This window comes from Mixophyes fleayi, chromosome 11 (assembly GCF_038048845.1).
Source record: "Mixophyes fleayi isolate aMixFle1 chromosome 11, aMixFle1.hap1, whole genome shotgun sequence".
Lineage (NCBI taxonomy): Eukaryota > Metazoa > Chordata > Amphibia > Anura > Limnodynastidae > Mixophyes > Mixophyes fleayi.
In genome coordinates, this window is record NC_134412.1 from 61,664,289 (window position 1) to 61,736,377 (window position 72,089).

General features: G+C 40.1%; 1 protein-coding gene across 2 annotated transcripts; it reads left to right on the plus strand.

The window, feature by feature from the left end:
- The first annotated feature begins 4,167 nt into the window (after nt 1–4,167).
- HOATZ (HOATZ cilia and flagella associated protein) lies at nt 4,168–53,248 on the plus strand. Of its 2 annotated transcripts, XM_075190017.1 has the most exons (6): nt 4,168–4,606; nt 16,457–16,492; nt 17,760–17,830; nt 46,416–46,475; nt 49,699–49,751; nt 51,003–53,248. In XM_075190017.1, exons 1-6 carry the CDS (start codon nt 4,363–4,365, stop codon nt 51,061–51,063), a joined length of 525 nt encoding a protein of 174 aa, XP_075046118.1. In that variant the 5' UTR covers nt 4,168–4,362; the 3' UTR covers nt 51,064–53,248. The 2 variants fall into 2 exon arrangements, with proteins under 2 accessions (XP_075046118.1, XP_075046119.1); XM_075190018.1 differs by lacking the exon at nt 46,416–46,475.
- The last annotated feature ends 18,841 nt before the right edge of the window (nt 53,249–72,089 follow it).

A 72,089-nucleotide genomic window follows, 5' to 3' on the forward strand; every position in this document is an offset into this window, starting at 1 on the left:
TTTTATTTCACTTGTTCATTAAAAAAATTTTATTTTGTTTTTTAGTTTAATTAATTTAAGGGAGGGGCACTGAAAAGATAAAAGGGTACAGGGTCAGGGGTAGAATGTTAACAGATACAAATCAGTTCACGTTTACCACCCATAATACAGGCCAGTACGTTACTACGGGGAGAAAAAAGGATGGAAAAGAGAGAGAAAAGGAAGACAGGGGGGAATAGATGACTGGATGGATCCCTTAGCTCCTATGTGACAAAACAAAAGAGTGGGGAGGACCTCAGGCACCAAAACACTGTCCAGGCCTGCCAAGTCGACAGGAATTGTTTGGGACGGTCATGAAGTATGCTAGTGATGTGTTGAATTCTGTTTGCAAAGTCACAGTATAAGTGGAAAAAGGTCTGACACGATTTATCTTCATTTCAGACTTTACATCACAAACACCTGCAATTTCAACAAGGGATTTTTTTATATCCACTGTACATTATGTCCCGTTTTAAAGAGGGTGGGGACAGAAAAAATGTAGCAAATCAGATCATTGGAATTCTGATTGCAGCACAGATAATTACAGATTAGTGGTCTGATCTTGGGATCAGTGACCTGTACACTACTGTCATTATCTTAGTGAAAGCAGGGCCGGCTGCGTATGACAGGGACATTGTCATAATGTAAGAAGGGGAATGGAGGTAATCAGGAAGTTTACTACCAAAGGGATGGAACGCCCTTGCATATCTGGTATCCATATATACCAGTACTTTGCTATGGGTTCAATAATTGTGAGAAAGTAAACATAAGCAGTATCAAGTAGATCCACGTAAATCAAATTGTAAACTCACTTGAGTAAATATAATTAAGAAAAATGTAGGTGCTTGTTATTTGTACATGTGCTATTCATCAGATCTACCCAAAAAGCTGATTCCAACAATTTTATTAGCACGCAGCTGACTCCATGGTGAAAATTCAATTATGTACGAACTCCTGTAGAAGCCTAGTGCAATATCAGTATAAAAAAATTAAGCAATCAAGTATTTGTGTGCTACACAATGGGCAAAGTGGAAATTTAGATGTACGGGTATGAAAAATGTAATGGGAATGTAAGTAAGTGAATGGAATCTGATAGTTTTACAATGAAGACAGTATGAGAAGTGGCAGTATGTCATGCCCTCTCATATCGGCACACTTAGAGCACTGCTTGGGAGGGTTTAAACTTTACACGTGTACCCTTTCCTGTGTGTACCAACCAGGGCCAGATTAAGGGAATGGAGGCCCCTGGGCTAAGTGGGCCTCCATTCCCCCTTGAGGCCCCCCCGTGATCCAAGCTGCCCGCGCCCCCCCGGCACTTACCTCCTTCTCCGGTGCACTGTACACTTTTTACTGAGGAGATCTCGTGAGAGTAAGACTCACGAGATCTCAGTAAGGAGACTACAGCGCGCCAGAGAAGGACCGCAGAGAAGGACCGTGCTCAGCAGCACTGATCGCGCCGGGGGCGCCCCCGACCGATCAATACTGCTGCTGAGCACTTTCAAGGGCCCCCTGGATGCCATAGGCCCCTGGGCTGTAGCCCAGTTAGCCCTATGGTTAATCTGGCCCTGGTACCAACCTTTAGATTTCCCAATCATTTATTTTGTCTTATTAAATAATGATGCTGCCATGAGATGCTAGACTTGTTTTCCTCAGCACATCTCGGTGGAAACCTTCTACCCTCCTCCTTTCAATTACATTTTTACCCGATTTTTACTTTTTATCCTTACTTCTGATATGCCTCAGCCTTTCTTATCCTACCTGAGTTCCTTACCAAAACCAATTTCAATATGGTTCCTTAAGTCACCTGACCTTTTAATACATCTTACCTGAATAGACTCGGAACTCCCTTAAACACACTTGCAGGGATCCACTATCTGTGCCGAAAGAGTGGAAGAGAGAGCAGTGTGACAGTGAGAGCTCCGCCTCGCCCCCACCAATGACACGGGCAACCCCCCCCCCCCCCCTAAAAAAAAGAAAAAAGGATCATCAGAGCCTTGGAACTGCCCGCAGAATTGGAAGCTGTCTCCGGTATGACATGCTGTCTCATACCCAGGGCCGGATTAACCATAGGGCTAACTGGGCTACAGCCCAGGGGCCTCGGGCATCCAGGGGGCCCTTGAAAGTGCTCAACAGCATTATTGATCGGTCGGGGGCGAGGGCGCCCCCGGCCCGATCAATGCTGCTGAGCACTTTCACTGCGGTCCTTCCCCGGCGCGCTGTAGTCTCCTTACTGAGGAGATCTCGTGAGTCTCACTCTCACGAGATCTCAGTAAAGAGCGCACAGCGCGCCGGGGAAGGACTGCAATGCCAGGAGAAGGAGGTAAGTGCCTTGGGGGCAGCTCGGACCACGGGGAGGGGGGGGGGGTCACAGGGGAATGGAGGCCCCTTTAGCCCAGGGGCCTCCATTCCCTTAATCGGCCCTGCTCATACCGGAACACTTCATGCACAGAACAGTACTATAAAGTAAATTTGAGATAAATAACTCCAGAGGGTTTTCAGTCTCTATGTAAAATGCAAAGATATGAACCTAAACAAATATGGGGAGAAAAAAAATCAACAGATCATTTTAAAAGCAAAGATAAGTGACAGCAATTTGCAGTTATTAGATGTAAAACAAATGGACCTTTCAGTATTTGGCAACTTTAATGGATACAAATATTAAAATTATGATTACTAAGTAATTTATTCTGTCTTGTGCACTATGCCCTGCTGTTTCATTGTTACATGCTCAGAACCAAAAACAGTACATATGTGCACCCTGGGCCTGATTCATTAAGGAACTTAAATGAAGAGGATTCTTATTTCAGTCTCCTGGACAAAACCATGTTACAATGCAAGGGGTGCAAATTAGTTTTCTGTTTTGCACATAAGTTAAATACTGACTGTTTTTCCATGTAACACACAAATATCAACTTTACATTTCAGTGTACAAATAAGCTATCAAGTATTTGTGTGCTACATGAAAAAACAGTCAGTATTTAACTTATGTGCAAAACACAACACTCATTTGCACCCCTTGCATTGTAACATGGTTTTGTCCAGGAGACTGAAATAAGGATCCTCTTCATTTAAGATCCTTAATGAATCAGGCCCCCTGAAACTAAACCATAACCCCTTGCAAATTTAAGTAGGCACATCCACATCAGTCTAGAACAAGTGTTCTATTACCTTTATTTTAGTGATTTGTTATGTTAAGAAATGATTATTTATCACGTCTGGGATGAAGGTGTGTTGGAACATTTCTGCTTAGCTGCACTACTGGAACAAAAGGGATCCAGTGATAGCTTACTGAACAACAGCTTGAAGGGCATAGTTGGTTGGCATCACTAACAATCTTTCACTCTCTGTGCCAGGAGAGGGAGCAGTTTGACAGTGAGCAGGTCACAGTACTGCACAGCGAGAGCTCAGTCCCCCCCTGAACACACACACCAATAAAAGAGAGAAAAAAGTATATTCAGCCCTGGAACTGGAAACTGTGGCAAGCAAGATAATTGCTTGCAGATTGTCGAGGACAGTTCCAGTATAGAAGTGCCTGTACGATATACCGTCACACTATGAGGACTGATGCTACATGACAATGCAGCCAGTATGTTCCTTGTGTGCAAACACAAAAATTAATTTGCACCCCTTGCAATATAACCTGAATTGTCCAGGAGCAAATGTACTGCTTTTTATTTTTTGCTCCGCTCCTAACGCAGCATCAAGCAGCAGGTTTTCACTGGCATTTAGAGGTGCGTGTTTGATGCGGATGCCCTCATGCTGGCACAAGGTATCGCAACATGTGATTCGGTCAGTGGGGGCACAGGGCATCATCTAACAATTCACACAATTACTGAAAAATAAAGCTAGGGTGGAGATTTAATTTAGTCATTCTGAGCAAGATTGCCAAGATACATTGTTTCAATAACAGGCTGGATTGTCACAAGAATTTAGTTAGAAATGCCAAATATTTTGTTTATGCAATAGGCAGGGTATCTGAACTTCAACTAGATTGTTATTGAAAAACAAACGATCCAGACAAGATTTGCCCTGTGCTTTTATTTTACGCTTGTTTTTTATTGCGCTTTGTTATATTTATTGCAATGTTTTAACACTGGTATGGCGCAAAAAATATTCTCGTGGAAGACATGTTATTAAACGTGTCACATCTACATAATATATATAGAAAACTGCAGCCTTTATTGTGCTTCTCTAAACATATCAACAGATCAAACAAGGACTGACTTAGGCACTGGCACGGGGTAGGGTAACAGGGGTTTCTGGGTTTATATAACTTATATAAAGCGTGTACCCCTGTATCCTAGTCAATGGCTTACACCATGCAATGCAAACTAACGCAGGGTTATGGTAATTGACTCCGCTGCGTCTGGTCACTATGACAATACAGACTTCCTGCACAAACAGCCCGGCATGGAGGGCACCGAGGAGTTGGACGGCGATCTCACGGTGTTCACCGGTTCCTGTGAGCGCGATGTAATGTTCAGTAAGATATTCTGGAACTCGGTGACCCTGCAGCCGCCGCTGGAGTCCAGGCTGGTGTCCGGGAACATGCAGCAAAGGCTGAGGGCGGCCGGGGATCCCACACTGCGTGAGTACCTGGCAGGGGGAGGGAGATATGGAAAGATGGTAATATCATTGAGACATATGTGGCTCACATAAACGTTATCTCAAACTAATAATGCACACACATACCTACACACAATGCATGTATATTATTGTGTTGAACATTCATTTATTTCCCAAAGAAAAAAGTAAAATACATTGTAATAAAATAACTATTAGCCTCACTCCTATTTTTTCATGCACATTTATGACCACTTGTAATAAAGGGCAGAGGCGGATTGTGAATTTAAAGTGGCCTCCTGTGGGCGGGGCTAAAGCTGTAGGTGGGGCTAACACAAAAGTAGAATGGATTTAGAATTACTGGAATTTGGTTGTAGTAACATTTAGGAATCCCTAGATGTAATGGCTTAAGAAACAGTCAGTCATTTCTAAAGCAATGCAGGGAAAAAGCTGCCAATCCTCTGTTATACAAATACATAAATGTTTTTGCATTCAAACACATCCTTCCAATATTCCCTTCATAGAAACTTATCTGACTTTGTTTAATAAGTTTAACTATTACAAAGCATTTTGGCACAATTGTATTTGATCAGTCTGCGACTGTCCTGGTATCTCCTACCTGTTCTTGTCACTTTTATGTGGCTGCTGGTGGCTTTAGACCAGCTGCTGCTTGTCTGAATTCTGGAATGCTGGAGGCCCTGGCATTAAATAATTCATATTCAGAATAGGCAGACCCTCCCCACCTTCCATCATATCACACACACTATAGCAGCCCCCCTTCTTTCTCCTCACACACAATAGCAGCCCCCCTTCTTTCTCCTCACACATACTATAGCAGCCCCCCTTCTTTCTCCTCATACTCACTATAGCAGCCCCCCTTCTTTCTCCTCACACTCACTATAGCAGCCCCCCTTCTTTCTCCTCACACACAATAGCAGCCCCCCTTCTTTCTCCTCACACACTATAGCAGCCCCCCTTCTTTCTCCTCACACACTATAGCAGCCCCCCTTCTTTCTCCTCACACACACTATAGCAGCCCCCCTTCTTTCTCCTCACACACACTATAGCAGCCCCCCTTCTTTTTCCTCACACACACTATAGCAGCCCCCCTCCTTTCTCATCACACACACACTATAGCGGCCCCCCTTCTTTCTCCTCACACACACTATAGCAGCCCCCCTTCTTTCTCCTCACACACATTATAGCAGCCCCCCTTCTTTCTCCTCATGCACACTATAGCGGCCCCCCTTCTTTCTCCTCACGCACACTATAGCGGCCCCCCTTCTTTCTCCTCACGCACACTATAGCAGCCCCCCTTCTTTCTCCTCACACACAATAGCAGCCCCCCTTCTTTCTCCTCACACATACTATAGCAGCCCCCCTTCTTTCTCCTCACACTCACTATAGCAGCCCCCCTTCTTTCTCCTCACACTCACTATAGCGGCCCCCCTTCTTTCTCCTCACGCACACTATAGCAGCCCCCCTTCTTTCTCCTCACGCACACTATAGCAGCCCCCCTTCTTTCTCCTCACACACAATAGCAGCCCCCCTTCTTTCTCCTCACACATACTATAGCAGCCCCCATTCTTTCTCCTCACACTCACTATAGCAGCCCCCCTTCTTTCTCCTCACACTCACTATAGCAGCCCCCCTTCTTTCTCCTCACACACAATAGCAGCCCCCCTTCTTTCTCCTCACACACTATAGCAGCCCCCCTTCTTTCTCCTCACACACTATAGCAGCCCCCTTTCTTTCTCCTCACACACACTATAGCAGCCCCCCTTCTTTCTCCTCACACACACTATAGCAGCCCCCCTTCTTTCTCATCACACACACACTATAGCAGCCCCCCTTCTTTCTCCTCACACACACTATAGCAGCCCCCCTTCTTTCTCCTCACACACATTATAGCAGCCCCCCTTATTTCTCCTCACGCACATTATAGCGGCCCCCCTTATTTCTCCTCACGCACACTATAGCGGCCCCCCTTCTTTCTACTCATGCACACTATAGCGGCCCCCCTCTTTTCCCTTACAAATGACAGCAGGTGCCCCCACTCTTCTTCTCACTCAATGACAACAGGCAGGCAGCCCGCGCCCCCCCCCTCCCTTTTCCTCACACTTACCTTGTAGCGCTGGAGACTCTTCTCCTCTGCGTCTCACCGTGCACACACATGAGACTGCATCGGTCATGGGGTGCACGTCCCATGTGAAATCCGGCTGTCACACTGAAGAGAGGGCTCCGCGGCCACCACACTATCCACTGGCTCCAGGTCCTTAATTGGGCTAAGCATAATTTTTTTTATTTTTTTTATAAAACCCTACAAAAAACATTCAGCGGCAGGCGGCATTCTGTGGCCACCGGCCTACCAGGAAAATTCATGGTAGGTTCAATGGCCAATCTGCCCCTAATAAAGGGGTCTATTTACTATTTTAGCTAGTGATCTGCGATGCCTAATGTAGCATCGCAGGAATTCAATAAAACTTTAGAAAGATAGTCCCAAAACCAATTAGGTGTATATTATGTGTGTACCAGATATGTCACACACACACACACACACACACACACACACACACACACACACACCCTGATCTCAACAGCATCAAGTCTGTTTGGGATTACATGAAGAAACAAAATGATATGTGCAAGTGTACCTAGAAAAATTGATGCTGTTTTGAAGGCAAAGGGTGGTCACACCAAATATTGATTTGATTTATGTCATGAACACGCTTCCAGCTGCAGTGACTTTGGGGTGTTTGCTATATGAGGTCACACGATTCCAGCCTGCGGTCTCTCTTTACCTATCACACAGGTTATTCTCCTACTGAATCGCCCCAAACAGCGCTCACACCCACCACACACTTCAAGTTTGCCATCACCTATTGAATACAGGCAATAGGACCTCAATATACTGTCCCACACTGGCACACAAGGCTTCTAGCTGCTCAGACTAGCAAGACCCACACCAGTAAGCAAAGGGTTAACTCTTCACACCTCCAGACTGTTACACAAATGTAAATACAGGCGCGCACAGCTTGTTAATCAAATTTATCAACAAATCACACACTGGCATTGAAAGGGTTAACTTGTTCAAGCTATATTCTTAACAGGCTAATGGATTCGTTAGAGTATCAAGGACGCCACATATTAAATTATAGGTTTAATATACAAAAGTACAGGGCATCCAGATATAAAAAAAAATTATAAACGATTAATAGATTGCTATACACAAACAAAACAGTTTCAAATAAAATGGGTTACATTCAGTGTGTCACTTACATGAATTGCATACTCTGTGCCATGGGAAATTGGCAAGGAAGATGGACAGCTTATCAATGTGGATTGATTTTCCCAAAAGTCTGACAATTTGTTGTAACTGGTCTCAGTTTTTTTAAAGACATTTCAACACCTGTCCCTGCCCCCAGGCGTTTTGTCTGTGATACTTTTTTCAATCACCCTTTGCATGTTGCCTGATTTACTACCCAATTCTACTATGTGACCTAACTTTTCTGTGGAGCGTCGCACAGACCCAATTTCATTATTAATAAATCCCCTATGAATTTGTCCATCTTTTGATGCCAAACATGATGGAATTAAGACAATGTGACATACCTTTTCCAAAGATATGTGGTTATAACTGTTCCCGGATACTTCAGTACCCATCATTCACAACCCTGGTGTGATTTCTGCTCTTTGGTATGGAGTGGCACCCAGATTTACCAACATATGAACTATGAAGACATTTTCCTTTAAAGGCCATATTTCTATATACCTGTATAGGCTTTCAAATGTGGCCTTTAAATCCAAGATTCTCACCTAGGCACCTGGCTCTCTCATTTACATTTAGTGGTTCTTTGTGTTCACACTACGTATTGAAAGGAAGTCAATTTGGAAGTGGAATGCATGATCAAAAACAATGGATGTCTGTGATCTGCATATCTTAAGCAGGTCTCCTCACAAAAGGGTTTGCTCAACCTAATTACCTCCTACTGTTTCCTTTTTAAAAACATTTGGTCAAACATTTATCTGAGTTGAAAATCAGGTTCATTTATGTATCAATGCAATATTTTATTTGGGCCCTGGCATTTAATATTCTTTTTCATAATTTTTTATGCTCTCATCCTGGCAATTTAGATTTCTCTTCTGTTCATTCACTTTTCATTTTGTTAATTGATAAAAATAAATTATTAACACTTCTATTTTTGAAAGCATTCTTACTTTGCAGCATTTTTTCCACACCTGATTAAAACCATTTTTTCAAAGTATTGTATGTCCCAGGCTTTCTGTCTTGTGTGCTCTAAAGCCCCAGGGAGATTGTTTGTGGTTGGGAAAAATTTCACAGAGAGTGTGTTTAGCTTTAGGAAAAGCTGGTGAGGGTCTCTGGGGTATAAATGAAGGCTCCATTTATAATGCCCATTATGGGTTTTCCAACCAGCTAGCAAGTTGCTGATAAAAAGCTGCTATGCAGTTTCCTCACTCTCTCTCAGACCTGGGGAGGAGGTTGGATGCCTCCTGAAAGACACTGCAAACGATGACCAGTAAGTCCTGTATTTTGTATGTGTGTGGGACACAAGGTCCCTCACTTGAGAGAGGGTGTTCTTGTGTGTTAGTAGCAAGCCAGACAGGCTAGGAACTTTTGTTTATGTTTAGTTTGTTTTGAACATGGTAAATAATAGAGATGAGCGCACTCGGATTTCTGAAATCCGAGCCCACCCGAACGTTGCCGATCCGAGCCGGATCCGAGACAGATCCGGGTATTCCCGCCAATTGCAAAACTGAAACCGAGGCTCTGAGTCATAATTCCGCTTCGGATCTCGCGATACTCGGATCCTATAAATTCCCCACTAGTCGCCGCCATCTTCACTTTGGCATTGATCAGGGTAGAGGGAGGGTGTGTTAGGTCGTCCTCTGTACCTACTATATCTCGTGCTGTTCAGTTCTGTGCTGTGCTGTGCTCTGTGTTCTGCTCAGTCCAGTGGTGCTGTGTCCTGTGCTCTGTCCTTCTGAGTTCAGTGGTGCTGCTGGGTCCTGTGCTGTGTCCTGTTAAGTCCAGTGGTGCTGTGTCCTGTGCTCTGTCCTTCTAAGGGCATTGTTATTTCCCCATTCTTCCCAAATTATAAAAAATGTGAAAAAAGTTATAAAAAAAATTACAAAAAAAGTAATTATAAAAAAAATATCCCAAAACAATCCTGCAGTATAAATCCATTGGTACTGCTATATTACAAAGTTCACTGATTCAGCAGTATAAGTCTAGTGGTACGGCAATATTACAAAGTTTACTCATTCTGCAGTATAAGTCCATTGGTACTGCAATATTACAAAGTTCACTCATTCTGCAGTATAAGTACATTGGTACTGCAATATTACAAAGTTCACTCATTCTGCAGTATAAGTCCATTGTTGTTACTGATTCTGCAGTATAAGTCCAGTGGTACTGCTGTGTAACTCCAGTCCAGTGGTACTCTCCTGCGCCGCATATAATTTTTAAAGGCTTTGCCGAGTGTGTGTGGCTTCGGGGTACACTCTCTTGTGCTACATATAATGCAGAACAAAAATTTGGAGGATAAAGTAGGGAAAGATCAAGTCCTACTTCCTCCTAATGCTGAAGCTGCTGCCACTAGTCATGACATAGACGATGAAATGCCATCAACGTCGTCTGGCAAGCCCGATGCCCAATCTCCTAGTACAGGGCATGTAAAATCCAAAAAGCCCAAGTTCAGTAAAAGTAGCAAAAAGAGAAACTTAAAATCATCTGAGGAGAAACGTAAAGTTGCCAATATGCCATTTACGACACGCAGTGGCAAGGAACGGATTAGGCCCTGGCCCGTGTTCATGACTAGTGGTTCAGCTTCACCCAAGGAACTAAGCCCTCTTTCCCGCCCACTCCCTACAAAAAATTTAAGAGAGTTATGCTGTCAGCAACAACACAGCAAACAACTCTGCCTTCTAAAGAGCAATTATCACAAATCCCCAAGGCGAGTCCAAGGGAGTTGGTGGTTGCGAAGCCTGACCTTCCCATCACTGTACGGGAAGAGGTGGCTCCTTCCACCATTTGCTGCACGCCCTCTGCATATGCTGGAGGGATCACCCACAGTCCAGTTACAGATTTGGCTAATGAAGGTGTGAATGTTGTACACCGGGAGGAGGATATTGATGTAGCTGGCGTTGAGGAGGATGTTGATGATTATGATGCAGACAGATACCAAATTGCCTTTCTCAATTTCTATTCATATTCTAGATTATATAACGGCTGAATAGTTTTCTATTTTACTCCTAGTGGAGAGGGGATCTGATGCAGACAGATACCAAACTGCCTTTGTCCATTTCAATTTATATTGTACAGTATATAACGGCTGAATTTATTAGTATTTTATACAAGTGGAGGGGGGCCTAGAGAGACAGAAACCAAACTGACTTTCTCCATGTCAATTAGTATTGTACAGTCTATAATGGCTGAATTTTTTGTTTTTTTAAAAAAGTGGAGGAGGGCCTATAGAGACAGAAAGCAAACTGTCTTTTTCTATTTCTTTACATATTTAACTATAAGTGTAGGGTGTAATATACATCCAAAGACGATGGCTGCATTGTCAATATGCATAGATGGAGAGGAAGACAATCTGTTTTGTGTGTAGAATAAATGAAGGCCTACCAACGAAGAATTAAACAGTTTTTTTGGATGATTTATTACCTCAACAATTAGATTACTTATCTCTAAAACAGTTGGAGCACTAAATTGGGTTATTTTAGGCACAAAAACATCTATTTTCCAACAAAATTCTCTTTGTATATTTGAATTTCTTGTTCTACAGTCTATGCAGGCTGCTTTTTTTATATTGAACTACAAGTGTAGGGCGGGGGGCATAGATAGCCACCAAAGTAACGTGGTCCATTTCATTTCACTTTCTAGCTCCACAGTCTGTGCAGCCTGCTTTTTTTATCTTCAAAGTATTTACAAGCCTTGCAATCTAAATTAACAAGAGGTAGTGACGTGCTAGAACTCCACCCTCTATATGCTGCAGAGGATGGAGGAGCATCAAAAGGCCATTCAAGCCTACACAGCCACCTACGACATAGGAAAAGGAGTGGGGATGCGCCTGAGTCAAGCGCACTGGAGAATGATTTCCGTGTTGTGCAAGGTTCTGCAGTCATTTGAACTTGCCACACGAGAAGTCAGTTCCAACACTGCCAGCTTGAGTCAGGTGATTCCTCTGATCAGGCTTTTGCAGAAGCAGCTGGAGAAAGTGAGGGAGGAGCTGGAACACCGTTGCGATTCCACCAAGCATGTAGCTCTTGTGGATGAAGCCCTTCGTACGCTTTGCCAGGATCCGAGGGTGGTCAGTCTTTTAAAATCAGAGGAATATATTCTGGCCACCGTTCTCGATCCTCGGTTTAAAGCGTATGTTGTGTCTCTGTTTCCGGCGGACACAAGTCTACAGCGGTGCAAAGACCTGCTGGTCAGGAGATTGTCCTCTGAAGAGGACCGTGACATGCCACCAGCTCCACCTTCATTTTCATCACTGTTTGTGCAGTTCCAAAAAAGAGGAATTGCCATTTCTATTGCTACCTTCTTTCTTTCTGTGTTTCCTGTGTCCTGTGGTCTGTTCTGCTAAGGGCATTGTTATTTCCAAGTTATCCAAAAGTTTTAAAAAAACAAATTTAAATTTATAAAAAAAATTATAAAAAATTAATTTAAAAAAAAATAAAAAAAAATAATAAAAAATTTTCCAAAAATAATTGGAAAAAAATATTACAAGATTTTTAAAAATCTAGCTTGTACTGCTATTTAAAAGTCTAACTACGATCATTCACTGTTGCTGTACCCAAAAATAATAGGTACCGCTATTAATGTACAGTCCAGTGGTACTCTCCTGTGCCGCAGATAATTTGTAAAAGCTTTGCCGAGTGTGTGTAGTTATGTAACACAGATTTTAAGAAGAGGTACAACACTGACAACCTGTTAGAGAAACTGAGGGAAATAATCTCTCTGTGGCTCACCCCACTTAGACTCTCCTGGGGATTCGAATAACTGCCATTTCTATTACTACCTTCTTTCTTTCTCTATTTAAAAAAAATAAAATAACTGCCATTTCTAGTACTACTTTCTTTCTATATTTAAAAAAACAAAACCTGTCATTTCTATTACTACGTTAATTGTTTGTACAGTCACAAAAAAGAGGAACTGCGCCCTTAACTGCTATGTTGGTTTTAGACGTCCATCCGGTGTCCGCCATCTGTGCACTGGAATTCAGACCAGTTGAGGGTTTTATTATTATATTGTGGCCCCGGTACCAAATTGGGTACCGGGGCCACTCCACTACGCAGTCCAGATACTTTTTTGGTGGAATTCAGACCAGTTGAGGGATTTTTTATTATATTGTGGGGACCACTCCACTACGCAGTCCAGATACTTGTTTGGTGGAATTCAGAACAATTGAGGTTTTTTTTATTATATTGTGGCCCCGGTATCAAATTGGGTACCGGAGCCACTCCACTACGCAGTCCAGATACTTGTTTGGTGGAATTCAGACCAGTTGAGGGATTTTTTATTATATTGTGGGGACCACTCCACTACGCAGTCCAGATACTTGTTTGGTGGAATTCAGAACAATTGAGTTTTTTTTTTATTATATTGTGGCCCCGGTATCAAATTGGGTACCGGGGCCACTCTACTACGCAGTCCAGATACTTGTTTGGTGGAATTCAGACCAGTTGAGGTTTTTTTTATTATATTGTGGGGACCACTCCACTACGCAGTCCAGATACTTTTTTGGTGGAATTCAGACCAGTTGAGGGATTTTTTATTATATTGTGGGGACCACTCCACTACGCAGTCCAGATACTTGTTTGGTGGAATTCAGAACAATTGAGGTTTTTTTTATTATATTGTGACCCCGGTATCAAATTGGGTACCGGGGCCACTCCACTACGCAGTCCAGATACTTGTTTGGTGGAATTCAGACCAGTTGAGGTTTTTTTTATTATATTGTGGGGACCACTCCACTACGTAGTCCAGATACTTTTTTGGTGGAATTCAGACCAGTTGAGGGATTTTTTATTTTATTGTGGGGACCACTCCACTACGCAGTCCAGATACTTTTTTGGTGGAATTCAGACCAGTTGAGTGTTTTTTTTATATTGTGGGGACCACTCCACTACGCAGTCCCGATACTTTTTTGGTGGAATTGAGACCAGTTGAGGGTGATATATTGTGGCCCCGGTACCAAATTGGGTACCGGGACCACTCCACTATGCAGTCCAGAAAGCTACCTCGGTGAAACGTTTTGGACTAAAAACAATATTGTGAGGTGTGAGAGTGTTCAGAATAGACTGGAAATTAGTGGAAATGATTGTTATTGAATGTTATTGAGGTTAATAATAGCGTAGGAGTGAAAATAAGCCCAAAAACTTGATCTTGGAACTTTTTATGCTTTTTTCAAAATAAATCCGAATCCAAAACCTTAAATCCGAACCAAAACCTTTCGACAGGTGTTTTGCGAAACAAATCCGAACCCAAAACATCAAGCAAATCCGAACCCAAAACACAAAACACGAGACACCAAAAGTGGCCGGTGCACATCCCTAGTAAATAAAACTAGCTGTAACTAGTTAAACCAAAACAATTGACTGGTGTGATTCATTTGGCTGATCTATCTTGTTATGTCTGTATCAGTTGTTTGCAATAAAGATTCCCCGATATGATCACTATGGTTCCAAAACACAAAAGGTTTTATTCGCAAAGTATTACAAGGCAGAGTTTGAAATACATACGCTTGCACCTGTTGCCCCAAACATAAGCTTCTATTAGAACGCTCTAGTGTCTAAAGCCAGAGGTGAACAATTTACACACAGTACGATTGTAAGAAGCAGAGAAATCACAAAGATGCACAGTTACAGTATTAAACGGGGCATTGGTGGTTTCCTCTGGCCATTGTTCCTTGAGGTTGCCAGGTGTCCTTTCCTCAGCCTCCCACCTCTAGACCGGTATAAACTGTTTTTTATGATCCCTGTGTTCTGGCTTTTTTGGTGAATGAAAAAGTGGTATTATTATAACTACCGTTCACAAGGTGTGAACCCTATATAAATAACACTGGAAACATTCTCATGCAATTGCAAACAAAATTATACCAAACTTGATGTAATTTAGATGTAGCAAACATTAATTAGCTTCTTCACCACCTTAATGTATTTTCTATCTTTTTAATCTAAAAATACAAACATACTTAAATTATAATAAAAATGATGTTGCATATGGACAGCATCACAACTCTTTGTAGTCCAATTATTTAACTTCAAAGGTCTGCAGTGCATTCAACTACCCTAGAAGAAGGTAAAACGATACAATCTTCTGAATATATATATATATATATATATATATATATATATATATATATATATATATATATATATGACTCTTGCACCCCATTCTTTACATTAATTAATTCCAACTTGTGTCATTCCGTTGCAGAATTCTGTCTCCTTTGCTTCCCTCCCTGTGCTCAGATACCTCATACTTACCAACTTCCTATCCCTTCCCTCCAGGAAATACCAGGGGCGGTGAAGTGTGGAGACAGAAGTGGGCAGGGCACTGTTGGATCCCATCTAGGAAGTGGGCAGGATGCGGGAGATTTGCCTGCAGGGAGTCTGGGAGACCTACCTGGAATTCGGGAGTTTCCCGGACAGTCTGGTAGAATAGACAAGTATGAGATAGCATCCTAGAACGTATATAGACAGAGAAATGCAGGATATATATATATATATATATATCAGGGGCGCACGCAGGATTGTCAGGAGGAGGTTTCCCCCCCCTCACCAAAAAAACAAAACACGAGAGAGAGCTGTTGCGCATGCGCCCGCGCACCGCCGCGGACGCTTCTTTGACAGCGTTGCGGCTGCTGTATAGGACAGTGCCGATATGGTGGGCATTGAGGGTTTCTGGAGACTCAGAAACCCTCCCTGCGTGCGCCACTGTATATATATATATATATATATATATATATATATATATATATATATATATATATATATATATATATATATATATATATGAGATATCTTTAGAAGGCAGTATGGTTCTTCAAGTACTTTAAAAGAACACTGGGCAATAGATTGACTTTGTGGACATAGATGTTTAGTTTATCTAGAAATAACAAATAATGGTAATAGTGTACTCTTGCAGCTTTTTAACACTTTTTTTTTTTCTGTATTATTCGACCATGTCAACAATTTTATTATCTTTTTTATTTATTTAAACACATTTAAGTAAAGAACATTACCAGATTCACATATTTATAGATAGAATATATACTCAGGCATATTAAATCAATAAATTGTCTGTAAATTGAAGATATGTTTGCAAATGGATATATAGGCACTATGGACTTTTTAATTAAATAGTATTGATTCCCTTTACGATGTAAGACTATGAAACTAAGATAAGCTACAGCATATGCAGAAATACACTCGTCTAGAATGTTGTCTCCTATAGTAAGCAATGTGTACTGGACCTATGTCGACCTTATTGACCATTAATTCTCTAATCACTACATTAAATGGACCTTGAGTTCACTGAAATGACACTGGAGCTGAAACAGCCTTGTCAGGAATACATAATTAAAGGAATCAATACACATTTGCTTTTGCTCAGTGATCCCATGCAATGAATTATTTTAAATGAAAAGTGAAATTACTATGATGAGCAATACCGTATGTCCGAGAAAGATAATGTGGTATCTACATAAATGTTTTTACCAAGACTATTCCAGTGGGATTAGAAAGCATGCTGGATTGTTAATAATATTTTGCTGGGTTATGTTCCATTTATAGGTCTTGTAAAGAAATGATAATTTAGTAATTTTTCTTCTGTTTTTATTGTTAGGAAAGACTTATACACAGCAGCACCTGGATGATCTCAGTAAGTAGACAGCGCATACAACAACATTACTGTAGATTCTCAATTTTTTTATATACTGAGTTTTATTCTATAAGTAACCATGATGGAATATTTTCTGATCTGTTAGTCCATCAAAACGGCCTATGTTACATGCAAGCATTGTTCCAGCCTTGTGTACTTAGTTATTTACTGTTTATTTTATTGTGTTACATTTTATGAAGTGCTTTGTGCACATAAAGATGTGTCCTACTTTAACTATCATTTAGGTCTGGTGTAACTTAGAGTGGAGCTGAGTGATGTTTCAAACAAGCCCTAAAAGAATCAATATATACACTTCTCTTCTATGGCCAAATGGTCAAGCAGCTGCAATATGCAAAGTGGCTGCAAACCACCTGTGAGAGGAACACCACAAAAACCTGAATATACTGCAGCGCTCAACCTCAAAGGCTGGCTGGTAGTGAAATGATGATTGCTATTAAGAACTAAATATAAAAATATATATATATATATACATATATATAAAATGGTGGAAACATATAAAAAGTAGATGTTCATAGACTTATAATAAGCCTAGCCAAAACACAAAAGCATATATAATAAACACAATATATTGGATACGCACAATTCATGAGAGACTATGACACACTGCACTGTGACTACAAAGCCAAATATTGACTAATGGATACAAACGCCTATTAGCGCTACATTACAAGGTCCATTTCAGACAGCTGTCAAAAAAGATACCAAGAGAAATTGGCCAATGGTTAAACGATAGTAAAAACACCAACCACGTGTACTGTGACTAATCCAATACAGTCTCATTTCTCTAAAATAGATACATAGACCGAGAGATAATAAGGTCAACTTAATAGCTGCCAATTAACCTACTAGTATGTTTTTGGGGTGTGGGAGGAAACCAGAGCATCCGAAGGGAACCCACACAAACTCCACACGGATAAAGCCATGGTTGGGAATCAAACTCATGACCCCAGTGCTGTGAGGCAGAAGTGCTAACCACTAAGCCACCGTACTGCACCGTGGTTCATCGTAAGTGGATTGTCTGCATTTGGCACATTGTGCCTCGGTGTTGTCACTAGTTCCTAGTTAATTGTGGGCATTCTTATGAATACTGGTAGAGCTGACAAAATTAATTTCTCCATCCTGTAGTAGGCAATAGGTGCTCTCTACTGTTAAATATTGTACCTGCAATGATAAATATCAGGTCATTAATAATGCTGTTATGTTTTATATTCTGGTTTTTATGACAAGTCGTGTTGTTTTATTGCAGAGACTGAATGTTTCTTATTGGAAGCACAAAGAGCGCAAGATATAGAACAAAGGGCCATTTATTTACAAAAGGTAATTATTATGTCTCAGGTCCTATTTTTAGATATGTAATATAATGTAATTTTTATCATTGTTCTACTGATTTAGCTGTTCTGTTGTGCGTCACTTTGATTCCCAGAATCTTAAGGGTGTGTAGGTCTACTAAGTGATTACCTTGGAGTCCCCTGCAGTAGTGTTACCAGTCTTCTTGGGCAGCATTTTACACCCTCATACAGTGGCACTAGATATGCAATATAAAGTAATGTATTAATAATAATAAAAATAATATATTATTATTATTGACAACACGACAACATACTATTTACTGCTGGTCATTGAGAGAATTGTGATACAGATAATAACATACAATGACATGAAACAGAAAATAAAGATGGTGCTGCCAAAACTTACAGTCTAACTGGTGTGGGAAACAGCTGACACTCCAAGTAGAGGAAAATAAATTATAGCTGATGATGGATAAAGTGAATGTGGCTGATGTCAGACTGAAGCATTATCAACCACCAATATTAAAGCAGCCAGTGGTGACTGGCATTTCTGTGCAGCTACTGGTGGTGTGGTATGGTTCACATGAACGAGAGTACAAAGTGGCGGCACGAAAGATGAACCAGTTACTGTAGAAATGTCAAGAGTCAACTGCTGTCAGTCATTACTGTCCTTCACCATCTATCTAAACTGAACCTTTGGGTCTGGAAAAAGGCTTTTGCTCTGTGGTGCATGGGCACTCTTGTGGTTATATGCCAGCACGGGTATTTTCCTTTGGCATCATAGTGGCTGGTGAACACAGAGTCAGGACACTTGTTTCCCATGTTTGCAGAAGTTGCGGCAACTGCTTTCACCAAGGAGACTGCATAAATTATCAAAGTAGGAACAGAGATGACAACAGCAAAAGACAATTGAACTCTCTGGGTCATATTAACAGACATACTTGTACAATACTCCTGCACTCCCGGAAATCAGGATCTTTTCCCTGCACATCCCACAGATGCTCGATTAGATCGAGATCTTGGAGGCCAAGACAACACCATGAAATATTTGTCATGTTCCTCAAACCATTCCTGGCCAATTTTTGCAGTGTGCAGAGCACATTATCCTATTGAAAGATGCCTCTGCCGTCAGGGAATATGGTTGCCATGAAGGGGTGTACTTGGTCTGCAACAATATTTAGGTACGTGGTACATGTCAAAGTAACATCCCCAAGATGGCCAGGACCCAAGGTTTCTAGGCAGAACATTGCCCAGTTCATCACACTGCTTCTGCCGGCTTGCCGTGTGTTCTGACATCTTTCTATCATAGTCGGCATTTACTTTTTCAGCAATTTGTGCTACAGTAACTCTTCTGTGGGATTAGACCAGATGGACTAGCCTTCGCTCCCCACGTGCATCACTGATCCTGAGCCGCCCATGACCCTGTTGCTGGTTCACTGGTTGTCCTTCCTCAGACCACTTTTGGTAGGTACTAATCACTGCATACTGGGGACACTCCACAAGGGTGACCTGCCATTTTGGAGATTCTGTGACCAAGATGTCTAAACATAACAGTTTGGCTCTAGTCAAAGTCGCTCAGATCCTTACACTTGCATATTTTTCCTGCTCCAAACACATCAACTTCTAGAGCTAACAGTTCTCTTTTTGCCTAATATTTCCCACCCCTTGACAGGTGCCATTGTAATGTTATTCACTTCACTTGTCAGAGGCTTTAATGTTGTGGTTGATCAGTGTAAGGTTAATCTTTGTATAAACAAGGAGGTAATATAGGTCTTTTTATATCAGAGTATCTATAGGATTGTTTTAAATGGGCAGACAGGTGTAATTTAGGATTTTGTTTTCCTTTTATGTATTGTACTTTTTCATTTCGTTCTGTTGATAGTTTCTATAGTTTGTCTTCCTTTGTAGTGAGGAGTCAGTTGTATGCAGCAGTCATTATAATTTTTCCATTCTCTCTGTGCAAAAAAATAAACACATTTGTAGGAGATTGCGGAGGCGTCTCATCTTGATGTGTGCTTGGGTGGACCAGTAGTGATCAAGGTGTATTGCCCTGCACATCGTATATGAGGTCATGTGGTGGGGCTATATATCCACCGTGAAATAATCGTGCAATAAAAGTGGGTGGGGTCTATTCTCTTTGTTCAAACTGACAAAGTGATAATATTATTGATTAGCGATTATAAGCTTGATAAAGGTCAGAGTGCATAATCGCACTTACTCTTTGTCTATTCTCCGTGTCTAGTTAGTTCTTGAATGTTCAAACTGCACATAGGTCATACTTACCTACTTTCTTCAGCTCCCTTCCGGGAGCCAGCCAGTGGAGGGGGGCGTGAAGGGGCGGGGTGGCCAAAATCGCGTCATTTCGGCCCCGCCCCCTGTGACGTCATGACGCAAATTGCGTCATTTGACAGCGGGGGCGGGGCCAAACGCCGCGATTCACCGGGAATCACGGCGTTTGAGATCTAATTCTGCCCACTTCACTAGGAAGTGGGGCACTTCCTAGTGAAGTGGGCAGAATTCGGGAGATTGCCACACTCGCCCGGGAGTCCGGGAGACTCTCACAAAATGCGGGAGTCTCCCGGACATTCCGGGAGAGTTGGCAAGTATGACATAGGTTGTTTTAAGTTATTTAAATAATACATTCAAATTAACAAACATGATATTTATATTCAAGTAACTGAACATTTTAATACTTCACTAACCTGTGACTTGTAAACAAAATATTGATGACTTTGTTTTTCTATAATTGATTGTATAGACTAGTTTCTTTCTTGACTATTACTGTATTTAGGGGAGTAGTGCTCGTACACATTAATATTAATTGTGGAAAACCCATTTGTAGTCCATCTTCTTGGAAAGAAAATCAATACACATCGAAATAAGAATGCCGACATTTGTCTTTACACATTGATTGTTGTCAGTGGAATCTAGGGTCTACTTGGTACTTTAATGGACATATGCAGAGGCGTATTTAATAGTTCAATACTGAGTATTTAAACTCCTTCATGTATTTATTCAGTGCAGTCATGGTCTTTCCATCTCGGTGAAAAATATTGGAGCTAAGATTTATTATTATTAAGAATAATATACATTTTTCAAACTTGTGCCAAATTTGCTGAAAGTGCAGTTATTATTGGAAATTAGTTTTGTTACATTGTGCATCTGAGTATATTAGTAAAGAAGAGATCACTCCTAATAATTTGCAAGGGTGTTCCCTAACATTATGGGAATAAATCATTCAACACACAGAATATAATGCTTCTCCTAATTGTACCACATTCTTCCTGCTACTTAGATATTAAAAGAAATGGCAGTCTACTCATCCAGGCACACACTGGGGGGGGGGGGTTCCAGTTACCCAGAAACACCCCTCTATACTTGAGTCCCCACCTCCACAATGCAGAGGCCAGTGCAGTCCGGCAGCCCCAGTGACATGAGTTATCATCATCATAAGCTATTTATGTAGCGCCATTAATTCCACAGCACTGTACAGAGAACTCACTCACATCAGTTCCTGCCCCATTGGAGCTTTCAGTCTAAATTCCATAACATACATACACACACACTTGTTTTTATTGCACCATGAGGATCCAGGTGTAGAACATGGCGTATAGGGACACCCCTTATCTAATGCCCTGTCGACAGAACAATCATAGGGTTACCACCTGAGATTTACACTTTGACTTTGCATAAAGTACTGACACAGACTGCAAGATGGGGAAAGTGTCATGTATTTTGACTGTCTGAGGACATCCACATTCCCGCATACATAAATTATTAAATAATAGCAATGGTAGGGAAAGTTTTGTGTATCCTTGCCGTCTGAGGACATCCGCATGCCCGCTTACATGGACACATAGCCATGAAGGCTACAGCCCTGTTCAACCACTGCGCATCATTTCAACAAGTTTGATCCCTCTTTAAAGCTGTTATGTGGTTCTTTATGTAGAATTTCACCCTCGACCAGTTTCGATCTTTCAGTATGGTTGGTTCAGCCATGAGGCACGCAACACAGTCTCACTTTCTGGGCACTCGGCATATTTATATAAACCTCATCAGGTGTTTCTCCACAACCTGGACCTCCTATCTGTCCCAGGATTTCCTCCCCACTTCTTTGCAACCTGAAAGGAAGAAGAGTGGTCCATTATGGCTCTGCAAAATACAGCAAAACTAGCAAACCTGTGTGCTACACCTACCTGTGGAAGCCATGGCTGGGCACTGGTCCCGGTTTGCCAGGTTCATACACTGCCTCTCTTCTGACGTGGAAGTGTCGACCAAATGCTTGGCCACTTGTCCCTCTGTCACGGAGGATTGCTCATCATCTGACATGTCGCTCTGTAGCTGAAGAGAAACAGATATGTAAATGACCGAGGTAAAAGTCAAAAGCATGCATCAGACACCAGATTTTCTACTTACCGTCCAGATCAATGTGCATCTCATCTAAATTCTTGCCTTTGAATTCGGCCAGTCTGCCACTCTCGAGAGCCATTGACAGTTTGCTGATCTTGGCGAGTTGGAGGGTACCTTCTGAGAGGTGGTAATGCTGCCGATGCACCCTGATGTCATGCCCAAGGAAGTCTGCCAACTGATCCAGTTCAGTGTCAATTAGGTTGAGGACCTTCAAGAGAGTGGCAATGTGATTTCAAAGCTTCGTGGAAGACAGCATGTGGGGATGCTTGGCCCCACCCTCTCGGGCAAACAGTCGTATGCAATCGGAGCCTCTGAAGTGTGACATGGCAGCTGATCTGGTGAACATGTAGACATTTTTGCTATCCACTGCACATTTGTCACGCTTTTCTGCGAGAAGTTCCATTGCAGCTTGCATCGCTGGTGTAAGCAAGATGGGGAATTTTCTCCCTCGTTTTCCTCGGATTTCAATGCGAGTGAAGTTCCGACAGAGATTCCTCTCAACTTTGGAAAGCGCTAGGGACACATCTTTGTGGAGATCCGAAGTATCTCTTGAGGAGAAGGTAGTCAGCAACATTTTTAAAACTTCCCCTTCCCTTCTTCGATTGAACAAGTTCACCTGTGCCAGGGTGACTTTTGAAAGTAGTGCCCAGTAGTTAACATAGGCTCGGTGGATAGCCCACTTCGGTAGGCTTGCTGCTTCTCATCGAGGTACAATTGCATCTTTTACACATTTTCCATGAAAGGTAAGAGCTGAGGCTTGTTCCACTTTGACTCCATAAGAGTGTTCAATTCAGGCGTTGAAATCAACGCTTTTCATCTCGCCTCATATAGCTTCCTGAAATATTGTGTGTTTTCAACCGCAGCAGTGCAGCCCTCCATTATGGCTTGGGACCCCACAATGCTCGCTTTCTTTTACAGGCTGTGCCCGACCTTGAGTGCCAACGAGTGCGTCTTAAATGTATCTGTCTCCTCTTCATAACCAGCTACCAGCTTCACAGCGTCTACTACGTGCAGAAAGTTCGAGGGGGTGGTAAAGTCTTCCATCCTCTCCAAGGGGTAGCTCTTCTGCCCGTAGCAGTAGCCTGCCCATTTCTCTAAGCTTCTGATGAATGTACTTGTGCCTGCCAACATCTGATCCGACCTGGTTGAAGAGATGGGTCATTTCTCTCAAGAGCTTCCAAAAGCCACCACTGATGTCATGTGGAACAGGCTGAGCAAAGGCACACAGTGACTGGACTCTGTTCTTGCCAGGTGGGAGCTTGTGGCCCCTTCGGTTTAGCTGACATCTCTTCATGTGTCACCACAGGTATTTCTTTGCAAACAAGCCCTGGCAGGCTACACAGTGCATGAAGCCTTCAGCATCCATCTGTTTGTCTGGAAGTTTGCACGGGACCAGAACGCCATGGCCTGCCCTCTTTGCCTCAGCGTTGTGTGCAAAGTTGCCCCTATTGAGAAGATGTGCCATTTGCATGCACCTTTCTTTCGAGTGCTCTGGAAATTTCAGGGCCCAGGCTTCTTCAGTCTCATTGTGGTGGACATGCTCCATGTGCCGGGCAATTTTTAAGAGGGGCTTCTATCTGTATAGGCAGTACTGCTTTTTGTTATACGCCCTGGAGCCATCATTGTTTCTGGATAGCGTTTGGACAGTCACTGCGTCGTAATAAATAATTTAACAATTATCAGGATTATTATTATTAACCTTTATTTATAGGGCGCCACAAGCGATCTGCAGCGCTGTACAAAGGGACACAGGATCCCGTCTTGCTAGAGTTTTAAAAATCTAACACTATAGCAAAGTGCCATTTGGCATTTGGAGATGTCGTCCTTAATTGCTCCTCTTTAATGAATGAGCTGAATGAAATGTATACTACCACTGTGTATGAATGGTATTACTAGAATAGGCTTTAGACTCAGTGTGCAGGAGGGATAGATCAGAATGCATTATTATGAATAGATGATGGTTTGATATGTTCCGAATTGGCAACTGGAGATGTAAACAGTATAATTGTTATAAATAATTGATAATAATAGGACACACATGGTATTTCAGCAAAAACTGCATATTTTAATTCACACTTAACACTATATCACACATAATCACTTTATCACCTGCATTGGTTTTAATATTTCACTGGTGTTATGTAATAAGGGATCCTGATAAATGTTGTATTAATGGTCTAATAAATAAAAAAAATTAAGTTTTTTTTAAATTCCATGCTCTAACATCCACTTTAATTACATGCTGCGTTTTCTTTTTCTTTCTTTCGCATTTAATTCTATGTCTGCTGCTTGCATCCATTTAGCTAGTAAGCAGCAATCATTATACCAGTATCATATTATTGCCTGTTGCAGAGCAGTTCACTTTGAAGTCTCATCATTTATTACTGCGAGGTTTCAATGAGATTGAGATTCTTAACTATTTTATTTACAAGATTATTTACAGGTGTAACTATTAGTAATTTCCCAGAAGATGATGCTGGGAAGCTTGTATATAAACTGAGTTCTTTCCCAGAGGAGCCCTGCGTTCTTAAAGTAACAGTTCCCAAGAGAGCTTTCTGTTTAAGTACACCACTGTAAACTCATTAGATTGTAATAGAGTGAACAAAGACTGAAATCTATAAACTTCAGTTCCATTATTCAGGCTGTTTTCTGCAAAAAAAAAAAAAAAAAATCCTAGGTGAATTATTGCAGAATTAAACGACCAGTAACCCTGAGAAAGATCATGCTGGTCAGCATTTGCTTAAAAAACACATACTTACCAATATTACTTATGTAAACAGGCTTTCATGTAGATCATATATTAGATCATGTAGATCTAATATTTTAATTAAAAATGTCCAAATATATCACCTCTCAATAATCAAATATTGTAAATTAATGCTGTACATTAATGGCATGTGTCATGAACAGCACTCACCTGAGCCTGCGTGACGTGTGTGGGGTTAATCAAAAACAACCACCTGGTTTGTCTAAAATTATTAAATCCTTCCCTATCTATGCCACACACTAGCTTTGCCGTACCAACAATGCCACCACCACCAAGGTTTTTTTATGAAGAGCTGAACCTCTTTTTTTAGGAAGCCTTCGGTTCTCCCTTAGAACTAATCTAGCACAATTTACTTTAGTCAGAGTTTACATAGACCACAATGTTCTCCCTGGTTTTCAGTTATGTAGCGTTTTGACCAAAACTGTTGCGTGAATTCATAAGAACACAGAGACTTGAACTTAAAGTTTATTAAAAACTGATAATGTAAGAATAGGGTCCATTCATGTAGTATAAGTATAGAGTCCATTCAAAAGATTAGTAGTATAAAAATCAAGTCCATACATAAAAATGTAATTGTATCCATGTTCTTTGAAGCCGGGCATGTACCCAGGGCCGGATTAAGGGAATGGAGGCCCGCCCGTGATCCGAGCTGCCCCCCCTCGGCACTTACCTCCTTCTCCAGTGTGCTGTACACTCTTTACTGAGGAGATCTCGTGAGAGTGAGACTCACAAGATCTCCTCAGTAAGGAGACTACAGCGAGCCAGAGAAGGACCGCAGTGAAAGTGCTCAGCAGCACTGATCGCGCCGGGGGCGCCCCCGGCCCCGACCGATCAATACTGCTGCTGAGCACTTTCAAGGGCCCCCTGGATGCCATAGGCCCCTGGGCTGTAGCCCAGTTAGCCCTATGCTTAATCCGGCCCTGCATGTACCCAATGTTGCTCTAACTTGGTCTTTTAAATCTTCGTTCCACTAAGTAAGTCCTTCACAGAGATGTCACAGTATAAATAAAGAGAGCTCTGTTCCTTACTTTTTTTGACTGGTATAAAAACGGTGTCTGTTGGACATAATGGTATGTCAGATAAGGCTTTGCAGTCTACTTCTTTCTATGGTGTGTGTAGTTAATGAGTCCAATGTTTGGAATGATCAGATTGACACACTGGTATTAATAAACTATGATTTATTAGTACAGAGCAACAATTGTTTAGCTTTGGTTATCTGGTGACTATATGTTCATAAAGAAGTCCGGGGTGCCCCACTGTCGGTTTACACAGGATACTCTATAGTGAGAGGAACTGGACAACCGTCTCTGGTTCCTAAAAAGGCTGGTGGGTAGGTGGGGGGGATTATTCTTGAAACTTCTATAGTTTTACATGGGCATTGGCTCCTTGAAGGTCCAATATTAGTGATATACTGAAATTTAGCTAACCCAAACATTTCCTAACATTCTGCAATAACGGTAACTTATAGTTTTCATGGCCTTTCCCATAGATATTCTGTCTAGCTGGATATCACAAGTTCTTGTATATGCTGACATATGATGCATGAGTCACATACACTTTTTAATCATTCCCTAACAGTGTGTTATTTGGCATTCGCAGTGGAATGCATTTGGAATGCACCGCTCACTTCCAGTATACAGGAACCTTCTATTGTCAAAAGTCCAGACACATTTTGTCTCTTTTGACTTGGTCAGGGGAATGGAGTTAGCAATCTCCTCTTGTCTCTTTAAAGGGTGACAGCTCGAGTTGTGACGTTGTCTTACAGTGACGTTGTTTCCGTTCTTTAAACATTATAAGCATAGATTCTTCATTTAGGGTCTGGGCTTACCAAAAAGATTGAAAGTCTTTACCAAGCTAACTACCCCTTTCCCCCTCCTGGGGGTAAATGTATCAAGCTCAGAGTTTTCCGGCGGGTTTAAAAAAATGGAGATGTTGCCTATAGCAACCAATCAGATTCAAGCTATCATTTTGCAGAATGTACTAAATAAATGATAGCTAGAATCTGATTGGATTTTCAAACCCGCCTGAAAACTCTCAGCTTGATACATTTACTCCCTGGTAATCATATTAAAAAATATTTAGAAGGGTCTCGCAATCTCCTGGATAGGATTCATCACTAGATGAACATCCAAAAACTAATGGTGCCATTTATCTGGTCCGGTAAAAAGCCACAAATTCATGCTCAAATCCTCCAATGTTCCCCTGCCGCATCTCATCTGGACATAAATAACTTCTGCTCATACTATTATACAGAGAGGCTGGCTCGTGTACAGTGGCACTCCCCTAGAGGGACCACAGTCTGGATTGAAATTCAAAAAGCAGTGACTGGTGGCTTCCCAATATGTTCTCTCCTTTGGCTATCTCTGGCACAGTGACCACTGTCCTTGCACGCTCATCCTGTAATATGTCTTCTTTTTCCCTAGCCATTTGGACCCGCTTTAATGAAATGGCTGATTTCTGTCCCTCACCTTCCCTTATTATTCCCCTCTGGGGTAATTCAGTATTTCCCTTGGAGCGGATGTCTTTTATGTGGTCTCTGGAAACTTGTCATTCACAGATGTTAATAAATATTCAGGAAAAAAAAAAGATCATATTTTCAAGAAAACCATATAAGTTGACATAAAGTGGTCTCTGGACATATTCCACACTTACATCTTACAATTATTTATATTTTTACATAATATATTGGATCATTAAAAATCAATGATAAAATTCTTGCTGCTAATCAACCAAATTCCCCTATTATCAGAAAACGGATTTACCAAAATTACCTCTTCAATCTCTAGTCTCCCAGGAAGCAGGCAAGTACAAAATCAATATTTAAACCTTGGAGCTAAAGTATCTAGATGCCAATCAAAATCTAAATTTTGTCAATTTTTTTAAACCTTATAAACTTGAGGAGCTGGGGCTCTTTATTATGAAACTGTGCTGAAACACTGTGGTTTAAATACTCCCTTTCTTTTAATCCTCATGTGTTCATACACTTTCCTTTTTAATTCCTACTCACGCATAAAACATAGTGTATGTCCAACGAAAACCACTCTTATTCCAGCACACCAAAGTAAGGAACACAGCTTTCTATTGATATTTTTGGCAGTGTGACGTATCTGTGAAGAACTTAGTTACACAAAAATTTAGGGGTAGTTATTTACCAGAAACCCACACAAATGGGCATGGGCTTAGCTCCTAGTTCCCTGCATGTATCAAACAGGAGGTAAGAATCAAGCGAGAATGATGTGGAATACACAAGATATTGAATAGCCCGGAACTCACTGGCATAGATGGAATAACTGGGACACTGAGGCGTGGGTGGAATAGTCGGGACACTGTGGCATGGGTGGAAAAGTCGGGACACTGTGGCGTGGGTGGAATAACCAGGCCTCTGTGGGTATGGAAATGTGGGTCTGCAGACCTGTCCAATCATTGTACTATATAAAAATATATAATATCAATTAAGGAGGAAACTGACAGGCAACACAACCATGAAAATTGATTTGGTTATCAAGATGTACAACATATCTGATGTGGATTCTGGAACAAAACATTCAATGTAATGTTTTCCCATGCAAAACAGGGGTGAAATTCTTAATTTCCTAGAGGGAAATCAAATGAGGTCATGAAGTTCAGCAGGGAAACCCTCAGGCTTGGGGAGACCTAGCTGGGACCAGGATATATACATCTGATCCAATGTAATCTGGATATAAGAAATACTGGGAGCATGCCAACTGCTGATCCCATCGCATTACAATCCTACAATCCTGTTGCTGGATAGTAGACTGCCCACACAGAATCAATTGTTTTCTTGCTGTTTGCATGATGATACATTTTTAAGGAGTGCTCTGCAGATTCTTTATACACCCAAAATGGAGCTACTCCCCCCTAATTCTGTTATCTCATCCCTGGCCCAGTTCCACTTTCTCCCACAAGAGAGGCCTGTGCACACAAGTAATTTTTAGCTTGTGTGTTTTGTCTACATACTATTGGGGGAAATATAACTTTATAATAAAATGTGTACAGTGCCTGTTATTTGGTCCCTGTAACTGTGAATACATATTTGATAGTGTTGTAGTCATTCAAACTAGCCAATAACATTTGTACATTGATGGTTTCTGCTAATACAATAACTTTTGGAAGAAATGCAGAAAAGGGCATTATTTGCATTTTTTATGTTATCCCATTTGTAGTGCCTAAAAACAGCGCATTAGTTCAATATACTACTAAAACTAACCTTATCTATCACAAAAATTAAAAATGGCATTTGTTTAGAGAAATAATAAAATGTATTACTTTGAAAATAGCTCAGGGGATATATTTACTAAACTGCGGGTTTGAGAAAGTGGAGGTGTTGCCTATAGCAACCAGATTCTAGTTAGCATTTAGTACATTCTACAAAATGACAGCAATAATCTGATTGGTTGCTATAGGCAACATCTCCACTTTTTCAAACCCGCAGTTTAGTAAATATACCCCAAGGTCACTAAAGTCCAAACCATCCCTACAATAATGCAGTTATCCAGAGCAACCTATTTCTCCAGTCAGAATAATGCAGTTTACAGAAGTATGAAGATTTATGTGAAAAATAATTGGCTTTACCACCAGGTCTGATAATAGATGCAGTCCTTGGTGGGTTCACAAGGAATGTTTAAACCAGGTTATTATCAGATGGGTCAGCATGTTATTATATATTGTCATTACTAACCATCATTATACTTTAACATTTCCAACACATGGTATCAACATTCAGGGTTCAACACCTCTTAAAGTGACACTATTACTAAAATAATGATTAAAAACATATCACTTTGTTTCACACACAACACTGTCTGTTCCATTCCTATATGTGCAGGTGTGTTTGAATAAAATATATGTGTATTAGTATATTTTAATTGCTGTTAAGGAACATGGTGATCGCTATAGCATGCCAGATCAGTTGCCTAGCAACAGTAGCCGGCGTCCTTCCTCTGCCAGGCAGCAGCGGGTTACACCTTGATGTATCACGTGTATTGTTATCACCACTGCCTCCTGACAGCCGGTGACAGGAGGGCACACACTATCTTTAACTATGCGGTAGTCTCCACTTCATGTCCGATTGATTACCAGCATGATACATGCAAGCGGCAGTGGTTACTAAATTCTGCATGTCTGCAGGATGTCTGCTGCTGCACTCAGGACTGTTGCCTAACTACCAAATTAGTGTCCTCTCCTCCTATGCAGCCGACGGTTCACTATTCAGGTGGTTGCAAGGTAAATAGTTATCAACTTCCCTCTAGCTCTTAGTCTGGCAGCTTCAGCTGTGCAGTCATTTACCACACTCATGCAGCTTATCATCCTGCAGTTCCTGATTGGTGCAGCTGACTTTTATAAACCTTTTTGTGGCTTCATACCAGTGATGGTGATAGTTCCTGCTTGACCAAGTGTGCCTTGTATCCTGACCTGTTCTGTTTTTAGTGTTTGACCTGAATTGTTTAAAGTAACTGCTGTCTTCACTACTCTTGACCTTGCCCTATCTGCTATTTGCATTAATCCCCATCTGTCTGATTCTCAGTTTGCAACACTGCACCATCTGATTGCTCACTATCTCCTACCATGTTTTGTCCACTCCATTGGAGTGGACAATTAATCTATTTAAATAACCAGTACAACCGCAGCTTGTAAGGGAAAATCCTCCCAATTTGATTAAACCTATTATCATGCAAGAATGTTTTATTGAGATTTGTATCCTTTACTCAAGGGGGATAGATACAACAAAAGAGAAAAGGGGAGGTGCTGGAGAACAATACCTGCTCTGGATAGGCGAATACAAAATAAGTGTAGGCAAACTTGTGTTTTTAATAATGAGGAAAAAGTTTGTGATAAGAATATATGGTGGTTTAGTAATCCCAAGGAAAAAGGACATGAGTGAAAACTTGTATGGAGGCGTGGGAGGAAGAACAGGAAATGTTGGGGATAAATAGAGTAGAGGAATTGAGTTAATGCTGTAGCGTGCATAGTCAGTGGGCCATGCTGTCCAAATACGAGTCAAGTAGTTCAGACTGTTATGGATGCTACTAGTTATTTACTCCATAAAATAGACTTGAAAGAAATGGTGGTGGCTCCGGACATCTCCAATATGATGTAGAAGCCCAAAATGCGACCCGGGACACTGTGTGATGTGGCTCTTCTTGATTATTCTGATGGTGTTCTACCTGATCATTAGTTTAGCAAGTCATCGAGGACTAGCTAGCTAGGAGTGTATCCTTTTAATATTCCAGGTTACCAATCATGGACCAGAAGTAAGTCACTGTTGGACTGGGCTATCACAGATAGATTTGTGGTTTAGAAGATGTAACAAATGAGGTTCTGTGTGGTCAGACATTGTAGGCTTATGGTTGTGTGGTTTGTGCATTCCTGTTTACATGGTGAGAGTATGGTGGAGTTCAGGCTAGTAGGCCTCTGCTCTTGGGTTGTGTAGAAGCTACTAGGCGGGCAGGTGTAGCGCTCTCTCCACTACACCAGGCCCAGCCTCCATAACTGTCTTCTCCACCTAATAGTCCATTGGGCCAAATTATTTTTTAATTTACCCCCTATATTTTGTCACTATTGCGAGTACCCAGGCATTTGCTCCTCTTGCGGAACTTTGTGACTGCCTACATGGAATAGTATGCTTCACTAATGGGAATGCTAATGTTTTGTTTTATTTAATTTGTTGACAGCTATCTGTGTATTACTATTTTGTATCCTGTAGCATTGAAACATTAGGTGCTGCATGTGAGTGCATTTGCGCAACATAAAGATATGTCAAAATTTGCGCACTGTTCATGTGCAGATCCTGAGTCCATATTTAGAGCGCAACTTATTTTGCCCCTGTTGACCCTTGGGTTTGGAGAGGCGGATCAGAGGCATTAGCATGCAAAGGTAGTACAGTAAGTGTATGAAGATTCAAGTTAGGCACACCTCTATGAGAATGTCTTATTTTTAGTTGTACGAATCTTAAAAATCATAAATAAATTTTGCACCTAGATAAACCGAATTTTGGAGTTGATGGTGATGATGATTGACACAAAGGTAAAGCACTGCGGAGTAGTCTGGTGCTATATTAGAAAATAAATTATTGACACATCTTTTTGCTCTGGACTCATCCATATGCTAGATTTTTATTATTATTATTATTATTATTATTATAATTTTTTATTTATAGGGCGCCACTAGGTATCCGTAGCGCCGTACAGGGACAGACAGAAACACGATACAGGGTGAGACAGCACAGTACAGTTAACAGAAATCACAGTAACTCAGAAGCTCAATGAACAGCTAGATTAGAGGTGAGAGCCCCCAGCGGGGTAGAGACAGGGGCCGGAGGACCTCACGGAGGAGACAAGGAGCTGGAGAGCAGAGTTAAGGTGGCGGAGAACAGAAGGAGAGGAGGCCCTGCTCGGAGGAGCGTACAATCTAAGGGGAGGGTATGACGGACAGAGACACAATGGTAGGAGGAGGGAATGGGGAGAACGGAGGCAGAGACGGAGAGGGGGGGGAGAGGAGAATAAAAAGGAGGGAAGTAGGAGGGGGACAGGAGAGGGAGGGGGGTAGGGGGAGACTGGGAGGAGGTCAATGGGTGGGGGACTGAAGGGCTTTAAGGAAGAGGTGGGTTTTTAAGGCCCGTTTGAAGCTGGACAAGTTGGGGGAAGTTCTGATGGAGCGGGGGAGCTGGTTCCAGTGGAGGGGGGCAGTGCGGGAGAAGTCTTGGATGCGAGCATGGGAGGAGGTAAGATTTCATGTATTTCAGATTTAAGATTTCATGTATCTTAAGATGCATGCAACTCAGAATACAGATGTGGAAACACAAGTGTGCAGTCATATTTGCTCATAGGCAAATGGTGTATCTTTACGTTCAATTCTAAGTCGAGCTGTATGTGCGCATCATACTGCAGATCAAGTCTCTGTAAAATGGGTTAAAACTATTGAGATAATGAAATATCCTCCTAATGCTTAATTTGTATTATAAACCTAACTATTATGGACAGCCCCAATTTACATAATAATCTCAATTAGATTATAAATGCATCCCATGAATTTTACATGCAGCAATCCTCTTAGTGTGCTATTATTAATGTATAATAATGAATTCTTCAAGAGCAATCAGAAGCTGGTCTGATTTTTAGATTAAACATGAGATGCAACTGATGAAATTAATTCTACATCAAAGCTTTAAGTCTATGTATATTTTTCCTTATAGATTGATCTAGTTACAGATCATTAGATCTATAGAGAGAGAGAAAAACACAGGATCCCCCAGCACTCGGGTGCTTTCAGCAATAAAAAGTACTAAAAGCATTAATAAAATGCAGAAGTATCACCTACATACCAGTACCTTTTGTGTGTGTGTGTGTGTGTGTGTGTGTGTGTACATATATATATATATATATATATATATATATATATATATATGTATATATATATATATATATATATATATATATATATATATATATATATATAGGTGTGTGTGTGTATATATATATATATATGTGTATGTATGTATGCATGTATATATATATATATATATATATATATATATATATATATATATATATATAATGTATAGCCATCCACCACTTTCAAAGCACTTCCACTAGTGGGATGTTCCTAACTAAAAAGATGGCTTAACATGTGTTTACATTGAGACTGCTGCGTCTTATCAATACTTTAGAGGCATGCTTACATTTCTGCACCTGTGGCATCTTAGTGCTGGGGACTTCTGTGTTATTTTCCCAGATCCAGTTGCTAGATTTAACTTGATCAAGAAACTTGCCTTTTGCACACTTTTGTTTGTGAGGCGTGCATGGAGATCAGCAGCTTCCAGGGAGTATTGGCCCTTCCAGTTTCTGGTGGAGTTTCTGGGGTACCTCCTAGTAACTTTTGCTCTCAATATAAAAATACATGTGATCCACTGTGGGCACTCCCCTGTTTTAGCGTTGGGAACATCCTATTAGCAGCAGCACTTTGAAAGTGGCAGATGTACACAACTGAGACTTGTGTATTTTATTTTATTAAAAAGTGAGGCGACATTTCTTCTAATTGAATTGCCCCCTAAATGTGAGTAAAAGTGTACTGAATACGAGAAATGTTCAAGTAAAAAGAATACCATGCTGATTTGTTTGTGGTAGTAATGTATACCTTTGTTAAGAACTTTAAAAAAAATTGGGATATCTAATATTAATAATTTAAGAATATTAATTCTGTTCCACAAGCTTGCATTTTTGCTGTAACTCGAAACGCAAGACAGATAATTTGGTTTCGATTTAGGAGGAAAAGTTACCTTGGGGATCCAAATTAGATTAGTAAATAGTTTAATACATTGAAATATCAATATTTCGGAAACTAATGGTCAGACAGTCGAGATATTTGGCAGAAATAGTTTTTTGGACATCCTCTCTTATAAAAAATAATAATAAAAATCTGAAATAGGTGGTGGACATTTCATTTTTTTCATTTTTTTTTTTTATCTGATCTGAAGTTGGATGACCCAATACCTAATTCATCAATGGGGCATACAATTCTGGGCTTATATCATACATGCCAACTCTCCCGGAAAGTCCGGGAGACTCCCGAAATTCGAGTCAGTCTCCCGGGCAAGCTGGCATTTCTCCCGCATCCCAATCTCACACCGAGATTCGCGTCATTTGACGCGATTCTCAGTGAATCACTCCATTTTGGAGGGTGGGAGGGGGCTGGACGAGGCCAATCGAGTCATTTTGGCTCCGCCCCCCCCCCCCCGCAACGCAAATTACGTTTCGTGGGGGGGCGGGACCAAAATGACGCGGTTGGCCTCGACCCCCCCCCCCCCCTGCCCTCCAGTCACGCCCCCTCTCCGGGAGTTGGTAAGTATGGCTTATATACCTGTGCATCAGTCAATGCATGTACTGCCTGGGTGGAGTTATGAACATTGGAGGAACAGGAGAGTCTCCTAGAAAAAGAATACATATGCACCGATTGACTGCGGAGCACAAATAAGATGCAACAGTTCGACATCATTTTTGCAACCCTGAACACAACCTAAAGGGAATTTGAAATTAAATAAAAACGTTCTAAACATTGCAAACAGGTTCGAGTCCAGACTAATGTATCATTCATACTGTATGAACTGACAGCAGATATTTATTATGCATATATTTCAGCAGATAGTATGCTACTTAATACCACCTGTTTAACCTGTGTTTCCCATCAAATGCTTATTCCATCTTGTAGTCTATTTTGATGTATTCAGTCTTTGCATTTCAGACAACCTGCTCCCTGACACAGTGTGTGTGTGAAAATAAATATATACATCTCCAGCTCTATCAGAGAAATGGATCCTGTTGATCACTCTTTACCACCAAAATACTAAATCATTAAATAATGTCAAATATGAATAAGTAAAATTATCAACATAAATAATTAAATCCGATAATACTGCTACTCCTTTTTTGACTCGGCAGCCAGTAACAGAATAATCTGTAAGTAGAGATAAATACAGAAGAGATTGCAAGAGAGTGTATATGTATAATATTAAATAATGTAGATATACACAGAAGCTGCATACTTGGAACTCAAGGCCTTAAGCTGGATACACACCTATATAGTCTTACTTCAGATGCAATTTCTGTAGCGATTTCACCAACGATTGAAAGTCCCGATGACCATGCTGATTCATGCATACACACTTACACAATTTACCTTCAGATTGGCAATCTTTAAATCTCATCATCATCTGCTGAAATGATTGTGACTTCGTACACACACCACAGATATAAAGAGTTACTATAAGTGTTGGACAGGTGGTCGTGCATCCAAATTTACCCAACATTATTCCATCATTGATCGTGATTTTGAAGAAGTTTAGAAAGCCAACAGATGCTATGCGTTTTGGCACAATAAAACATGAACGTTGGAGTGTACATACTTTAACAATATATGATGGTTGTGAATCGTGTGACCTGTAAGATAATTGCATAGGTGTGTATTTGGAGAATTTGTAGGTCATGACCTCCAAAAGAATGTGCAAAGAATGGGATTTTGGATATATTTGTCTAGAAAAACTTGTGGAGGTACCTCCACTATGGATCTTTTACCTGTATATAACAAATTTATCTAGGCAGCAATATTTAAATTGGTAAAGAATATTGGTGAACATGAGCATATCAAAGAACGGGTAAACCAATTCCCGTATCTCTACCTAAATGTTTCAGAGGGATCTCTTTTTACAGACAAAGAGAGGTATGTACAATATTTGTATCCTGTCCCTTATGTGGTGCTCTTTATATAGTCTATGCTCTGGACTTTGAATCCCAGAGGAGAACGCTTATTAGTCCTAAGATATCCCCATCTGTCCTTTACACTACATGAAACACCTCAATAGAACACTTAACCTCTAAGGTGGGACTTTGTCAGTGGGTGTTTGTGTTCTTTCTCCCATGGACAAAAAAGCTTGCAGCACACACTTCATCATCATCAGCTATTTATATAGCACCACTAATTCCGCAGTGCTGTACAGAGAACTCGCTCACAACAGTCCCTGCCTCATTGGAGCTTACAGTCTAAATTCCCTAACATACACACACAGACAGACAGAGAGAGACTAGGATCAATTAGATAGCAGCCAATTAACTTACTAGTATGTTTTGTGGAATGTGGGAGGAAACCAGAGCACCCGGAGGAAACCCACGCAAACACAGGGAGATCATACAAACTCCACACAGATAGGGCCAGGGCCGGACTGGGACTAAAAATCGGCCTTGGCATTTAAAGTACAGAGGCCCACCTTAGTTCCAGCAGGAAAGAAACTGTGTGCCGAAAAGGGCGTGACCACATTGTGTTGTGGGTGTGGCCAACATGGGGCATTGATACATACATTATAATAAAACATTACATTTATCACACCCTCCCAGCCACATCACGCCATCTCCCCCAGACGCATTATGACACCCCCCAGCCCACTGTACTTATCTATGCTTCTGGTGCTGCTGACATCCATCAGAGTAGGAAGTTCCTGTAGAGTGAGCAGGGACGCTCTTGGTCTCACGAGATTATCAAATCTTGTGAGACCTAGAACTTCTCGGCTTGCTCTGCAGGCTGTGTCCTATCCAGGGACTGGGAGCAGCTATCCGCTCCCTCCTGCTAACCAGAGCTGGATTAACGCTCGGGAGGGGGCGGGATATTGAAGACAGTGGGCCTTCATCAGTTGTATGAGCCAGTCCTTGTAGTGGGACTTGTCATTAAAAGCTCTCAATATGATTGACACTGTTGGAAGTGCTATCGTTGATGAAAATGTTCAGTGTTTTGTTTATTTTCTTGTTTTGTGTTTTTTCTTATTTTACTGAAAAGTTTAATTGTTGAACAGGCAAAAAAAATATTTGCTACAGCATATATTGCAACTAGTTGGTGACATGAGTGACAATGGATTAAGTCACTTCATGACTCAAGCTTAGATGATGTCATTAGTTCCTAGTGAATTGTTAATCTACATTCTTGTGAATACTGTTTCAACCAAAAATGTCTACTTCCACTAGGTGATCGTTCTAGCTAAAGTCATATTGTTGGCACAATTCAACACAACCCATCTGTTTTTTAGGTGTTGTTTCCCCTTTAATTCCAGCGATATGTAACGTTTCAGCCATTACTTGCAAAACTGGCAAATTTGCTGTCATTCCAGTAAAATTCTTTCTCTAATATAGAGCGCATTGAATGTTTGGGACAAATGCCAACCATGCAAATCTTTATAGTAGCCTCTTGAAGAAGCTGAGCTCTGCAGCATGGTGTATTCTGCAAGTCAGCAAGTATGCGCTTCCAATTAATTGCAGGAGTAGTGCTTCACATCCATTAGGAAACATTAAACATTTCTTTCCAAAATCAGATCAGCTGAGAAGCAATGTTCCTGCAGTTCGTATCTTTAACTATTTACCACTATGAGGCAAAGTAAAGCCTGCATAACACATTTTACATTCCTTAGTTTGTCTGGCTATGTAAATCATAATTTATATGCAGAGCTAATAGCAATCGTCTAACAGATACGTATCATTTTATGTCAAATATTTAGCAAATTAAAACCGAATACATCTATGTATATATTTTGTACCACAGTAGGTGCCCTCTTCTTTATAGAAAATGGGTCTTAGAAGTACATAGACCCTTGAGGAGAGTGAGTCCTGTATGAATGTGTTTGCAATCTAACTAGGAAATTACATTTGATATCCAGAATTTAGAAGATGCAAGTCAAGTGATAATTTATCCATTTATTTAATGCATATGAGAGTAATTTTGGTTGATGTAGAGCTTTGGTACATGTAGAGGCAAAGCAGTATGTAAGTGGACCGGGCTAGGACAACCTTCAGTAAATCTGATTATTTGATTGTTCTAAGCAGCACATACTATTTCAGGGGACAGAGACATGTCCATTTATGATTAAGTGACAGCAGAACTGGATGTGACTTTGGCAAAGTCCTAATGAAAAGAGAGAAATGGTGGCGCAAAACTTGAAGCCACAAAACTTGACCACGGAAGGCGCACAGCCCAGAGTAGTGATTTAAGCCGTCTGTCAAATAAATGCAGGTATTTTGTGGGGCCAAACACACCTCTATATGAAAAAACAGTTAATAATGCACCCAATGTGTTTAAACCATGATCTACAAGGGCTATGGTTTGTTTGAGAAACGCCATCAAATCTTCACTGTGCTGTCAGCTTGAAGATTATTGTGAATGTTGCCATAGAAAACAAAAGGCCTGATTTAATAATAAGACAATGGTGTGTTGTAATCTGTAGATACTAATCCAATATTACTTTTTAGCAGTCTTGTGTAGTCAAATTAATGAAAGATGATATCTAGTTACTATGATTTGCAGCAAATCTTTGCACATAATAAATTAGCAGCATTTTGTTCTGTTTAACAGTTTCTACGCGTCCTCACAAGTAGGTGGACAAATTGGAAAAGATCCTGTTGTTCTGCCTCACTGGGCTCCTCAATTCTAACATCATTGAGGTCTGTTGGCGATAGGGGTCATCTTCTAACTGCATTTATTCGTATGCACAGTAATGATCCAGTCAACTTTGAAAAGATCATTATCATCATCTTCTTTATTTATATGGCACTACAGAATCCACAGCAAAAACTAAACAGAAAAAAAATACAGATAAGTAAGGGACAGGAGAACCTGGAGGGGATCAGGCACCAGAAGAAGAGACACTGAAGAAACGATCAGAAAGTTAGGAGGTAAACCAGACTAAGACAGTGTTGTGAAGGCCAAGAGAGTGAAGGGTGTCCAGGAGGAGAGGATAGTGAACTGCGCCAAAAGCTGCGGAGAGGTCAATGAGCAAAAACAGGGAGAAGTTGCCCTTCAACTTAGCCCAGAGTAGATCATTACTCACCTTGGTGAGAGCAGAACTTGATACTGAAGCTTGATACAGGGTACTTCAATTTTAACTTGCACTATCTGTCACAAGTTCAGTTAAAGGGCATCATATGGTAGGTGGCCCAATAGGGCCCCACTACTGAGCGAGAAACAAAAGAAAATCCAACTGAACTTTGCAAAAGCACCTGAACAAGCAAAATTACTTTTGGGAGAATGTCCTGTGGAAATTAGAGCTTTTTGGTAAAGCACATTTACCTATGTTTTCAGAAAGCAAAGAGAAGCTTTCAAAAAATAGAATACCGGCAAACATGGAGGAGGTTCAGTGATGTTTTAGAGTTTCTGCACTGCATCAGGCACTGGGTGCCTTGACTGTGTGCATGGCAAATCTGGAGATTACCAAGCCATATTGGAGTGCAGTGTTGAACCCAGTGTCAGGAAGCTCCGTTGAAGTTCATGGGTCTACCAGCAGGACAATGACCCCATACCCAGGAATGGTCCAGCAGAAGACGATGGAATGTACTGAAGCTGTCAGCAATGAGTCCAGATCTATATCCTAAAGAACACCAAGGGAAAGATCTAAAAACCGCAATTGAAAGAAAGCAGCCTTCAAGGCTGGTAGAACTGAAGCAGTTTGAATAAGAAGGCTGAATTAAACTGCCACTAGAGAGGAGCAGAAGGCTGATCTGTGGCTATGGGAACCGGTTGATAGCAGTTACCTTGACCAAAGGTTCTATTACCAAATATTAAGTCTGTCTAAATCATATGCTGTATATAAGCAGTACTCCTTCCCACTATATGTAAACACAGTAATTAGTCTTTGTAATGATTTGAAATATTAAACCAGAGGTGGGGTTAGGCCATTGTATGAGAAGCAACAGGAGCTGTATTTAAAAGGCCCCCACCAACCCCCTGTCAGATCTCCAGAGCATATAGGTAGCCCTGGAACTGAATGCTCTGCCAGTTACTCTAAAGATGCTTCAGCAATTACAAACCTGGGAAGCCAGCAATGTATGGTAGGTTCCCTTACTTGTCTACTCTTCCTACCAGTTGCAACCAATGTTGTATTCCTTTGAGTGTAACTAGGTTTACCAGAGCCCAAATGATCAAATAAATGTACCTGAGTAGCCATCATATGGATTAAATGTCAAACCCCAATATCATTATAGTATATCTGGGGTGTAGTTAATACTGTAGAACAGATTGCTCCAATTTAAAGCAATATGAGCTGAAGGCTGTAGACAAATGGTTAAATGAGATCAGAGCAGATAATATTCTCTCAGTCTTTAAATATGCCAATAGAATGTATAAAACATAACCTGAGGTTAAAATTTAATTTGCTATATCTGGTAAATGTCCACTCTGCTATGTTCAGTATATTGAAGTAATAGTAAGCGCGTTCTTATTAGAAGCAAATTTTGAGCTTCTTGATATTGCCTTTTTATAAGGGTTGTACCCACCCCTTATAGTAAACACTGATCACTGTATATTAGAGATGAGCGGGCTCGGATTCCGCTAATCCGAGCCCACCCGAACAGTGCGGATCCGAACGGGATCCGAGCACTGTTCGGATATTTCCGGCGGGCAAAAAATTGAAAACGAGGCTCTGTCGTCCAAGTCTCGCGTCGAATCTCGTGAGGGGTGGGAGGGAGGGCCCAGAACAATTCCATCTTGTACCTCTTTTTTTGGCATTATGTGCTCAAGCTACCTCGGTGCAACCTTTTGGCCTAAAAACAATATTGTGAGGTGTTCAGAATAGACTGGAAATTAGTGGAAATGATTGTTATTGAATGTTATTGAGGTTAATAATAGCGTAGGAGTGAAAAAAAACCCACAAAACTGTTTTTTAGCACTTTTTATGTTTTTTTCAAAATAAATCCGAATCCAAAATCTTAAATCCGAACCAAAACCTTTCGTCAGGTGTTTTGCGAAACAAATCCGAACCCAAAACCTCAAGCAAATCCGAATACAAAACACAAAACACGAGACACCAAAAGTGGCCGGTGCACATCCCTACTGTATATTAGCTGCTCCCAACTGATTAAATACCACCCTCCATGGCACTGCACACCTCCTCTAATACTTCTCTGGACCAATCACTGTCAACAACAGCAGATATGACAAACTGGTTCTTCGCCTAATCACAAAGGGCCTAATTCATTAAAGACAGTAAGGCAAAAAAATGCATACATTTTTCCTGGACAAAACCATGTTACAATGCAAGGGGTGCAAATTAGTTTATTATTTTGCATATAACATAAATACTGGCTGATGTTTCATATAGCACACAAATACTTGAGAGCTTTATTTGTATACTGAAATCTAAAGTTGAGCTAGGACATGCCCTACCCCAACTATAAATCTGCCGCCACATTTTAAATTTGCCCCTTTCACCTCTAATGCATCATGGTTTTGCCCAGGTGCAAAGTTACTAATTTTTTTTTTTACTTTACTTTCCTTAATGAATCAGGCCCAAAGTCTGTACAAATCTTTATTCATAAGCTCCTTGAAACAGGTCCACCTCTTTGTAAATACTTACTTTTATGTAATGGATCAGTGATAAAACTCTCTATTATATTATCTTTCACAGTATGTTTTGGTTTTTGAAATAACCAAATCTTTATTTGGTATGATTGATAATCTTATCACAGTGACCTGGAAGAAACACTTAACCTGTAAGGATTTTGGTAGCAAATTTTAACAGCACTAAGGTGGAGACATAATTTAGGTAAAAACTGCTACAGAGGAAAATGTAACGATCAGCCCATCATTGGCAATTCTTCTTGTAGAGTGGTATTCCCCTCTAATTTTTGGAATACATGTTGCTCAATGTCTTGACACTTTTCACTGTGCTGCAGTATAACAGGCAGATATCTTATTAGGTAGCTATTATTGTTTATAAATTATATAGCGAGAACAAAGTAAATTGAATGGCATAAGATATATTACCAGTTTAAACCTGAGTGCTGTGCAAGGTTCTTGTAGACACAGTAGACAAAGACAACACCATTCACATGTTATTTTTCTAAATTGATTACAAAATCCTACCTTACTTTTAAAGGGAAAAACTTTTGACATCTTACGATGGTAGTGTATTTATAATTACAGCACACTGAGACTTTTTGTAGCTGCTCCTCTGCTCTTACAACTCCCTCTACAGGTGGATAGCACTATAGTCGTATGGAAGGCATAACTGCCCCTGATTATACCACTTTCATACTGCCGCCCCGGCAATATCCCGGGTTGTTAACCCGGGATATTGCCGGGGCACAGGGCAGTATAGATAAGAAGAATCCCGGTTCGGGCGGGTTCATACTGCACCTGCCCGACCCGGGTTTTAGAAAAAAAAAAGTGAAAAAAAAGATTTTAATTACTAAAAAATACAAAACAAATGTTTACTTAACTTATTTTCAGCCAGCGGTGTCTCCGGTGCGTTGCCGGCTGTCAGGGGGACCTCTGGGTACTAAAATGACGTCATTTCTAGTCCATTAGAAATTACGTCATTTTAATACCCAGAGGGTCCCCCTGACAGCCGGCAACGCACCGGAGACACCGCTGGCTGAAAATAAGTTAAGTAAACATTTGTTTTGTATTTTTTAGTAATTAAAATCTTTTTTTTTTACTTTTTTTTTACTTCCCAATTTTTTTTTTTACAGTATGAATGGTGAGACCCGGGAATTACACGGGTTGCACCATTCATACTGCAGGCGAGCAGGGTCCAACACGGGAATTACCCCTCGCAAAATCCCGGGTCTAAGTCCCGGGATTTTAGACCCGGGATTTTGTGGTTGGACTATTCATACTGCACCAAGACCCGGGTTTTTCAGCGCGCCTCTGCAAAAACCCGGGTTTTTGGTGCAGTATGAATGGGGTATTAGAGTGTAGATATTGAGAAAAGAGCAAACAGTTCTTGGTTAATGGAAATATGTGACTGACCCACCATCCCAGGATGCTGACACATTGCTAGTAAGAGAGGGAGTCACCAGCTAACTACATTACTGTCTTCATTGATTGGGGCCGTTACTCATGTTAATGAACTCTGCTGCTTGGCAGAAATGATTTAGGTTATTGTGCTGGTTGAAATGTCAACAACCTTATGTACCACTCATATAAAGATTATTACTGGGAAATGTTGCTGCTTGTGTGTGACGAGTGTAATTACACATCATATAACAATGCTCTAACTAATGAAAAAAAATCATGCTCCATATTTATCCAGGGCACTGCAAATAGTCCTCTCAAACAAGAAGGGACCTTTGCCCAAAGCCATTTGCATGGCAGTCCTGTAAATCACTGCACCACCCACTAGAGCAGGACGCAGATTACTTCCAGACCTCATTTGGCTAGGTCCTCAGCTATGTTTTTTGGTCAGCATGTGAAGTAAAAGGAGTAACCCCGCTAGTACGGTTTTTCTCCATTTGGAAATAAATTTTTGTTTGTTTTTCCAGGGAATATATGTTAACATTTTCATCAACTTTTTATCATTGTAGTACATCAGGTAAGGATTGAAATTCATTGCAGGAGGAAAAATGTATGTATGTCTAAGTACACCTGTATGTGAAGACTAGAGATTAAAGTAAGCAATGAAGTCTTTATCGAAATGTTATTTAATGTGAAATTAGGGAACATTGTTGGTCCGTACACACAAGGATCAGTGCCACCCCAGGGTGAAGTATGCATTGTTTTCCTGCATTCACATTGAGTCTTTGTGTGTATTGACCACTGGTCTCTCATAGGAGGTTGTATATTGAGTAATATATATTGTATTCCCACATGGCAGACTGCCATGCATCTCAGTGCAACTGAACGTCATATCTCCCAACATGCAAGTCCCTGCCAGCGGGACAGGGGGTTGTGGTCATGTTACAATGGGGACATAGCTAGGCTGCCCATTAGATATCTCTCTCCCCCCCCCCCCCCCCCCAATATACCCACTCACGGGACAGAGCCCTAAATTTGAAACCGAGTGGAACAGAGCTCTAAAGTCTGGACTGTCCCACTGAAATGGCCATCTTAATAGTCTATTATGTAGACAGACTGAAATCATGAGGATTAACAGATATGTTCATTATACATGAGCTGATCCTGACATGTGGCCAAACACAGGACGACATGATCACTTTCTAATTTGGCTACGTGCGTGGGTGGCTAAAATATGGAAGATCTGGCCATTTGTTGCTCAGATTATGTGGGAAAATCACTTCCAGACCACATTGTGGCCTGTTGGTGTGGTGATGATGATTTTTCCGACATTTTCAATCATGATGCAATTGATTTCAGTTAAATTATTTTTATTATTACTATTATTAGTATCAAAAAAATATCAATTCGGCACATAATAAACAATTTTTTGCTTATTTTATGCTCTTTACATCAAGTTTTTATATATTTCTTTCCACCACTTGTATGTCCAATGCTATTTTTCCAAGAAATTAGTATTTATTATTTATTATGAAAGATGGATTGGTAAAGATGACTGTTAAACTTAAACACTGTCGTGAAAATAGTGTTTTGTATTTTGTGTCAAATCGCAGGCACAAATTCAGTTCACTAAAATCGATGCAATTTCAAGGAATGTGTCAAGCTGAAATTATAGCAAAATGAGTGCAGGTCTGCACCAGTCACACATCTGCTAGGTATAAGTCATATACACTTATACCTATTTTTATAACAATTTGTTTTACATGCAAAATACGTATTCACTATTAGGCATCAGTAAAACATAAAAAAAACAACAACCTCTAATACAGGAGAAATGTGACAACAAATTATAAGTAAGTTTGTTTAAACATGCACACAAAAGCATAATAAATGCACTGGTAAGGAACCTATCAGCTTCAGCCAATCACAAGCAGTTTGCTATTGCTGGCAACTGTCATCAACCTCCGCTATTTGCACCTGCCATGGACCACCCGTAAGTATATAAAGGTTGGATGGGTATATATGCTTCTGTGTCCCAGTCTTAAAGTGTTTGTTTGTAATTGCACTTACTGTACTGGCCTCCATCCCCGTCCCTCTTCTTCACGACAAAGCAGACGTAAGTGCCACAATCACACAAATCTTCAAAGATGCATATGCAGCTCATTTTCTGGCCTTGTGAATAACACATTCATGCAAGATATGCTACACACACTGGCGTAGTACTCACTCTGCCATCAGCCCCTTAGAGTCTCTATTATGAAACAAAGCATATATATATTTATTTTAGTGGTAGTAGGGGCAGTTTGAAGAAAAGACTAATATTTTCCCTGGGAATCTGCAGGCTCAGGCTACAGACAAGGATAAGTCTGCACACTCTTCCACACACACACAGCACATTAATTAATTGAGGGAACAGCTAGTGTAGTGCTTGGGAGGAAGCTTACATAGCTGGACTTGGGTGGGGCGACTGATAACAGTGAGTGGTCAATGTTCAGGTAGGGAACTATCTGTCTAGTTAGCGTTAGGGTTGCATGACGTAAATATTTTTGATGTGATTTCTGAAACTACCACAGTAACTGTTCATTCCATCCCGACAAGCCTGAATAAAACAGCAAAGTGGTTCAGCACACCTGTGTCAGCATTTGTTTGGCATTCTTTTCATTATATATATATATATATAATATTGTTTTCCACTGTGAAGCAGTATGTCCTAATATACATAAATGTATAACAAATTATATACACTTGAACATCACGATGGCATGCTAGGATTTAGGATGTGTGACACGGTATGTTATATATGATGATATATTATTCCGTGTTGTCACACATTTTAGCCTATGATAGGTAGATTGCAGAGACCTTTTTATAGGTCTATAGAATAAAATGTCTTCCCCACCATGAAAAATCTTAGACGTATTCAACTCTGACAAGCTTCTTTATCTCTAACCTATACATCTGTGGATACTTATTATTATTATTATTATTATTATTATTATTATTATTTCATATGAATCAATTGGTCACTTTAGTTTAGGTTTAGTGGTCCTATTTAAAATATAAATTATTCTTGCAAGACCAGTGGTTCACATTGTAGACAACAATAATGTGTTGAAATCAGCAGGGTAACCTTTATGATTTTGTTCTTGTTTTAAAGGCTAAAAGAAGAGAAGAAATTATAGCATTGCTGAGAAAACAAAGAGAAGACCGTGTTAAGGTGCACTCATGGCCACACTACATAAATACTGCATGATGTCTTAACGTGTATTTCATTAGATTTTAAACAAAATATTGTAGATTTGACACTGTGCAAAATTCCACAATCAATACATAATTGGCTGTAGGATGTCCAGTTAATGTGATGTGATTTTATACTGATTTTTTTTTTAATAAGGTGAGTGGATGGTATATAACAAGGAAATGCAGAGGCACACATTATAGATTGTTACTGCAGTATGGCAGTGTGAAGCACTGTATATCAAACTGCCAGTGATTTATGAAACCATTGCACCGTCGTTCTCAGCCGGCCACCCTGCTGATCCTTATTGATCTCTCTTTAAATTGTTTATTAATAATACATTGTAGGTTATCCCATTGCAGAACTGCTGCAGCTGTAATTACTGCTTCAGCTTTCAGCTGCCAAATCAGTTTTCTGTTGATCAATGTTTATTGTTTGTAAACATAATATACAGAAGGCGCAGAAATGATTCCTCTTTTGGGTGCGTGGGCAGACTGGCTCGTTAAGAGGAGTACTTAAGTGGGATAATGGCTTACCTATAAACTGCCACTTTAGATGGCCAGGGATAATGTCATATATTTGGGTTTGAAAATGAAAACTCCCATTATATCATGCAAAATATCTGTGAGACTGAGCCTGAAGCTTCTATGGTAAGAGGGGGTCTCCTCTAACGAAGACTACCAGCCTCACCCTGCACAGCAGGTGCTCTTCCCAGCACCCCTGGGGTGTCAGAGAAATGACAAAGATCAGGATCCCAAAATGAAAGATTTTTGTGTACTTGTGATGTATGGGGGTTTGCTTGTTTGTTTTGTTTCCTGGAAGCATGAAAAATCAGTGATTTTACTTTCTAGATTTGCTGAATTGCAAATAGCCATATTAAATCATTAAAAAATATAAATTTATATGTCGATTTCTTCTAATTGTCCTTGTTGAATTAATTTTCAAAATATTAGTATTATTATTATTATCGTAGCTTTGTAAGGTGCCACAGTGCTCCACAGCACTGTACAGTATAGAAAACGGGTCATACATAAAACAAGGACATATAAGGCAGACAAAATAAATGCAGACATGAAAACAAAGGGTAGGGAGGACACTGCTCATTAGAGAGCTTACATTCTACATGGAAGAGGGCACAGCTGAAACAAAAGGAGCGAGTGTGGCTTAAGGTGGAGGTTGGGCCAGCTGTGAGAGTGTATTAGTATGAATAGTATGATCTGGGATAAGATAAGCTCCAAAAAAAAAAGAGATGGGTTTTTAGAGAACGTCTAAAGATTTGAAGGCTGTGGGAAAGCCTGATTGGGTGTGGTAGGGAATTCCTTAGGTGGGGAGCAGCACGGGAGAAGTCTTGTAGGCGCGTGTGAGAGGTGGTTACCAGAGACAAGACAAGGCGCAGGTCAGAGGTTCATCTTAGAGGGTGGGAGGGAGAGTATTTTGATATGAGATTTGAGATGTATGAAGGGGTAGTGTTGTTGATGGCTTTGTAGGTAAGGGTGTGTAATTTGAATTGGAATAATAAATAAAATTGTCCATATCAACTGTAGAGGTTGTAGCAAATAGAAGTTTACTGTTACATATTAAATTACAGCAGATATAAAGTTCACAGCATATAGATTGCATACAACCTGGTCCATCATGATTTCTAGGAGAGAGAGAGAGAGCTCTTGAATGAATGCAGGCTAATTTATTAACTTTTACAATAGTGGGTGTGTTTGCAAAATGATGTCATCACATATGTCACATGGGCAGTTTACAATGAATCCGCATACACTTCACGGATCTTCTTTCTCTACATGTGCAGCTGCCTTTTTTTTTTTTTAGGTCAAATAGTTCCTAATCTTGCCATAGTAATTTATAAGCAATTTCTCAATAAACCATATGTATATTGACAATAATATATAATAATATTGCAAATCTGGTTGCATACAATAAATTGTATTATTATTATAAATAGAAAATCAACATCCTTTACATGATTCCCCCCAAAGAGTGCACATATGCCCTTGTTCCAAAATAAAGCTGTTCTGTGTTGTCTCTAAATTACTTCATGTTCCCTGTCTTTGTGTAATACTGTCAGGGTGTTGGCATACAGGGTTACAGTAAGAGCTGTAAGTACCATATAAATCCAATGGAATTTTAGTTACAAGACTGAAATGCAGATCAGACGTCCCAGACCGCTAATTTTCCTGTCTGCTTTAAAACAACAGACTGCATTTCATAATTGCCTTGTCTTTTATATTTAGGATCATTTTATGTCCCTCTAAAAGCATTTTGGTATTTCCTTATTGTTATGCGTTGTTGCTTGTTACAGTCCATTCCGGTGAGCATGCCCCTCAGGAGTGAATACAAGTACTTTGTGACACTCCTAGCCCCCCCCACTTTCTGCCAGTAGTGTGTGACCCCCTATTAATGTTTTCTTCAATATATTCCTTAACGAAGTTCTGTTTTATGTCCAGAGGAACCTCAGATCCAGCATCCAATTCACTCAACAAAGAGTTCACGACATAACAGCAAATCGGATGCAAGTGCACAATTTCCTTTTTACATTCAATGCTGGAAATGTGCTTCTGACAATATTCTTATTGCGAAATATTGTATCTAAAGCATTTCAAGTTATGAAAATGTCCTTAAAATCTTCAGCCTTTTTTTATTTATAATTTAAGTATGGTAAAGTTCATAGTACTCTGACTGTGCTGTCTGAAGGATATATTTTACTAGATGATTAGTGACAGAAATAAGTACAGCATTCAGAAGAATAATAGTAGTATTGTGTAGCTGGTAGATATATGGGGGAATAAACATAGGAATTGTCCAATGCAAAACGTTAAAGGGACAAGTCTGTAAAACATATGTTATCACTTTGTATAAGTGCTGGGAATGTGATCCTGGTTTGCAGGGGTGTATATGTTACTTACTATCAAAGCCGTTTAATCAACTTGTACGTATATGTTGTGATGTCACAAAATCTGTATAGCTCCAGACTAAGGGATGTGAAATGTAACGCTTGGTTTAGTTCTGATCTGCTAACTTCCTCAACCTGATTTAATACTGTGGCACAAAACATGATGTGTATGTGTCATGATTTGGAAGGATGAAGTCCTCCTTACCAGCTACTACTGATACCATCCAATCTTGATCTGTTGTGTTGCATTGAAAATGGCATTGTACAGATTGCTTTAACACATTGCTATCTTTTATCTAGAAGGAGCTTGTTTCTTTGGGCTATAAACCAATCATCCCAGTGAAAGAGCCAAGGTCAGTTGTTTTATATATAAATATAATAATAACAACGGGATAGTTCAATAAATACACCTTATGTGTAATATGTGAAGATTACTCATCCTGTGTGTGTACAATTCCTGCAGCTTGATGTGTGCAAGTCATCCTTATGCAAATATGTCAATTACATTCAGCACATAGATTCTACAGTACAGATGTGTCTTCCTTTATCTATCTTCAAATTCCCACAGTGACCCCTTTTGTTGAACGAGATAGGATTTGTTGAACGGGATAGGACTTGATATGTCTTAATACCTTGCTGTCACCTGCCTGATATTGTATTGTTTCATACACAACCTTCCTATCAATCTTGAGTCTGTGACAGCCCCCGCCACCACTGCGAGTGTCAAGGCTGGAAACGCAACTGCAAAGACCCATGGAAGTGGTTGTGGGGACTGCTAATACACTCTGTAATAATAAAACTAAATCTAAAAATGGGCAGCATGCCAGCTCCCTAAATTCTTAAGCAGCGCCAGTGCTGGACAGCCTGATTACCACTATAACAAGGTAACCAGGAGCGGTACCCTCCGCTGCTATACTGAAAACCAGTCCCAGACTGAGCAGTGCAGATCTGCTGCCAGAATGGGGTGACTATTTCCAGTGGTCTCAGTATAATGCCCATTATATCAAAAGAATAAAAAATAAATAAAACACAAAGCAATTTAAAATAAACTTTTATTGAATTAAAGAATCCCCAAAATATTGTTCATCATTTTATTAGGTTAGTTAATATGAGTAAAAGGAGGACACATCTGTATACAGTTTTTGTTAGGTCTCCTCATTTGGTTGTTTATTCTTTAATTAGTGCCTCACTAAACAACTTCCTTGTAACACATTTTAGTGTAAATATTTAATTAACATTCCGAACCAAGTCGGAGGATTACGTCTTGCTGTGCGGCTCTAGCTGTGTTATCTGTGCAGTACAAGACATCTCTATCGATTCCCTGGCAATTTAATCAACAGTGCTGCTGTTTCAGGTGTTCTGGCCAATGTTAACATTGCATAACAAGAACAAGGCTCCGAGGCATGATACATTATTTATAGCTATATCCAGAGATCAGTGAACTATATCTAATACCTTGTGAACATTTACTAAACTATACTTAGGCAGCCTATAGCACTCTAGCTCCCAGCATGCTTTCCAGCTAGCGGTATCTGCTACATTTGAACAAGAACTGTGGTTTCAATATATCAGTTATATAATAGGCATAAACCTGTTTCCCACAGATTGTCCACACATGACATAGAAGAGATGGAAGATATAAGAGCGGTGAATCAGCTTGAATGACTGGAAGGTTAGCAGAGAGCTGCAGATTGGAGATTTCCTCTCATCAATGGGCAGGATGGTGGCGTAGTGGTTAGCACTTCTGCCTCACAGCACTGAGGTTTCCTCCGGGTGCTTTGGTTTCCTCCCACAATCCAAAAACATACTAGTAGGTTAATTGGCTGCTATCAAAATGGACCCTAGTCTGTGTTTCTGTCTGTCTATGTGTGTATATTAAGGAATTTAGACTGGAAGCTCCAATTGGGCAGGGACTGATGTGAATGTGTTCTCTGTACAGCGTTGCAGAATTTGTGGCGCTATATAAATAAATGATGATGATGATGATCAAGCCTTGGTTGTGTTTCAGGAATTCTGGACTGTAACTCTGCTGGGTTACTTTAACCTCTCTGACAACGATGTTACCCAATACTGCACTCTTAATTAAAAATACTGTCTAATCAATGTATTATATTCAATTGTGTATAAACTATCAACTACTGGACCTATTATTTTAATAATCAAGTAAGTATTGTTGAATATTATTATATGTGTAAAACTCTCCATTTCTCGGATAAATAATATAATTCAACTAATTGAAGACACAAATCTGCCACATCCCAATGCCGTAAATATACAATTTCACGAAATTGCTATTTTACCTCCTATCACATTGACGAAGTGCAACCGTCTGAATGATTGGCTTGCAGTCAGATAGGTAACAAAAATGTACTTACTGTAGATTCTCGACATACCGATAAAGATTACCAATACTCTAATCAGAAAAATGTGCTACATCTACATCTCTATAATCCACATAATTATAAACATACCTCTCTTTATTAATATGTCTACAACACTTACCCCCCAGTAAGGTAATTGACCCGTTGCTCATTCAGGAGTCCATTTACACTGATATGTATCATGGGATAACATTATTATACTAGTTAAAAAGCCATCAAAATGACGGAAAGAAATAAGAGTAAGATCATGTTGGACCCTTTTTTGGTAACTAGTAAATGGTAAATTTGACCGATAATTCAGAAACAGTAAGGACAGTAGCTAGGTGGCGGGGCAATATTAACACCCATAGACGCAAATGCTAAAGCACTATTAATCCATCTTATGTTGTCAAAAATATTTTTTGGACTGTTCATGCTGTCCTTTCATTAAGTGATCAATAACAGGGGCAGACCTCTTTGCACCCAATTTGGCTTTATCCTTTTGGCAGCATTGATTGAATAGTTTGTCAGATGGCTGCTCAGCCGCAAAATGCTTAGCATGGCAAAATTCACAAATACTGCTCATGGGATCAGAGTTATGAGCATTAATATTAGTTTCATCAGAGTTACCAACATCAAGTATGGTGTGGCATCGTGTTCGCTGACGTTGTAGACATTGACATGATATTACCTCTGTCCTTTCGCTCTTCGCTTGCTTTCTCTGACGGGAACTTTGCTGAGGAGTCATATTTGTATGGCGATGATGATCACATTTGCGTTCTCTTTGGTCATCCGTCATAGTTTGTTGTCAGGCTTCCCGAGTTGGTACTAATCTGTTAAACACTAATATAAAAATCCACAACTATCCAATAACTCCATTATGAGCATAACTAACAGCTCTCTAGCCAATAATTACCAAGGATCCTATTACTGCTATAATTAGCCCACACTGATCTCTAACTTGAGGACATATTACAACATACTGTTTAGATAAATATTATAATAATCAGATTACTCCCAACGCACGCTTTTTAACTCACTACACTTTACATAGTTTAATAAATTCACTGAAACACTATCTTCATTCAGATAATATATGTCCATATTTTAATAAAGACAAATAGTTGTGTTTTTTAAATTATTCTAAATATGTAGTAAAATTCAGACTGTTTAGTGTTTGTGCAACACAATGTAACACTTGCTCCCTCTCCTGCCTTTATATTGTCTCAAGTAGTAGCAGCTCCCAGTGACTATAAAAAATGTTTAAAATAAACTGATACCATATTACCAATATTATGTAACTTTAAAATCTGGGAATCAACTACAACAGTTGGTCATAGATCTAATGTGGCGGTTCCCTTTGTTTGCTTAATCATCTAACAGTGCTGTAATGGAAAGTCTGGTTATGACTAAATAGTATATTTAATCTTCCTGTTATATACTGTATATGAAATGTTTTTTAGATGTATTCCCTCTTGTAGCTTAATGAGTTCAGCACACTAATTATCCCATGCCTTTGCTTACGGTTGTTATGGTATGATGGCTGACCTTCTCTATCTTGCATCAGTCTAGGCATCACATAAGACAGAGTGACAGGCGTAATGCCTTCTCTGTACAGATTAGTGCTATGCTTTGCCATGTTACTATTTGCTCTATAATAGCATATTGCTAGCCTTTGAGGAGGGTGAAGAGACACAATCACTTAATGTTTTTCTTTTTAAAGGAACAGTATTTAGTCTGCATATTCAAGCACACAGTGAGCCTGATTCATTAAGGAACTTAGGTGTGAAATTTCTTAAGTCTCCTGGACAAAACCATGTTAAAATGCAAGTGGTGTGAATCAGTTTTCTATTTTGCACATAAGTTAAATACTGACTGTTTTTTCATGTAGCACACAAGATACTTGATAGCTTATTTGTACACTGAAATTTAAAGTTGCTTTTTGTGTGCTACGTGAAAAAAACAGCCAGTATTTAACTTATGTGCAAAATAGAAAACAAATTTTCACCCCTTGCATTTTAACATGGTTTTGTCCAGGAGACTTAAGTAAGAAATTTCTTGCCTAAGTTCCTTAATGGATCGGGCCCAGTATGAGCAAGTACTCATGATAAAATAACCATACACAATGGATATGCAAATAACATAACATTATTCCTGAGGTTTAGAAGCCTGCAATATGGTAGCACTTCCAATCTAGATGGAGAAAATGACTCATCATGAACATAACAATGATAATAGGACATATATTCACTGATCTTTATGGTTAGTGAGTCCTCCACATTCATTAAAAGACACCCTGTAAATAAATACATACCACATTTCAAATGGGTCCTGCGCTTAGAGAGTACAGAAAACACTTTTACCTTAGGGATCGGTGATCTCTATAAACGTGGGTATCCTAGATGTATGTTCATGGATCAAGGTTATTACAAATCACCTGCAGGGTGACTGATTTTTGTACATATTTTTATTACATTTATTTGTCTTAAAACGCTTTTTCTTTTCTAATGGAATTACCTTTTATCTTGTTTGCACCAAATAAATGGCATGTTTATGGGATTAATTCAGAGTGTATCATTGTTTTTCTTTGTAATCTGCCAGTTATATTTTCTGTAGCACCTAAAATGCACAGTCATGCCAACACAACAATACAAGTATCATGGTTACACAATGAAAGCTACAGTATGATGTAAGACCTGACATTACAGATCCAGATATGCAAATGTCAGAAGGTCCTGAAAACACTTTGTTTAAAATGGAAGTTCACTCCAACAAAATAAGAGATTGGTTTAAAAAAAGACATCAATCTATCTATATACAAACCTCCCAATAGACTACTAGAGTAGCTGCTACTACAGGGCTTGGCTTCTGGGAGGCACTGGGATGCTGTGCACACAAACTGACATTCTGCTCAAAGGGTAAAAGAACTCTGGTGTTCCCTTCCACCGAGTAGGAAGAGCAGGGCAGCAGGCAGCTAACCATTATGTTCAGATGGAGAAAGATGTCCCCCCCCCCATAGAAACCTTAGACACCCGTCCAAATGTTTCTTCAAAGTTCTAGTTACACCCTGTCTCCCAACATCTCATGGCTAAAGAGGGACAGAGTAGCAGCTTAGTATATATTTAGGCAGGCCCGGCGCTCAGATTAGGCAAGGTTAGGCACTTGCCTAGGGCGCCGGGCTCTGGAGGGTGCCACAGATTAAAAATTTCTTTAAAACTGTGCGGCGACCGCTGACCATACCTTTCACGGCCGCCGCACAGCTTCAGATACATCTGCTGGGAGGGGGGGAGGGACTATTGATCATTACCACCGCCGCCTCTCTGCTCCGTCTCCTCCCCTCCACTCACTGACTGTCGGGCCGTGACATCATCATCACGGCCCGACAGTGTCAGTGAGTGGAGGGGAGCAGACGGAGCAGAGAGGAGGCAAGTTAAGGTAAGAAAAGACGGGGGGGGGGGGGCGCCGATTTTGACAATGGGGCGGGGGGCACCGATTTTGAAAATGTGCCTAGGGCACCAAGGCCCTGTATTTAGGAGCCAAATAGAAATGTTTTGAAGCCAACTAATCACATACTATATGTAGCTCTATGCACAAGATCCAAAGAGAAAACATGGAGGGAAAGAGAAACAAAGGAACAGTTGTGACATATACACATATGTGAAAATGATACATAAGTAGTACATGCGTGTTACACTGTTACTGTTTTTGTGGTGGGGTAGCTGCTGTGATGATCACAGTACCAGCTCTGAAGTGAGTGATGTGCTGTTTATGATGAATGGGAGGACAATTCCACAATGAAAATCCTGTGAGTTAGCTAAATGTGATATGTAAGAACAGATAGAGGAGGTAATAACAAGATTCTGCTGTAGCATACATTGTGGCAAACAGGTCAATTTATTAAAGTCACTTACTTGGCATATAGATGTAGCTAACGTTTCAAAATAAATTTTAGGGCATGGTAGGTACAGTGAGTAGTTTCTGGATAAAACATCTTCCAAGGAAACCTAAAGTTGTAGGGTGTATTTACTAAACTCCAGGTTTGAAAAAGTGGAGATGTTGCCTATAGCAACCAATCAAATTCTAGTTGTCATTTTGTAGAATGTACTAAATGATAGTTAGAATCTGATTGGTTGCTATAGGCGACATCTCTACTTTTTCAAACCCGCAGTTTAGTAAATATACCCCCAGGTGTTCACTCTGCTCTAAAACATATTATTATGATGTATTTGTAAGGAAGGAGGCTGCTGATTGAACTTTAAGCACCTCCTCTTTTGTTTTTTAAAGCTATAATTGACCTAATGCTGGCCATATCTACTGCTACACTATAGGTGATATTGGGCAATTTCCTCAATATCTGAGTGTGTGTGTGGCCTCAAAACAATTGTGCTGTCAAATAAATCAATCAAAATAGTCTGAAATATTATTGAGCGTGTTGAAAAATGTGGCTGGAATATAACCATTATAGGCCTGTTTGTCAAAATCTTTTTGGAAGCGTTACCAAACCCGGAGTATGCTGGGTGTGATCCAGCTGCTTGGCCTAGTCCGGAAAGTTCAGATCTTGTCCAGTTTGGCCCATGTGAAAACTATACATATGAAGTTGTTTGAGATGAAGCATAATATTAAAATATACAGTATATATATATATTTTTTTTAATTAGAGATATTTTAAACGCAAGTTCTATGGGAAAAGTAATTTCAATATCTGTTCCATTCTACCTGTTACGAAGTAGGGACTTTGGAAGGTAGCTGGTTAGAGTCATTAAAGATAACCGTAAACTATGCTTCCATTTTACAACAATTCGAATCATTTTAGTTATGTTAGATTTTGTTATTAAGACATTTTACATATATATGCCACTTTATATTGGGTCATCAATAATTTACCTGTTAGTTTTAAGACATTTGTGTTTCCATAAACCCTAGTGTAATTGCACTACAGTTTTCAACATAAAACAGCTAATCAAGCAGCATAAACACTGTTTGCGGTCTGTTAAGGTTCTTAAAGTGCAATTTATGAAAGATTGTTATAGTTCTGTAGCAGAAAACCCGTTCCTTCTCAATAATAGATGAGCTGGCAGGTTAACAAGTAAATAATGCTTTGAGATGCACCATAAAGTGTTTCAGTGCAAACCTAGTTAATTCATTTCTAGTAAAAGCTGCCAAATACCCCGTGTGCTTTCTTCCAAGCAGCAGAAAAAATAAATGGCAATCTATATATCAGGAATTTCGTGATGCACCTGTATAATGGTGAGTACATAAAGTCCTGATGCTTTGTCACATTTATAAATAAGTTATATTATTTATGTTGCGGCTTAGGAACAGTTTCGATTTACCTAGTGGACAGATCAATGGATGTAAATACAGGCATAATGTAATCTGAAATATGTTACCTACACTTTTCCTTCATCACCATTTATTTATATAGCGCCACTAATTCCGTGTTGCCCCTACAGTATAATAAAACCTGCATATTTGCTTTAACATGACGTTTTGATGCTGAAGCAATACATTTTGAATACTCTGCCATCTGAGCTGTACAATATTAACAGCTGTATATAGGTAGTAGATACAGAAAATCCTTAATGAAACAATGAAATGCGTTAGAGAGTTTTATGTTATTCCCTCTGAACTATATATGTAAGCCTCCTGTTCAGGGGAACTCAATGCTATACCCATTTGGTATTTAGAACATAGATCTTGCACCTATGTTTAGAAAGAGTATATCGCCTTTATTGTGCAGGATAGAGATTAACTTATCATGTGAAGGAATAACCTTAATGAGGGTTAACTAAGCAGGCAAAGAGAGACTGACTAGTTTGCAGACTTGCTTTGCAGAAATGAAATGTGTGCATAGGTGATTCACACCCTGAACAGAGATTTCAAAGCAAGTCAAATGCCTGCAGGCTCAGCATGTGTTCCAGTTAGGACATTGTACTAAAGATGTGAGAGGAGCGCAAACTGTCTGGAATGGACAGGGGGAATAACAAAGCTGCATTAAAATGTAAGTGTAACAGTGAAAAATGATGTTTTACCTTTGTGGTTTATAAGAAATAATAATAAAAATCAGGTTTGGGGGGTTAGTTTTAACATCGGAAGGTAGCTGTTTAGAGTCATTAATGATAACAGTAAACTGCTTGCATTTTACAACAATCCGAATCATTTTAATCATGTTAAATTTTGTTATTAAGACATTTTACATATATATGCCACTTTATATTGGGTCATCAATATTTTACCTGTTAGTTTTAAGGCATTTGTGTTTCCATAAACCCTAGTGTAATAGCACTACAATTTTCAACATAAAACAGCTAATCAAGCAGCATAAACACTGCTTGCGGTGTGTTAAAGTTCTTAAAGTTCAATTTATGAAAGATCATTATATTTTTATAGTTCTGTAGCAGAAAACCCGTTCCTTCTCAATAATAGATGAGCTGGCAGGTTAACAAGTAAATAATGCTTTGAGATGCACCATAAAGTGTTTCAGTGCAAACCTAGTTAATTCATTTCTAGTAAAAGCTGCCAAATACCCTGTGTGCTTTCTTCCAAGCAGCTGAAAAAATAAATGGCAATCTATATATTAGGAATTTCGTGATGCACCTTTATAATGGTTGAGTACATAAAGTCCTGATGCGTTGTCACATTTATAAATAAGTTATATTATTTATGTTGCGGCTTAGGAACAGTTTCGATTTATCTAGTGGACAGATCAATGGATGTAAATACAGGAATAATGTAATCTGAAATATGTTACCTACTCATTTCCTTGTTGCCCCTACAGTATAATAAAACCTGCTTTAACATGACATTTTGATGCTGAAGCAATGCATTTTGAATACTCTGCCATCTGAGCTGTAAAATATTAACAGCTGTATATAGGTAGTGGATACAGAAGATCCTTAATGATACAATGAAATGCGTTCTAGAGAGTTTTATGTTATTCCCTCTGAACTATATATGTAAGCCTCCTGTTCAGGGGAAATCTATTTACATGACCATTCTTTGAATCAATGCTATACCCACTTGGTATTTAGAACGTAGATCTTGCACCTATGTTTAGAAAGAGTATGTCACCTTTATTGTGCAGGATAGAGATTTCGATTCATCGTCTGAAGGGATAACCTTAATGAAGGTTAACTAAGCAGGCAAAGAGAGACTGACTAGTTTGCAGACTTGCTTTGCAGAAATGAAATGTGTAGATAGGTGATACACACCCTGAACAGAGATTCAAAGCAAGTCAAATGCCTGCAGGCTCAGCATCTGTTCCAGTTAGGACATTGTACTAAAGATGTGAGAGGAGCGTAAACTGTCTGGAATGGACAGGGGGGTTAACAGAGCTGCAGTAAAATGTAAGTGTAGCAGTGAACAATGTGTTTTACCTTCATGGTTTATAAGAAATAATAATAAAAATCAGGTTTGGGAGGTTTGTTTTAACATAAGAATCTCCAACTAGATTTAGGTATTGGACGGAGTTTAAAAATACATATTCAGACTTGTTTAGTTAAATAGATCATATTTTTATTACTGTACTTACCTAATAGAGCGCTTTGCATCAATGTATAGCTCACATTACGGAAAATATCTAATATATCTATATTGTTATGGCCATTAATGACCGTCTTCAGAACTAATGTTTCTAACAATTAAGATGGAAAGAGACAACCTTAAACTCCAACTTGCTCACAATCAATAACGTGCACAAACCTATATATAAGACTTCCAGAACTACAGATATTACAGATAAAATAATGATCTTGGGAGAAGCATGTTTTCCTATTTCAATCATGATCTCTGCCAGTAAATCTGTCCTGTAGTGCTGGGGACTTTGGTTACATACAAGTAAGGTGTTATCTGCTTGGAGGTGCTGGCTATATGTTCATGTCAGTTTCATTGGGAGCACCAGATTCCTCTTATGTTCTGAAAGACATATTCCTGGGATAATTTGTGTGTCTGTGTTGTAGATTGTAACCTTCACTGGGGCAGGGACGGATATGATATATAAATAAAGGAAAGTGTTGATAATAATAAAAATATGTTTCTGATTCCATAGTCCACAATCGCCTAAAAAATGTGAAGCCTGGAGATAAACCCCTATCCCTTTCCTTAATTTATTAGTTACATTTGGAGAATTAGATGACAAAGACAATATGCATTAAGCATTTTTATTTACAACATTCGTCATAGAGACAGCAATTGTCTGTAGCAGTTTCTTGTGTCTCCTGTTAATAGAACAATTAAACACTTTGTGAAACAATATTAAAATGTCTGTATACCGTATATACTCGAGTATAAGCCGAGTTTTTCAGCACATTTTTTGTGCTGGAAAAGCTCCCCCTCGGCTTATACTCGAGTGATACTCCAGGACCACAATGCACGGCCATAACGAGGGTGGTGCCTGCCTCCATAGCTTCAGCCCTTAAGTTCCGCTTAAGGGCTGAAGAGAAAGAGAAAGAAAAAATCAACTTACAAGAGTTTGGTGCTTGTTGCCGTAAGTTCCGCAGTGGAACGCATGTGCGTTCCAAATGCCGAACTTCCTGTCCGTGGACAGGAAGTTCGGCATTTGGAACGCATATGCGTTTAACTGCGGAGGTGGAACCCTGACTGACCTAGTCTCCGCGCACACGAACCCTGACTGATCTAGTCTCTGCGGAGGTAAGTAAAAGGATGAACTCTCTCTCCCTATCCCCCTCCCCCTCCCCCCTCGGGTTGAAGTTGGACATGATAAAAAAAACAAGTGTACTAAGAACATCCTATGGCTGCCGGGTAAGCAGTAAATGTGGCATGTGGGGTGGGCTGTGTGCGCTCTTTATGTTGAGCTGAACTTTCCATTCTTTTGCCTCTCCTCACACTGAGGGGATTAACACACTTGTTCCACTTCATATGATCTACTGAAAACGCAATACAGTGAGAGCACTCACTCAGATAACTGTTTTGTGGGGAGTTTCAATTGGAGACAGCAAACTTGAGAAAGCAAAAAGAACAAAACTCCATATATTTCTCCAACCTCAGGTTCTCTGAGTAGGTCTGATAATGCCCTCTTTCCTATGGTTAACTGAAAGGAAAACATCCTCTTGGATTAATGGGACTTCATGCCATGTCTGGGAGATTTCCTTCCCTCTGACCACAGCTTCATGTTTTACTTCACTGTTCATTAAACTCTCTCTCTCTACCCTAGGCTTATACTCGAGTCAATAAGTTTTCCCAGTTTTTTGTGGTATAATTAGGTGCCTCGGCTTATATTCGGGTCGACTTATACTCGAGTATATACGGTAAATAGAAAATCCATATAAAATACAAAATTAAGACCATATATATATATATATATATATATATATATATATATATATACACACACCACCATTGACCACACCGCCGGCAGGAAGTGCTGTCGGTGAAGGCTGGCCCATGAGTCTGCCTTCACAATACCTGTTCTGGTAACACCATCTCAGGATGACATTAATAGAACAAATACATTAGAAAAAAACAAACATTCGATCGAATGAGAAGCAAGAGAGTAGAAGAGCCGACCTGAACCATTAGAGGTATAACGACACCCATTGGATTAGGGGAGCCGGGGGGAGCAGATGATATTAACATTTGCTTTTTTAGCATTTCTTACATAAGTTTACCCAAAGCGAAAATTTTAATTTTAGGTTAATTATATTATGTGCTCTGTCATAGGGACTAATGAACCCAAAGTCTGCAGCCAAGTCTTATAAAGGCCTTATTATTATGCTTTGTGCCTCCCGATTGTGTTATGGTATGGGAAGATAGGTATCTACAGTACCGGCTGAGAATATATATTCCACTAACATTCCATTATCACCAGTAAGATGGTGTTATTTTCCATGTATTTAGCCTTCATCAAATCAGTGTGCTTGTCATTTCCAAAATGCAAATAGAATGATCACTGTGCAACACAGGTCATCAGATTTTATAAGTTGGTCTAAAACCATCACGACTTTGCTTACCTGTATGTCAATGTTTTATTACAGTCCTAAACAGCTGAAGAAGCATCCACACCTACAAGAACAGAATGTGTTTATATTTCCAAATAAATAAAAATAATTACTTTAACAGATATTACGAACACTCGAAAGTAAAGAGTCCAAAGAATGGATTTGAGGTGCTAGGTTCAGTTATACTACCCTTATTCTATAAAAATAAATCTGTAAAAAGTGAGACTTCTTTTAAAACTCCATGTGTACACATGTCAATTACTTGAAAGTAAACAAATGAGTATATTATGCTGATATAAACCATTTTTTGCAATGTCATCCTTTGCTGGAAGCTGGCTTGTTGATTGTGGGTGGTACTGCTCTGTAGGTACAGAGAGCTAAGGAAATTGTGTAATATTGGAAAAGATCTGCTCTATTTACTGTGATGTGTAATCAAATAAGACCTGCTGTAAGATATATTGCTTTTAATAAGACAGTTTATTAAATGAAAGCCTGTGCCTAGGGATGTGTGTTTTGTCTTTCACAGAAATATGGCAGTGGCAACAAATAGTGCTACTGTATTAGATACTCATACTTACCTACTTTTTACCTTTTTTCCTGGATATCCTAGAGGGGTGGCCTAATGGACAAGTGGTGGGGGGGGCATGACGCCGCGATTCATGTTGTCACGACCCCACAATGCGGAGATTTGCGTGATCTTGCAGTGGGGAGCAGGGCCATGATGATGTAATTCGTAGCGAATTATGTCATCATGGCCCTGCACACTTTGCAAGATGATCAGACAGGATTTGGGAGGATGGCCTGCTTTTCTGGGGATGCAGGAGATGTCCCCAAAATGTGTGAGTCTCATACTTGCTTACTCTCCCGTAACGCGTGGCAGACTCACACGCGTTACGGGAGAGTAAGCAAGTATGGCATACCTTACTCTACAATTTATTAAACAATTTTTCAGGATAGTTCTATGTTTCTCCTTTTCTCACATTTTTGCTAGCTTCAATTTGAGACCCCTTCCCTTCCATTCCTTTCCATTGCCCTCCAGTTTCCCTTTCCCCTCCCTTCCCTCCCGTTCCTATTTCGTTGAGCCAATTGCCTGATATTGCTGACGCTAACTAGGAATGTAATGTGATTTTGTTTTAGTACTTTTTCTTTTTGGAGGACCTTGAAATAAAAAAAAAAACACATTTCAAACAAGCAATTTTCGATGCACAGTTAAAACATTTACAAATCAGTACAAATGAAAATACAGATGGCTGATCCTCACTTACTGTAGTCTCCAGTCAGAAAGATTACACCTTGGAAAAGATTGTCTATGGAAAACATCACACCTCCCAAAAATGTAGATTTACAGAGAGGGATCTTGACCCTGACCTTGTGTAGAGTATGTTGCTGCTATCAGACCCATGTGTACTGCGTAGCTTGTCACTGTTACACATAGGTGCTAAAATTCCATTGCTCAAAGCGTTTTTACAGCATGTCAACCTAGTAAATACTCTCTGACGTACTCCCATTGCTTTGCGTCAATTATGATAATGCCTGCAGTGTTCACAAACATTTACTCTCTGTAAAATATAATGGAGCTCTGCTGGAAAACTTTGTGACAAGTTAATAAATGCGTCTTAAATCTCTTTTGTAGTCAAACTAACTACACCAAGGGATCAAGAGAACTGTAAATCCCACAAAGTCAAACAACCTCTTTATTTTACTCTAAAACTAACCATTGACATCCTTGACATTAATGACACTATTGTCTTCCTTTCAATAGCCAGTATGCTGCAGCCATATTATCCTCAGTGATGATGATATGGCCTCAGTGAATGAGGACTACAGATAACATTCAGCATCTCCTGGCAGCTGAATATCAGTGTAATGTGTAAGCAGAGCTTTATATGAACATAAGAGGACCTATTCAAAACCTGCCTTCCAGTTCCACATATACACCGGGCCCCTGCACAAGCTCAGTAGAGCAGAACAGGGTCCCCAGGTGACTCTTGTTGCTCTAGATAGCTGGAACTGTGACAGGTGAGTATCACACAGCTGCCATGGTGATGGACTATTGTTAAGTCATTTTTTTTATCACCTCAATATCAAAAATTTGGATAAGTGAGATAATTAGGCAGGGCCTTTCCCCACCTCGCCCTACCCCTCCCCCCAAAAAATTGCAATCATACTTTGAAGTGCCAATTTTAAAGAATCTACGGTGTAAGTAGATTGAATTGTGGGGTATCCCACACCATATATCTACTTGGAATATTTTTTCTATACATGGTGAAATATTGATTGATTGTATCAGTTTTATTGTCACAATCATTGGGATTGGAGACTTATAAAATTTATTATACATTATTAATACTTAGGATTATACATTGTTGTAACATACAGTATTACACTATTGTACATTCTCTTTCTTCCGCATGGTTTGTTTACTATCAGAAAATATTCTACGATCGCTTGAAAGGACTTGAACATCACACCATCAATCGATATAAGTATTTTTTTCTGCTTTTTATATTCATTAGATTTACCCTATTAGTTGTGTATGGGAAACCACAGCGCAAAAAAGTGATTTACAAATTTTTCTCTTTAGGTAGCTGTGACGCTACTTCCTGTACAAAGCGTCTCACGCATTGTGTCTTCTGTCCTGGCTGGATGCTAGGCAGCCGAGACGCTGGTCTTGAGATAGGATATTGTGAGTAATAACCACCTATTAGCCAGCAGGGGGCTCACTCTTAGGGGAACTTATTACTTTAAATAGCTTAGCCTCCCTGGCGGTTATAGTGTTCCTGCACTCATGAGCCTGCTGTGCTGCTGTTATTTGTCTGCTGATTACCTGTTGCCTGGCCTTTGTCTGTCCCTGGATATTGTCTGTCTGCTACTCGTCTCAACCTTTGGCTTAGTCTTTGGACCTCCATTGCTCGCTGCCTGCTCTGGTGTTCTGGTTTGTCTCTGGTTATCCCTACTCCCTGCCTGCGTCGACCATTTGCATCCTGTCTGGTTACTCAATTTTTTTTGCTTACCCCTCCGTAGAGAATCGGCTTCTGAGAATGGCTATTGCAGGTCTTCTCTTAATTAACCAATGGGTTACCTCAACTTTTTGTTGGTTACCGCAGTCCCCATAGACCTCTCAGGATGGCATAAGCTTACCTTGTCTGTGGGGACCAGTTAGAGAGGCTTTGCTTGATCCCCCACTGGGTCAGATCATTATGCGCATGTGCAGATGTCCCTTACTAGGAATGTCTAATCTGTCCAGCTTCGCTCATCTACATTTTGTTTCCTACAGATGCTGCCATTTTAACCCACAAGTCTATGTGCTTTCTATTCAAACAGGTGCAGTCACACACTATAGGCACATGACAGTACAAAATGTCATTTACGCTGCATACGCATATTTGCAGTTTTGTAAATGACCCTTATGCTTTCCATTCTCTAATTGTTCTAGGTCTTAACCACTTGTACATAGCACTTCTTCCATTTGCTGTCAGCAATATGCTGCTGGTGAAGAGGAAAAATCCTTTGCGGTGGAGGGAGGACTTCACTGGGGCTCCCAGAGCAGCCATAGCATGGTAAATAGCAGCGGTACTTCATTATATATAGCTGCAATCTGCAGCCCAATAATACATAGGACCCTTTTAATGTAAATTGATCCAAGTGAGGCTGGCAGGATGGCTCTGCACGCACTCCACATAGGCAAACGACAAACTGGGAAAATTAATTGTGATACGAGCATTTTCTGCATTTCAATATTGCCTATATCTTTCTTTAGATATATAGGTTTGATGTATGAGGGTTGAGTATGCATATACACGCATATATAAAAATATATGAAGTGATGGAGTGGAAATGACCACATTGAATTTGTAACTGTAACTTAAATTTTGACTTAGACATAACATGTAAACCCACCTTGAAGCATTGTAAACCAAGTAGTTTATGTGTATAAGATCAGTGCTCTAGTTGCATATGTGACAAATTTGTTCTATGCAAGTAAACTATTAAGAATGTTGGTGATTATGTGAAAATTAATGTATCATATATGTCAAATTGTATCTACTTAGTAACACTTTATTAATGATTGATGACAAAAAGCTAATTTACTTACTTTTATCCAGGACAGTAACCATTTTTCTCTGGGGTCAAAGGGAAAAAACATAAATCTTTTAGCAATAGCAAGTCCCAATTTAGGACAAGAACCCTGTCTGTATACTTGCAGTCCCAAAACATATTTGCAAATCTACTCTGTACAGCTGTCTGATATATCTGCAAGAAAACCACACCCAAAATACTCAGGCAGGTTATAATTACTATTTATGTAATCTCTATCAGTTATATCTACAGATCAGTTCTGTATTTATATTGTGTTGCATTGCTGTATTAGAAATGTATTCATTTCTGAGGTATTGATTTCTGAGTCAGTAGCCATTTGTTGGAGGAAAGTTGTTTTGTAACTTCGAGAGGAAATCCTAAATTAAGTTAATTAATACTTTTCATGTGAAGTGACTAACCCTTGTTGCAGCCTGAAGGCACAGCAGGAGTTCATTACCTATCGGTCCTGTGTAGGTTTTCTTCCTGTATTTTAGAACCTGTCTGAATGACTTAGGATACAGATAATTAAGCATATCATAAATTGCTGTGAATTCTGTAAGTTTAATTGCTTTAAATGCAAGATTAGAGAATATATTACATCCTGATTTTTAACCATTCAATGTAAAAGGGTGTTGCCTCCTGCCAGGGTATATGTGTAAAACTGTATATAAAGAGCTATGTTTTACCATGTAATGTACTATTCCATTTGTAACTTCTGGAAAGATTGCTAGTAACATAACTGGGATGTCTTTATTAGGACTGCTTGAGATAACAAAACACCACTGCTTCAAGATCCTGCTTTAACGCCTATTTATCTGCTGTAAATTCCTGTGACCTACAGATTAGACCAATTTAATCCATTATCCGGACCACTGTGTGATTATCTAAGAATACTATTTCTGAAATTGTTACCGCTGCGCGGCATTTCACACTGGTATATTTATTCTCTTCAATACAATTTACTATATGTCTTTGGTGATTTTAATTGCCTCACTCCATTGTGCGGGTGTTTGGTCAGTTTTTAATTTCCTGTACATTGCTATTACAGGACTTTTTATGCTCATTTAATAAAATTAATCCACAGAAACCTGCGCTCCTATACCACCATTTATTTCTATCACTCTGGTAGACTCAGATATCTACCATTAGATAGCAGCGGTTTTCTGTCGCATTATAGTAGATTACATAGCGCCCGATATATATTTTTGGTTTTAATCCATTACCTGGCTGTTCTGAGGTTGGGACTCAGCATCCAGTACCAACGCTCTGCCTGCTACCCTGCAGGTCTGGCCATTGTGAGAGGTCAGGGGGAACCATCCACAGCAACCCTGATCTAAAGGAAGAGGTCAGGTGTACCAGCCCTTGTTCCAGACAAGGGGGTACACTAGCAGCGAGAGTTACCCAGAAGGAATCGGTTCTAGGATCCGAAGGAGGCGGCTAGTGGTGGCAGCAGTAAGCCCTCCTACTGCGCAGGGGTGCAATTTGCAATAAAGAAAGGGGACGGTGACAAGACAAGCCCAGCCGGTCCCCAGCAACATGGACCGGGTGGCATAGGAGGTTCACCCTGTCACACCAGATATAAAATATTATGGTGGAAAGAAGTTAGTCCTCATCCACTGAAGTCAGCTTTGCCTGTGACCCTCTAACATTCTAAAGCTGCCCTGTGACTGTCTTGCCTTTCTAACAAAAAATATCATAAATAAAATATTTTCTTATTACATTTGTTGTTTTAAATCTGTCTTTATCTAGTAATGTAAACATCAATAATAAAATAAATACATCAAATGTCTGACTCATGGGCACTATTTAGGCACTCCAATTAAATAAAAGCACAAATATAGAAAAGATACACAAGTATAATTAAAAAAATGCAGAAACAAAATTAGAAATAATAAATAAGTTAATTAAGTTTACCAGACATGCAACTGAAATTCTTATCATTTTGAGAACTTCCTTCATTATTTTTATTTTTCTGAAAAACAAGTTACAAAGAAACAACTTATTACAATGTTTTTTAGTAATTGGATACAAAACATTAGTAGCAAAATATTCTTAATTAATCATATATTATTTAATGTAAAATTACTGCTAGAGTTTAAGCGGAACTAAGTCCCTGTGCAGTGCTGTTAACCTATAATATCTGATGCTTTTATAATATCTCGGGAATAAAGCACTGGAAACATTTCCAGTGTCCCTAGAATAACATATCTGTACATTCAGTGCTTTCGAATATTTATAAAATGCATCCATATTACTGGGTCTGTGAAGGTAGACTGGATTACATACAGATAACCTTGGCTAGTGTGTAAGGCCTAGAACTAGTAAAGAGTATAGCATAAGGCATAAGGGTCATTTGGAACATTGCAGTCTCGCGGTCATGCAGCACAAATGCCGCTTTGTGATGTAATGGGCCTATGAAGTGTGAATGCACCTGTTTGAATAGTAAACACATGGATTTATGGGTAAAGATGGCAGCATCTGTAGGAAACAAAATTTTGATGGTAGAAGCTGGACAGATCAGACATTCCTTTTTGAGTGCCTAATTATTCATCCACATGCAAAATGAGATTTTGTTTTGGGATATATGAATATTTAAGTGAAATTCAAAATTGTTCAGTGGCTGCAGAATTTTTTTTTCCTGTAAAACTATTACAAATCCTCAGAGGTGATAGAAAAGGGGCCTCGGCAAATACCTTTAATGGGGAGCCTTCTGCACCTTCCAGGTACTTTCTATGGCAAAGCACATTTAGGTGCATTTCACCAATGTAACCTAAGAATCAGCAACACTTATGAATAGACTCTGTCCTGTTGCTTAGAGACTAGTAGAGGAACATAAACATCTACTTCAGAGACGCTGGCAGTAGTCACTTAGCAAACAGTACTGATAGCCGGAAGAAATGCTGTTCATAAAATCTTTGAAACTATTTCAGATTACTAGGTAAATATTTATGTTTCTACGCAAGGGAACAACCCACTTTCTTGACCACTAGAACACTGCAATGGAACACCATGGTAATTACAAGCGCTCACCCTTATTCAGTTCCTAAGGCCTTCTTAACTCTCACGATGGATACTACCTCTGACCAAGCGCCGAGCATTTCACTGATTCAGTTGATTGCTAGGCAAAGGGGCAGACTCAATCCTAAAAAACATCGCTGTGCAGTGTCCTGAAACGGCCGCGAGACACTATGGAGCGATTTTTATTTTTTTTGCCAAAGAACTGCTCACTTTTGCTCATGCCCCATAGAGGTGCGAGCAAAAGTAAGCGCTACATATTAGTGTATAAACAGTAATAAAGCGTGGCCGCTATGTTCTCAGGCACATCGGAGCCAACTGAATCTACCCCAAAGAGTTACAAGATTCATTCAGCTCTCAGACTGGCAGCTTCAGGTGTGCAGTCACCTACCACACCTATTCAGCTAATCATCCTGCAGTTCTGATTGGTGCTGTTACTTTTATAAACCTCTTCCTGGCAGCATACCAGTGCTGGTGATTGTTCCTGCTTGACCTAGTGTGCCTTGTATCTTGACCTGTTCTGTTATCATTGTTTGACCGGGTTGTTTATAGGAATTGCTGTCTTCTCCACTCCTGACTCTTGGCTTTGTTAAACAGATTTGCACTCATATCTCTCCCTGCCCTGACCCCTGGCTTGTTTAAAGGATTCTGCTGTTTTCTCTTCTCCTGATCCCTGTCTGTCTGATTCTGAGTTCTGCCAAATACTATTACGGCCACCAGTGTGGCATAAACTCATAGAACAGGTAGAAGAGGTCTTCACCTTTAGCAGCCGCCTTTCCCGTAGAGACTGGTTGTGCTCACAGGTACTCAGATGCCCCCAGCTCTTATGCTCAGAGTAGTATGAGTTTATGCTTACACAGTAGCGCACAGGTATAGGAGGTTGCACACGGAGTAGCGCAGGGGTGCACGCAGGATTGGCAAAAAAAAAAACACGAGAGAGAGAGTTGCTGCGCATGCTCCCACGCATGCGCAGCAGCTCCGTTTCGGCAGCGCTGTCCTATATAGCAGCCGCGGCGCTGCCAAAGAAGCATCCGCGGCGGTGCTGTATACAATACAGCACCGCCGCAGATGCTTCTTTGACAGCGCCGCGGCTGCTGTATAGGACAGTGTCGATATGGTGGGCACTGAGTTAGCGGAGGGGAGGGGTTTCTGGAGACTTAGAAACCCCCCCTGCATGCCCCACTGTAGCGACAGGCCAGATGTCAGCAGACTGGGCAGAGCACCAGAGGAAATGTCAGGTATACACAGAAAGGTCAAGGTCACAGGCACAGGTTCAGGATCCAGGGACAGGCGTAAGATGAGGGTCACTAGCAGAGGTTCAGAGTTGGGTTCAGGCAATAGATCAGGGGCAGAAGCACTGGTTCAGAGTCCAGGAACAGGCAAAGGTCATACACTGGTAATCAATCACAGGTTTCAACACCAAATAGAACAGGAGCAGGCAGCAGTACTGGAGACAGAACGCTATAACCGGCAGTGAGGCTCAGACCTCACTGCCTTAAATAGTACTAAGAGCCAATCAGGACAGAGGAGGACAGGGCTGACAATCAGCCTCAGGAGACAGCTAATTAATTACTAGCTAGAACTTGCATAGATAATAACATAACCAGGAAAGCATGTATAAAAATATAAATGAAACAGTTTAAATCATATGAGAGCTCCCCCTGGTGTTGGAGGATGTCCCTACACCCTCCTACATCTATGCCACAAGGATAATATCAGAGCATAGAAACTAAAGCACGCGCCCGGCTGCTAGTTCACTCCAGGATGCGGCATACCGCCTCGGCTCGTGACAAATACATTCTGGTTCCTCACTACCTGTTACTGTGAGCAGTCCACTCCATCAGACAAGTGTCAGACTACTCCATATTAAACCTTACCTCTCTGGTTCAGAGTTCTGCTAATATTTCCTGGTTGCTCATTACCTTCTACTGTGATCTGTCCTTTCCACCAGGCAGGTGCTAGATCAACAACTGCTACTACCCAAGCCTCCTGCTGGGTATACAGGCTAAACAGGTGTTTGTCACTTCACATAAAGTCTTACTTAGCATTTCCTGCTATCAGCAAACAGACTTCCTCTAGCAAAGTTGCTGAGGTACAATGGAGTGACAGATTATGGGGTCCATTTATCATTGGTGGCAAGTGAGCAGCAGGGAGAATCCTCTTATATTGCTGCATTCCACAGCATTACAACATTCCTTCTGCTTGAATTTGCTATGTTAGGGCTCATTGGTGAGCTCTGGTGAACTCTAAGCTAACTAAAACCTCATTCACCAGCAGCCTAATGGAGGATCTGACCACAGTGCACAGTGTTCATGCGCAGCTAAGGTTGCGCATGCACAATGCAATGAGACGCAGTGTTGTATGAAGACAGATTACTCTAGCGGCGATAGAGTCCATAGGGACTCCATTAGCAAGGTAAGCTAACACTGTTTTCTTCAGATTTTTGGCTCAATGCAGCTTAGTAAATAGAACCATAAGGGGTATATTTACTAAACTGCGGATTTGAAAAAGTGGAGATGTTGCCCATAGCACCCAATCAGATTCTAGCTGTCATTTTGTAGAATGCAATAAACAAATGATAACTAGAATCTGATTGGATGCTATAGGCAACATCTCCTTTTTCAAACCTGTAGTTTAGTAAATTTACCCCTAAGTCTCAAATGTTATTATATGAACAGACCCTACTAAGGACAGCAACTAGCAACAACACATATATAACACCTGATTTCTGTTGCAAACCGAAATCTGAAAATGTAGTACACATTACCTCTTCCAGTACATGCATCCATGGACAGTCCACCCGGATCACTGAGGTCTATCTGGGTTGGGTACTAAATTCCGACACTGGAAATGTCAGCATTGGTCTTTTAATGTCGGTATTGTGATTGTCGACATTGTGAATGCCGACAATCACACTGTTGACATTTTTAATCTGTCTCCAGAATGGAAGTTTTGGCATTTAGCATCTGACATGCAGGTTAACGTCTGACATTCCCAGTGTCCGCTCTGTCTAGAGGTACACACAGCATTCATATTGAGTGCTGGATAAGCAGTGATTGCAAGAATACATAGCAAGTAGCACTCATGTGTTATCCAATGTCCACTATGAATCATGTGTGTTCTCCTTCACATTGATTCCTGAGGTAGATGATGTGTATGTGACACGCATCGCACAGCTGAACGCAGCTCATGCCCGATAACAGCGAGTGGGCACTGACAGTGACAATGTTCCTTTTTGTGGTATATGCAGTTTTCAGTTTGAATTGTATCTACCTCAAGG

Coding starts and splice junctions, on each gene's coding strand:
- HOATZ (XM_075190017.1), top strand. CDS start 4,363: ATGGTAATTGACTCCGCTGCGTCTGGTCACTATGACAATACAGACTTC. Junction 17,831..46,415: donor GGGCCATTTATTTACAAAAG/GTAATTATTATG, acceptor CTTGTTTTAAAG/GCTAAAAGAAGAGAAGAAAT. Junction 46,476..49,698: donor AAAGAGAAGACCGTGTTAAG/GTGCACTCATGG, acceptor TCTTTTATCTAG/AAGGAGCTTGTTTCTTTGGG.